Genomic DNA, 52,148 nt, shown 5'->3' with positions numbered 1-52,148 from the left:
GAACGGGAACAAACAGTCACTATCCTTCGAACGCTAAACCTTGCCTCAAAATTTCCATATTTGACGTGAATCTCTGTGATGCCTTAACAAAGGTTTAATGGGAAAAATTTAGTCTTAGTGGTTGTAACATGAGAAATTTATGTCTTATGTGTTAGTAAATTAATAATTAGATTGAAATGAAAATGATAATTAGAATATAACTTTTAATGGATAATTTATGGATAAATTCATTGTTGAATTCCTGTAAGAGTTTATATTACATTCCCTGCCTGGTGTGATGACGTCATTAAATCGGTTATTTGTTATTTATTTAGTTATAAGAAATAAAATGTAAATCTTATGCATTAGTTTGAATATTTACATATTAATAATTACATGTAAGACCTTTCTGTAATACCATCACTCCACCTTACAATGTGTTTTATTTTCATTTAATAAAATACTGATACATATAACGGCTATTATTAAATCCCTTTATTTTATTTTATTTTTTTTTAATATTCATGTGCCTTGCTAATCAAGTCCCTCAGCTAGCAGAGATCAAATTGATATCCTTATAAATCACAGCAAAACTTTCAACGGACAAACGAGACTCTCCATAAACTAGACTCAAGAATATACCCTTCAAAAGAAATACATAGATAGGTGTAAGCTGATCCTTAATACTGCACAACAAATGAACACTTGCTTGAACTGTTTCTAATTATCTTCACTCTTACTGTCTCAAAAAATTTCCTCGCGATCCTCCCGACAACTGACTCTTCTGGGCGAGCAATTTACTTTTTCCGAGGCCCGAATGAAATTTCATAAAATTTCAAAAGGGGCATTATAACTCCTAACTTCTCCCGATTGGATTAACCAGCTTGGAGAAGGAAAAGGTAAGAATACTTAAAATGAGATTGCTGGTCAGAAGAAGTCTATGTGAGAAAAAAATTCATTACAGTAAAATACAAATTTAATGATCATTGATGTAACAGGAGCGACAATTGCAATTAGCTCCTAACAGAATAGAAATGGGACATCAGAGCAGTAGAACCTAGGACTCCTTGATTAAACAATATTCATTTGATTAAGATACAATATAAGATAGACTAGGTTAAGCCAGAGACAAGGTATCAAGATACGTTATTAAGTCACTTTCAATACAATATAAAATATACCAGGGTTGACTCGAGACAGTAAGGCAAATACAGTGTAACGCTGACTATTCACTTAAATTCCATGAAGACGGTATTACCACTATTTAGATTATTTTCCCAAGCAACAGTAGTGTGGTAACAGGATGTACATGTCTCCACTTGTACCATTTATAAGTTACAATAAGTGGCCACAATTAACACATCACATAACCTCTAATTGCACCTCCAGTACTGTACTTCACGAACACTTAGTACTCAAGACAATGATACTTATATTCGGTAGAACAGCAGCTTTAGTAGAGAGCAGTCCTGTCGTACTTCCCGTACATTGCGGGGTATATAATAATGTCTATGTTTAACCTGTTTGCTGCGGGAGGTTTCGCTAAGCTGAATAAAGTAGCTTGGCGGTAACCTGAAAAAACTGAGAAAGTGCAGGAATCACGTGGAATGGGTTAAACAGTCGGAGCAATAAGTCAGAAGAGGAATCCCAAACATCTGATCACTTTTAAGTAACCCGACAAATGGATTCGTCAAACTGCAACAGCAGCCAGTACATTCGGGTTACTTTTTAGTAACCGTAATGCAGCAACACGAGAGGGTTGGTAGTTGAGCCTTTAAAATTGGCAGGCCTGATCAAATCAAACGTGCGTAAGACTGATTAGGTTCGAACATTTCCTCTTAAAATATGTAATGTTACCTACCCTACATAACATTGGTAGTATTTAAGATCCACCGGAACAACAACCAAAGCAATGAAATACACCATAGAAAAAATATCGTATGGAAATTCTTAATGTGCACACTTGTAAACTATTACCTGTGCCTTAATTTTTCCTTTCTAAATTATCTAAATAAAATTCAATTAAAAACCAGTTAAAACACTAAACCTTACCCAAATATTTTGCCATAAACCAAGTTCATATGCGACTAAGCACAGTTGCCTCATCTTCGATCTTTCCCTTATAATATATTAGGGAACTGAAAATGGCGTTACATCTATCTATCACAAACACAAGTACCATACCTACTGTACTTGACGATACATGAGGACGATTCCAGGAATGTGATGACTGATATATTTTCAAAAGTGTCATGAACGAAACGAAGGGTCTTCGGGGTTGATACTACTACTACTACTAATACTACTACTACTACTACTACTACTTTGCTGTCACTCGGAATCGAGTATGACGATCATCCAGCTATGATACAATGATACGAGTTAATAGGGATGTCACCTTCGTTGGTGGGTTCTGGGGTGACTAAAGAGACCGATACGGGACCAGCAGTGTCGTCCACAGATGTTGCACGTGTGGAGGGCTACATCTAGTGCGGGAAGGGCGACGGCAGCGTCTTTCCGGCGTTGGCGCTTATCTGCCTCGGTATGCAGTCGGATTAGCTCGAAAGTATTGACACCTTGTGTGGTGATCCTCCAAGCGTTATGGTGTGGGGTAACTGTCTCCCAGGTGAGGGGTTCGATTTGGCACTTTTTCAGGTTTGTCTTAAGACCTTTTCTGTTGCTCGCCAGAGTTACATTTACTATTCGTTAGGTGACTGTAAAGTAGCTGCTTTGGCAGTTTACTGTCGTCCATGCGGGTAACATGGCATTTGTTCTCCTGTCCCAGCGAACTCGGAGGAAGGAACGTAGACTACTTTGGTGAAAGTTTTCAAATGCCTTGAGGTGCCTCCTGTATGTGACCCATGTCTCGCTGCCATATAGCAGGGTGGGGAGGACCACTGCTCGATATACAGTACGTACAACTTTGTAGATAATTTCAGCTCCCAACAGCTGAAGAAATGGGTACGGAGTCTGCGAAAGGCTCGAGATGCACATCTGAGCCGAAGTGAAATCTATTCATCGATGTCCGGTGTAGTGGACAGGCGGGAGCCGAGATACTGAAAGTGGGTAACATTAGAGAGGGTAGTATCGTTAAGCTGGATGGATGGTAGAGGTGTGGCTGAACCAGGGGCAGGCTGAAAAAAAATCTGAGTCTTAGGTACATTCACCTCAAGGCCGAAGTGTGCAGAAGCATTTGTGTAGGTGTTCAGGATCTCCCGTAGGTCACACATTCAGTGTAAGCGACAAGGGTGAGGTCGTCTGCATACTGAAGTTCAGTAATGGAAGCTGTGGACACCTTTGTTCCTACCTGGAGTCTTCTTATGTTGAAAAGACCCTTCATCCGGTACTGGATGTCCACCCCGCAGGCTAAATTGGCACTGGCACAAGTAACGAAGGCAGCCAAGAAAATTGAAAAAGAGTTGGTGCCAGTACATATCCTTGTTTTACCCCCATTTGAATGGGGAAGAACTCAGACTGGGTGCCATTGTGTAGGATACTGCCGTTCATACCATCGTGGAGTTGCCTCACAATGGCAATGAATTTTGGTGGGCAGCCAAAACAGATGAGGGTCCGCCAGAGGGTTTCCCTGTTGAGCGAGTTGAAGGCCTGGGTTAGATCGATGAAGGCCATGTACAGATCACGACGCTGTTCTCTGCACTTTTCCTGTATCTAGCGAGCAGCAAAGATCATGTCAGTGGTGCCACATGACGGTCTAAAGCCACATTGAGATTCTGGGAGGAAGTTTTCCGCCTCAAGTAGAAGTCTGTTTAGGGAGGACTCGGGTGATAATCTTGCCAGCTACGGACAGCAGCGAGATCCGCGATGGTTGCTACAGTTTGACTGGTCTCCCTTATTCTGATAAATATGGACGATGGAGGCGTCTTCATGAGTTTGGGGGATTTCCTCCTTTTCCCATATATCCTCCAGGAGAGGGTGGAGACGGCTGGTAAGCAGAGGTCCTCCAGCTTTATACTCATACACCTCGGCTGGGATTCCATCAGGCCCTGAGGCTTTGTTATTTTTTATTTGTTTGATGGCAGCAGCTACCTCATCCAAGGATGGAGGATAGCCGAAGTGGGTCAGCTCTGGATGCTGAGGGACCTGCTGGGTAGTCAGGACATCCACATCAGTGTTTCGATTAAGCAGCGAATGGTACTGCTCTTTCCAGCATTGAAGGATGCCTTCTTCGTCTTTAATTAGGGAGCTACTGGTGGGTGAGTGGAGGGGGCTGCGCCACGAGTGATTAGCCCATAAAATGTTTTAGTGGAATTGAAAAATTTGCGCATCTTGTATTGATCTACAAATTTTGCGTTTCACATGCTTTATTTTTAAACCAGTCATTCTTTAGATTGTGAAGTTCACTCTGCCAGTCAGTTAAAGCAGCACGTTTATCATTGACGAGTACATTGATTTCCAGGTTATTTTCATTAAACCAATCCTGGTGTATTCTTTCGATCTGGCCGAGGGTCTCTCTGCAGTTTTTTGTCATGACAGTGTCGAGAATATCCCAGTCGGCATTGGGATTTGGGTTGTTTGTTGTCGAGTTGTTTATCAGCCCATGTCTGAGCTGCTCTCTGAAGACATGTGCTACCGCTGGATCACCCAGACGCTTGGTGTTAAAACCTCTTCTGGAGGCTTGTTTCTTTTGCCGTTTTGGGGCAACGTGAAGCGAGAGCTTGGCTCTGACGACCCGATGAGCAGTGTTACAGTGGTCTGAACCACGCTGGGCATGGGTGATGAGAACATCTCGACGATTTCTTTCTCTGACAATGTTGTAGTCAATGAGATGCCAGTGTTTGGATCGTGGGTGCTGCCATGAACCCTTGAACTTGTCGGCTTTCCTAAACAAGGTATTGGTGATAGTGACGTTGTGTGCAGCACACTTGCTGAGGAATAGGCCATTGGGATTATACATGCCTAGTCCATTTCTCGCTATGATTCCATGCCAAATGTCAGCATCTCCGCCAACTCTGACATTGAAGTCACCTTGGAGCACAACCTTATCTTCTCTGAGGATAGAGGTTAGCAGTCTGTCAAGGTCAGCACAAAAGGCCACCTTGACGTCATCCTCTTCATCCAGTGGTGGAGCGTATGCACTGATGAAGGCATGACGTGAATGATTCAGAGGGACTCGGAGCGTCAGGAGGCGCTCGTTGATCCCAACAGGCATTTCAGTTAGCCGATGTAGGATGCATTGGTGAATGACAAAGCCAATGCCATAAATGTGGTTTCTCTCCACAGCAGGCTTACCCTTCCAAATGAAAGTATAGCCAGACCCCTGTTCTGTAAGTCCACCCTCGTCTGGGAGCCAGGACTCCTAATGGCTGCTATGTCGATGTTATACCTAGCCAGCTCTTTTGCCACAAGGGCAATTCTTTCAGGACGCTCATTTGTGCCTGTATCCAGAAGGGTCCTGGCATTCCAGGCAGAGACCATAAGAGGTTGTATAGTTTTTGTTTTGATCTGTGATTATGATTGTGTTTTCGACCGCATAAGGATGACTTACTGGGTGCAGTTGCCCAGTCAGGTTGGTTCTTTAGGCAGGCTATGTTTAAGGCACCTCTTCTAGCCCCCTCCCCATGTGGGGTGAGCAGAGTAGGTCCTCGAGAGGGCTGCACAGTCGCATAGACAGGACCGGATTGCACTGCTGCCTAGATCTCAGCGCATAAGCGACCATCTTATCTGTGCCGCCCATGTGCAAAGTTGTGATTAGAGACTCCCAGCAGTCATCTCTTAGAACTTTTGGAGGTATAGGGCTTTTGACGATGATGAGAAGTATGATGAGCTGGATGATGGCTGAGCTTGAGTTGATTTATGTGGTGAGGCAGGAGCGCAGACTGCAACCACACATCTTAGCTCTCCCTTTTCCTGATCCAGTGGTGCAAGTGTTGCAACGACTGGGAAGAGGGGGAGTTGCAATGGACTGCACATAGCCCAGTTTGTTGGGTTTCGCTTTTGTAGCCTGCCCATCATGCGTTGCCTTCGTCCGCCAGTGTAGTCGTTAGGTTCCCATGTTGGTCACCTCTTTCACCTGTACAGCCGTTGGGAGTCTTGTTGGAGCTCTGTATGCATGTCTGTTTGATGCGGGGTTCCACCGCAGATTTTTCGTTCGGGATTTACTCTCGTAGCCTTATACCTACCAAGATTAATCCGCAAAGCAACGGGGCAGTGGTTGGTAGGCATCAGGACGTGTCCACATGCCAGTAGACCTATGCGCCGTCCCTCTGGGGCCCACTGCTGCTCCGTGATCCCTGCTGGTCTAGCCTGGGCCCACCAGGCACCCAGTTACCATGTGTTGCCACGAAGAGGCACCACAGGAGTCTTGAGTGAAGAGGCTGTGTACTGGCAGGCGAAGACTTGTGCAAGTTGCTTCCCTGTTCACCACGAGGGATAGCCAGCGGCGGAAACTGAAAGCAGTGATTGGACCTTAACACTAACATAATGATGCCACACTAGACGCATTACACCACCCTGTGTGCACCATCACATACACACTCAGGTTGGTGGTAATTTGGACATTGGCATTATTATTTTTTCGTTATTTCTTCATCTTAATTGGCATATATTGTATTGTATATTGTATTTCAAGACTTATTTTATTCAAATGTAACTTGCTGAAAAATCATTGGGGTGGAGGTAGCGGTAGAGAGCCAAAGACATTAGCCCTAATGTTCCAATAACCATCGTCCGATTACTTACGAGTAACCCGACCCGAATCACATGTTTGATTTAAAAAAAATGGATTACGGCTTGGAGGATCGCTTTCGGGATACTAATAAATATCCCTAAGGTTTAAAGAAAATGTCCGTCTTTCTCCTAATTAGTACTGGTACACTGCGACTGATAAACCAGAACCAAACACATTGATATGTGATAGAAGTTGCGTATAACAGAAATAAGTGACAACGCCGACCGTGATAATCCGCCTTTAAGGCATACACTTGAACACTATATTATTGAGTGTGACACTGTCAAAGACTTCAGGCCACCTGGCTTATTGTATCATGAACTTTGTTACTACATTGAATCGGGGGTGCTTGGGGACATTCTTGCTGCTTATCCCAAATTTGCTAGCCCACACTGATTAGTCTTCAATTAGAATATGACGTCCAATGTATATGAACCACTGTCTTGCATGGCAACGAACAGTGACATCACCCACATGAATCTGATATATATATATATATATATATATATATATATATATATATATATATATATATATATATATATATATATATATATATATATATATATATATATATATATATATATACTGCGCGGCAGTGAGAAATGATACCACCCTCAGTGTCAAGACCTGACTGAATTACTCATTATAGGCAAACTGTACTCCAAGCTTTGTCAATAAATTTATTAAACTAACTAAAACGTCTTTGGAATTTATATATTATTCTTGGAATTAATAAATACAGTACCGTATATATTTTGAAATTTATTTTTTGTACCAAGGTAAAGGAAGGTATATACCGTCCTAGCAGTTTTATTCCAGTTGAAAATGTTGAATGCCTTAAAACTTCATAGACTAGTATACAAACACAGTATCCATAAAAAACTATTATTATTAATACTGCCGAACTGCTCCACATATATCACAGGTGGTGAGAGTAGTATCTGACAATAAAATTACTTACAGGTATAATTTCGCAATAAATATACAAATTATATTACTTGGTCATGATTACTAAAATACAACTCGAACGAAGCTGCCATGTGTGTTGATAATTATTCATCATTCCCAGGATTCTTGGGAATGATTCACAGCGAGGAAGGAATTACAAGATTACTCTTTACACACATACGAATAAAAACGATTTATAGCAAACCACATGTTCCATTTAGATTTCGTATAAAAGCATTTGATATTTTTAATATTAGACGAAAGAGAACGACGGTTCTTGAGCGTTATATTTTCAGGTTTCTCAACTGAAGAAAATATCCTCAGGTAGAACAATGAAATAAACTTATTATGATAGTGTTCAGATACTCACCTTGTATTGCAGAAAAAATACAAATAAATGTATGTTAATCATTTTTTAATTACCGGTATGTTTATTGGAATCACCTGAAGATTTGGCCCCAGTTTATTCAAATTTAGAATTAACTACCAGTAGCCGCGTAGAGTGTCGTAAAAAATGCTAGGGTAAGCAAATGACACTGTTAATGATGACATTATACTACTGTCAAGTACTATGAGTCTAGTAGTCTATGAAACTGTGTAACAACAAAAGGGTTAGATAGTTAATTAGCAGTTATTTTTAGGTGGTCTTTAACCTTTATTTATGACACCGATGATGAATTTGGACAAGTTTTTCGTTTGACAACTGACAACCCTCATTACAACTTATTTCAGATTTAATCCCAATGAAATTAATTATTTTACACAGGTTACGGCAATGGTAAAATGAGGTATCTGAATTATTCTAAACAAATCGAAATTTGTTTCGGTTGCTCCTGTGCTGCTGGCAGCGATCATGTGATGTACAAGCGGGTGGTAGTAGTAGTCATGGAGGTCTAATAAGGTAGAGACGGTATCTGCTCGGAAAAGTGAAGCCAACGTGAACGCGCAGCGGCCATCTTGTAGTTGGCAAGAGATGCCCGTCACTTGCCACTAGCACTCAAGAGGATGGAAGAGGCTATTGCAAATCGAATGTTGGGTATTCAAGGGACCGATCTTCAAACGGTTAACGCTTGTCTTGAAAGTTTCAAAAGTCTGGATTCCTTTTACAGCAGTTTTAATTTCGCTGAGACTTAAATAAAAAAAATGCAGAATGCTATATGCTTTTAAATATACGCTAACTAAACAAAATTTATTTTAATTTTGAAGGGAAGAATTTTTCTAGAGTAAGCAATGCTTAACTTGCTTCTTAGGAATACACGCCATTGTATCCTACCATAGTTCAGGACGCCCTAAGCTAAAGCCTGGCCTGTGGACCGTGGTGTAATGTGAAGCACCCAATTAGCCGAGGCTATAGTACTGCTTAAACCTAGTTAATTTACGGGCTCGCTGCCTTATGGGTTTTATTATTTTTTTTTATTTGATAATTTAATTCACCTTGGCATCACCATTGATCAGGAGACCTTTAGTAGGTATTAGGCAGCTACCAAACAGGGAAGTACTACCGCCTGTGAAGATTTTTGCTCGTAACAAGGCTAATAAAGTACTTGGGTTCATACAAAGGAGTGTTAGTTACAAGACTAGCGAGGTCATCCTAAAACTGTATCTTGCGCTTGTGAGACCACACCTGGATTACGCAGTTCAGTTCTGGTCACCGTATTACAGGATGGATATAGAATCATTGGAAAGAATTCAGAGGAGAATGACAAGACTAATCCCGGGCATTAGGAACCTTGAGTATAGAGACAGGTTAAAGCATCTTAATTTGCACTCCCTCGAGAGACGTAGAGCGAGGGGCGACCTGATAGGGGTGTATAAGTGGAAGTCAGGGCTAAACAAAGGGGACATTACAAAGGTACTCAAACTCTCCAACCAGGAGCGAACTCGTAACAATGGTTTTAAATTAGACAAATTTAGATTTAGGCGGGAAAGAGGTAAACACTGGTTTGAAAACAGAGTAGTGGATGAATGGAACAAGTTACCAAATATCATTGTTAACTCGAATACGCTGAATAGCTTCAAACATAGGTTGGATGCTTATATGAGCAATAGGGGTTGGGTGTAAACGGGACTGCCCAGTATGGGCCAATAGGCAGGCTGCAGTTTCCCCCATTCTTATGTTCTTATGTCTATGGTAGACCCAGCTGCCATATGGCATCACAAAAATTTTGACCAAGTCCCAGGTTGCTGATCTGACTTTCTGCCTCACACACAATTGCAGGTCTCAATTGTTTCACTTACTATTGACAACACAACATACATATATTGTTTCTCACTTTTTATTATTGTTTTCATTTTTGTATTTCTTTATGGTTCTTTATTATTATTATTATTATTATTATTATTATTATTATTACATTTTCGCCCCCAAGGCCCCGATATGGGTCAGTGACCTGTGCCCGGGTAGGGTAATCCCCGTAAAAAAAAAAAGATTCATGTATTTCTTGTCTATACCAATTTTCGACCGTTTTCATTTACGTATATAGTTATTGTACATCCTTTAAAATGCCTTCTTAGGTATTCTTAAAGTTTTGTGAACTATTTTTTGTTCACCAACCTCGTAATTATTGTAAGTATTGTTATTTCCAACACTTTTTATCGTCCAAGAAACTGCATAAAAAAATTAATAATAATAAGTTATTATTACTATTATTATTATTATTAGCTATTAATATTAAAAACTTTATTATTACCATTATTATCATCAGTATTAATATTATCATAATTATTAAATTATCATTAGTAAGTAATAGTAGTAAACTGTATGTCTAATAGAGATTATATAAAATTCGTCACATAAATATGATTTACACAATTGGTGGTGCTGGTGGCTGGCTAAACGGTATAATATTTAAGACTGAGAGTAATAAACCTTAAGATGTATAGTGGGTCTCTTCACGCCACTAGCATAGCCACTAACAATCCTGATGATAAGGTGCGGCTACAGTGATGGTTAATGCAAGAAGTAAATTATTCTCGTCAGTACTTATAATGATAAATAGGTCTTCCAATGAGAAATGGCCCTCATGTATTTGAAACATTACTATAAAAAATAGATAAAGTTTTTTTTGGCTAGCACTAACGTCGTCGGATCTTCTGAAGATTAAACCCCTAGCTTATTTCACCTGACGATTAAACACACGAGTATCTTCTTGGAGCTTAGACTATGTAGGCAAATTACTGGAAGCAATCATTTCAAACTCTATTCGAAATCACCTGGAGAAGCACAAGTTGATCAATGATTCCCAGCACGGCTTCAAAAGCGGGCGTTCATGTCTAACTAATCTATTAACATTCTTTTCATCAGTTTTCGAATCAGTGGACGAGGGGCACAATTATGATGTGGTATATCTCGACTTTAGCAAAGCCTTCGACAGAGTCCCCCACGAAAGACTAATAAGAAAAGTGGAGGCTTATGGCATTAAAGGTGATATTCTAAAATGGATTAGGGCGTGGTTACAGGACAGAAAACAGCGAGTGAGCATTAACGGCACTAAATCCCATTGGAGCAACGTCACTAGTGGAGTTCCGCAAGGCTCAGTACTTGGACCATTATTATTTATTATATCCATAAACGACATAGATATTGGCGTAGACAGCAACATAATTAAATTTGCTGATGACACTAAAATAGGACGTGTAATTAAATCTGACGAGGACTCCGCAAGACGACAGGAAGATCTAAACAAATTTTTCGAATGGTCTGAAAAATGGCAGATGAAATTCAATGTGGACAAATGTAAAGTACTCAGTAGAGGAGGTGTAAACAGTGAAACCGGATACCAGATGAACAACGATGTTACTGAGAAATCCGACTGCAAGACAGATTTAGGAGTAATGATAAGTAGGAATCTTAAGCCAAGTAAACAATGTGTATTTGCTCGAAACAAGGCTAATAGAGTACTTGGGTTCATACAAAGGAGTGTTAGTTACAAGACTAGCGAGGTCATCTTAAAACTATATCTTGCGCTTGTGAGACCTCACTTGGATTACGCAGTTCAATTCTGGTCACCGTATTACAGAATGGATATAGAATCCTTGGAAAGAATTCAGAGGAGAATGACAAGACTAATCCCGGGCAATAGGAACCTTGAGTACAGAGGCAGGTTAAAGCATCTTAATTTGCACTCCCTCGAGAGACGTAGAGCGAGGGTGTCATGATCGTGATGACGGCTAACCTAAAAACCTTAAGGATTCATATTACGCTCAAACGTCCACAAAACCTTCTGAGTCCCCCAGTGGAAACGCCCCCCGTTTTCTGTTTCCTTGATGAGGTCATCGAGCCCGTCTTTGTCTAAAGGGAACTTTGAATATAATCCGCGGATTTCATAGCAAGACGCTGTATGTTGGGACCTGTTGCCATCCAACCCTTTGTAATCAATTTAATTTTTGCTTTTGATAGCTCAGTCAGAGCATTGTTAGTGAAGATAATAGTAGGGAATGAAACTGAGTTCATAGTCTCAGTTTCAACGTCCGAGTGTACAGTAAATCAAGATTTTTCGTAATAATCAAACCAGTTTGCAGTAAACACTGTAGCACTTTATTGAAACAAATGAAGATAAATAACTTTATACACTGGCAACTAAGAAGGTACCTTTTCTTGGGAAATAAAAGCAACAAATTGTAATGACGTTTTACTCAAAATACTGCTTATTACTCCTCAAACAGTAAACTAAAATTGGATTATACAAACGTGAAATGAATATAATTTCATAATATAAATCTCCTAAAAATATGCTAATGAATGACTTATATTTCAGTAGTATCATACATGAATACATTGTAAACAATCCAAGTAATCATTAAGCCACGCCTACCTCCACTATATAAGACCTGACCTCGTGGTGACCTCTCTCTTTCTACCTACACCAACCAGCAAGCTACACCACCTCCTCCGCTTCTGCCTAGCGGCCCTCGCTCCCGCCGGCGAGCATGGCGACCCACAAGCTAGTCCTCCTCTGAACACCCTCACCAACCAGCTCTCTCTACTCAACGCTTGTAACCATGCTGCCTTCCCAGCACCAAGCTGCACTGTACATCCAATACAACATGTATACAGAGAGCACATTGTGAGTTCCCTTTCTGCATCCCATCCTGAGTGTGAACCAAATATCTCATAACCCCACAAATGGTGACCCCGGGAGATTCGCACTCACACAGGATGGAGGAGAAACAGATCACTCTCCCAGTCTTCAAGCAACATGGAAGACTGGCTTATCCACAAAGAGGCAGCTCTCATCGGCTATACAGCTACTGTCTCTACACAGCAGGTTAGACATCCTAGAGCAGCACTGCTTCTCTAAGCAGACACCAGCTCCTCTTCCTGCCCCAAGCACCACGTTCTACCGACCCCAACACACCCGTCCTGCTTCAGACGCCGCCCGCGGCCCAGCAGCACCCCCTGCCGCTCATCCTGAACTGGCCCCTGCTCCTGACGCGGACCCGCAAACCCCTCTTTTCTCCCTCAGGTACCCCCTGCTACTGTCCTGCACCCTGCTGCTGTCGTGGACCCAGCTGCTGTCACGGACTCTCCTCCGCTCCTGCTGACGCAGCCCCTGCTCCTGACCCAGGCCCACACACCTCAGCAGGCGCATCTGAGGACTCTGTACCTGTCGCGAGGGAAGTACAAAATTCATCGCCCCCACACACCCTTTTTCTCCCTCTTTACTCCCACAGATATTGTGTATCTAGACAGTTGTCTCCTCTAGCGGCAAGCTCATCTAAGCCCTCGCCGTTATGTCTCACATGTGGCATGCACCCCTGCAGACAACAAATCTCCTACACAGCCTGGAGGGAAGGAGGGAGTATTGTAGTGGATTCTTCCCCTACAAACGCTTGTCGCTGAGTAGCCGACCCCGCGAATTCCCCAGTGTATGCCTCGTGGTCTAGGTCAACCAGCCTTACATGACGGAGGTCAACTATTAAGCCACGCCTACCTCCGCTATATAAGACCTGACCTCGTGGTGCTCGCTCTTTTCTACCTACACCAACTAGCAAGCAACACCTCCTCCTCCTCCTCCTACCTGGCGGCCCTCGCTCCCGCCGTCGAGCATGGCGACCCACAAGCTAGTCCTCCTCTGAGCACCCTCACCAACCAGCTCTCTCTACTCAACGCTTGTAACCATGCTGCCTTCCCAGCACCAAGCTGCACTGTACACCAATACAATATGTATACAGAGAGCACATTGTGAGTTTCCTTTCTCCAACCCATCCTGAGAGCAAACCAAACATCTCGTACCCCACAACCCGTTCGCAAGTCAGGGACGGTCTGCTAAAATACTGTACATTTCTTGAAAATCAGCTTTCTAACATTCAAAGCATTATAATTTTGTAATTTAAGATACATTAATGATCTAGATTCCTGGTCACCGTATTACAGAATGGATATAGAATCCTTGGAAAGAATTCAGAGGAGAATGACAAGACTAATCCCGGGCATTAGGAACCTTGAGTATAGAGACAGGTTAAAGCATCTTAATTTGCACTCCCTCGAGAGACGTAGAGCGAGGGGCGACCTGATAGAGGTGTATAAGTGGAAGGCAGGGCTAAACAAAGGGGACAATACAAAGGTACTCAAACTATCCAACCAGGAGCGAACTTGCAACAATGGTTTTAAATTAGACAAATTTAGATTTAGGCGCGAAATAGGTAAACACTGGTTTGGAAACAGAGTAGTGGATGAATGGAACAAGTTACCAAATATCATCATTAACTCGAATACGCTGAATAGCTTCAAACATAGGTTGGATGCTTATATGAGCAATAGGGGTTGGGTGTAAACGGGACTGTCCAGTATGGGCAAATAGTCCCACTGCAGTTTCCTCCATTCTTATGTTCTTATGTTTGGTGATGATATGTTAGGAAGTAATGGCAAGGTAGGTTAGGTTTGGTTTGAACGCATATGAATAGGTTATAGTAAAGAACATGATCTTCGTGTTCTACCAGTACAAAACAACTCTTTAATCTCAACAACAAATCCAAAAGACACGCCAGGCACACGTGTAAACACTTATCCAAAGTTACAGCCAAAACTTAACCTTTTAAATATTAAGTTATCTCATACAGTATTAAATCATGCCAACCTTTATTGTCGAGAAGACGCCTTTCAGCATCAGAAATCCTTGAGCCGCTGGTAACTAGTAGATTTATATCTGGTTTCAGATCCGGGTAATTTTTGGCCAGATTACAACCCAATAATTTGTTATTCACATATAACTGCATTCTTCACACTATTTCTGTTTTACGACAATGTTGCACCCATACATCCTTTTTTTTTCTTCTTTGGAAACGATTTTTGTAATAGACTTTCTCCCGGGCATACATCCAAACACTGCACTTCCAGTACAGTAAGTTCACCCCATCAGTCAATCTTTTTTTTGTGCAATTCCAAGTTCTACTTTCAGTTATGGTCACCTGCTAATAATAAATATCTAGATTTGCACCAATTTACACTGTTTTTCACGGTTTTAAACCTGAATATTTGTGAACCAGTATAACTGTTTACATACGGAAACCCATAAATGAATCGACGTCCTGAGCATGTCATGTAACAATACGCGGCTGTCTAGTTGTCTTGTTTACACATTGAAAACAGCCCCAGGTGATGACGGCATCACCTATTCTGTTCTCCATCTTCTCTTGGAAATTCCCTGTAAGTCCCTTATGCTATTCTGCAATACCTACTTATGAATGGGGTATTTACTTTTTTACTTTATCCACTTCGCCACTAATCGGCTTTTTAGCCGCCTGGGCGGTCACCGGTCGGTTATACCTCTGTTACGCACTGTTGGCAACTACTGGGTACGTGCTGGTTACAGGATGGGTAATGGTGGCGCAGGCGGTTAGCACTAGATGATCTTTATGGAATTGCACCAAAAATTTTGGATATATTATTTGCATGATACTGAACACGAAAACGACAATGCACAGAACCAGACCTAACCCCCCCGGTCGGTTAAGCAGAAAGAACTTACTTTGATATCAGGCACTAATGAAAGCATATTTCTTCAAGCAGCATGATGTATTTTTTGGGGGGGCGGGGAGGGGGGTGGACGTAAGAGTACAATTGGTTGATGCACTTTAACACATATTTCTTCTTCACTGTCAGTTCTCTGGTGCATTTTGAACACTTGCACGTCCTGCCAATTAGTCGATGTTGACAGATGATTTATTGGAGATGGTCTTCATCCTCCACAAGCACAAAGAACTTGCGATATGATACTAAACACAATGCAATGAGAATGCTGTAAGGGATTTATATTCCAGTCCAAGGATTATTGGAACTGCGTTGTTCAGTTTTGAGTTTGCTCTCTGCATCTGAAGCAGGCTTTGCTCATGGGTACTTCGAACCGAATCATAGTCCGTTCCTCGTAACGATCTTCAAGAGTGAAGTGCCTTCCCATCTGGAGTACTGTCACCCCGTCTGGTCCCCTAGATATGCTATGGACTGTCAGTTGGTTGAAAATGTTCAAAGGAGGGCCACCAGACTGGTGCCTGCCCTTCGGCACCTCAGCTACCCCGAGAGATTGGAGCACCTGAACTTGCCTAGCTTATACTACAGACGGACAAGGGGTGACCTAATAGAGATGTATAAGCATCATCTCAAGGGGCACTATTCAGTCGAGAGTCCTTACTTGGAGCTGGCGGACGCTCGCCCCACAAGGGGTCACAGCTCAAGATTGAAGAAGCCGCAAGTCCAGAAAACTGTGAGGGCAAACTTTTTCGGAGTGAGAGTTGTGAATTCTTGGAACAATCTACCAGAAAGTGTTGTGACAGTACCGAGTGTGAGCTATTTCAAGACAAGACTTAACCAACACTGGAGCAGGTTCAGGTACATTCAGGAGCCGGTGCATGCCCAGTACTTGCCAACAGTGGATAACAGAGACGTGACCGATCGCTCCAGCGGCTAACGAGACGACCAGTGGTGAAGAGGATAAAAGTAAAGTAACTGCATGGGTGGTCACTTGGTTCCCTTCCTCTGATATATATATATATATATATATATATATATATATATATATATATATATATATATATATATATATATATATATATTTTTTTTTTTCAGTGGCCCAAGGTTAAAAAATGCTTTTGAAAACCTTTGATCTAGATGTTTGATAGTTATTTAGTGGGTCCTTTATTTTTTTTGACCTGACCTGATTAGTCACGTCACCCCTCTCTTAAGCCCTCTACGTGTGTGTTGGTGATTAGTGGATGACATCATTATGACCTGACCTCATGTTTATATAAGGTCACCTGTATATTTAAGCCTCTCTCTGTCCATGTATCCAGTTGCCTCTGGAAGATGTTAAATAAAGACGAAAGCTAAGGTTCTGTTGTTTCCCTTTTCCCGTGTGGATTTATATATATATATATATATATATATATATATATATATATATATATATATATATATATATATATATATATATATATATATATATATATATATAGTATGCTGATAACCACAAGGAAAGAAGAAAACACGAAGTTCCTATGTGTAATTACATCTTCAGGGTGAGTACAGACTAAGGAGAAGTACAAAACAAGGTGTATATATATATATATTAGAGGAGGGTGAGATTAGGTCCGCAACGGTCAGGTATTAGGTAATGACCCTACTAATCTTTAAAAAGCACCGCACCGGTTGGTAGTCAGGTCAGAGTGTAAGTTGACCCAACCTTCTCACCTGGTTAAAAATCTTCTTAATTACAAAATTGTCCAGTTTGTACATACCATTACTCAAATTCATGTTGACTGCTTCGGTATGTTTAATGAGACTAGATTCTATGTTCCTACTGTCAATTGAATTACAAGGTGCTTATGTGTGATTCATTCCCAACCTACCCTCCAGGACTTCTCCTCTAAACCTAAATGTCTCCCTTTAGTTGAACATATCATATGGTTCTTGGTTTTAGCTCATGAAAATTCCGTTGTAACAAGTTTCTGTGGATTCTGTCTCGTGTTGGTATATTCGTAGTACACAATATACAGTTGACTCTCTCACCAAGACTGTTCGTGGTCTTGCTCTCCCTGATCTTAGGCCTACATCCTCCCTTCTGTGTTACAGAACGAGAATACATTCTTCCTCTTTTCTTCCTACAACCCATCACGGCATTACATAAAGGCATGGACTTATAATTTGCAGATATAATGTTGTCTTGGCTTGCAATTAAGCTAGGAAGTCCCACATCTAACACCCTTCAGCATCATTGCTTCGATTGTTCCACCATCAGGGACCTCCTAACACATTAAGATTCACTAATCACAGTAAGTCACCATTTACTTGTACCCAAAAATTTAGATACAGGCTAATTCTGGTATGCTGCCCACACTTTGGTGGTGCTAGGTAAGGTTCCCTCTTTGTCCCCTTAAGTTGAATGCTCAAGTTTGCTGCCATTTGGAAAAAATCTACTTGTTAACTAAATAATTAATATCTTGTTGTCTTCTGTTATGATAGACCATAAGTCTTCCTCAGAGTTAGTTGCCCTTTGGGTGAATTTAAAGAAATAAAAAATATATATACTGTACCATACTGCAGAATACCTGGTTTTACATAATTATAAATACAGTACTGTATGTGCATGTTTTTCCTTAGATATCACTTCAGTATATCCCTTCAGTATTGTCTACTCGCTCAGTCATATTCAATTCACAACTCAATGTGATACAGGTAGTACAGATGCAACAAAAATTACATTTAGAACTCATAAAACACCTATGCCACTGATGGCCACTGAATGTAGGTAAATAATCATAAATAATGGAAAAATTAAACAGCTAGAGAATGAAATCAAGTACAGGATACTGTAATATAAAGGTGCATATAGAATATAAACAACAAAATATCACTGTTCTACACTGGTTACTTATTTGTTTATACAGTATACTTGTACAGTTGCCAGCAAAAGTTCTCCCACAGCCCTGTGTAGCAAGTTTAGGAGGATTTTTGCTGGCAAACTTACATGTGCTATTGCTAATTTTGGTAAGGCAAAAATATATGCTATACATTGAGATTCAGTGGAATAACAATGCTGTACACATAATATCTGTATTGTAAGTTAATTTTTGTACAATACATTAATATATTTAGTGGGGAAGGAGAGTTGTGGTTATGACTTTCACCATACCCTGTACCCATACAGTACTTTTGATGCTGTTGTTAATCTGAATTGTTTGTTTAAAATTAGCTAAAAATTGTGGGGGGGAGTGTTGAGGAATGACTTATCAGGTAGTGTAAATGGAAGTCAGGGCAACAAAGGTGATATAAAATGGTACTCAAACTTTCCCAGGAGAACCATATAATGTTTTAAATTAGACAAATTTAGATTTAAGTCTTGAGTGCGAGATAGGTGGTTTGAAATAAGAAGTGGATGAGTGAACACCAAACATCATCGTTAACTGAACATCGGGATAGCCTCAAACATAGGTTGGATGGATATATGCGTGAGGAATTGGTGTAGCAGGACTGCCCATTATGAATAGGACTGGTTTTATCTTATGTTCTTTATAGCATCTAAAGATAATAAACACTTCTGTGTTAAAAGGAATTTTCTTCTTCATAGTTGATGACAATTGTTTATATCATATTTTAACGGAAATCTGAGTCACCTATGGTTTATAAAAAAGACATTTACATAAATTTTATAACTAATGGCACCCATTGTCGATCAATATTTGCGCACTCAAATTTTTGTAATCCATTTACTGGCCAGATAAGCGGCATTTCTGAAATTAGCATACGGTACTTGGTGTTGACTACACCAAGAAAAAGTGATTGGTACAGATGCTATTATCAAGATAATTACTCTTTACTTATCCTCTTCTACTGATTACATTTCGACAACACAGCTTGGACGATCGGTCACGTCTCTGATTACTTTTTCTTTTCTTTATCCTCTTCACCAATTGTAACAAAGTGTTAGTAAGTAGAGGTTCAAGAAAGTATGAGGATGTGTGGATCCAGTGTTTACAATAAAGAGCATATGTGAAAAGATTCTGGACGAGGGGAAGAGATTTATGTGGGATTTATAGATTTCAGAAAAGCATATGATAAATAAAATAGAAAAACAATGTAGGAAGTACAGTATTAGATACATATGGGGGTAATAGAAAAATATTGATGCTGTTCAGGGATTTTAAAGTAAAGAGGTAATCAGGTTCCCAGTGAAACCAGGACTATAGCTTGTTAAGGAATAGCTTATTAATTTCAAGGATGGGGTAGCACGATATGTTAAAGGCAAGGCTAAAAGGATATAAGTAGCTCCTGTTGGTTGATACAGCTCTAGTTGGCAATTCGGCAGAAGAACTTTTTCTTTTCTTTTTATCCTCTTTACCATATTTCGTTGACGCTTGAGCGATCGGTCACGTCTCTGTTACTTTTCGCTTCTTTATCCTCTTCACCGATGACGTGTTCGTTATGGCGTTAGATGCGTTTCTGTTTTTGTTGTTGGCGCTGGGCGCTCCTGAATTTACCTGAACCGCTTCCAGTGTTGGTCAAGTCTTCTCTTGAAAAAAAGTCACTACCGCGTCTGCTTCCTGGTAGAATTGTTTCAGGGTTTACACTTTCCTCGAAAAAGTTTGCCCTCAAGTTTTTCCTGGATGGCTTCAATCTTGAGCTGTGACCCTCTTGGGCGACATCCGGCTCAAAACGGACTCGACGCCCCTTGAGATGCTTCCTCCGCCCGTCGCACCGTCGCCAGTTAGCTTGGCAAGTTCAGGCGCTCCAATCTCTCAGGGTAGCTGAGGTGCCGAAGTGCAGGCACCAGTCTGGTGGCCTTTCTTTGAACATTTTCAACCAACCGACAATCCCTAGCATATTTCGGGGACCAGACGGGGTGACAGTACTACAGATGGGGAAGCACTTCACTCTTGAAGGTTGGAAGAGTATGTATTAGTTAAAAGTTAATAGTGAACAGAAAATTGTCAGGGCAAACTTTTTTGAAGTGTTAATTGTAAACTCTTGGAACAATCTGCCAGAGAGTGTTGTGACAGCACCAAAGTGTGAGCTCATTCAGAACCAAACTTGACCAACACTGGCACAGGTACAGATATGTTCTGGAGCCGGTGCATGCCCAGTACTTGCCAACAGTGTGTATCAGAGACAAGACCGACCGCCCAAACGGCTAACGAGCCAATAAGTGGTGAAGAGGATATAGTAAAGAATGAGAGAGATAACACAGTGGATAGAAATTAATGATACCATGAATGAAGATAAAATGGGGGAAGTGAAGTTCAGAGATCTGGGAAAAAATGTATCAGCAAACAGAACAATAAGAGATCAACTAAACCATAGAGTAGCAGTGAGAGAACTGTATCAAGAGGTAAAAATGACTTTACTTTTACTTTTATCCTCCTCACCACTGATCGGTTCATTAGCCGCTTGGGTGATCGGTCACATCTCTGTTACGCATTGTTGGCAAGTACTGGACATGCACCGGCTCCTGAATGTACTTGAACCTGTGAGGATGTACAGGAAACCATTGAACCATCATTATCAACTTAGCATAAAGCAAGGACTCTGAATGCAACAATGAACAAATTAGAAGTAACAGAAATGACATGCTTGATAAAAAATAAGTGAGTTTGAACAGGAGGAAGAAAATAAGAAATAATGAAATAATATCTGGATCTGAAAAAATGGTTGGGCAAGTAATCGATCAGCATGCTCAGGTGGTTTGGAAATAATGTACCGAGAAATGGAAAGTGAAAAAATAGCAGAAAGTCTCTGTGCATAATTCAGATGTGAATGGTAGGAGGGAAGATCAAGAAGCAGTTGGAAGAATGGGATGAAGTAAAGTGTGCACGAAATGTGAGGTTGAGTATACTGCATTTCCTGGCAGGAAGCAGTAGCGTGAGTGAATGAGAAGAGAGCTTTACACCAAGTTATGTATGAAGAAGTACATGCTGCTGATGTTAGCTGCTGTGAAGCAAGAGGGTTAAACCAAGTGGATATTTCAGCCTTTTTGGGGAGGGTGAGTGCCAATATAATATAACTTTTACAGTAACGTACTGTACTACAGAAGTAAGTAGGAATAAATGAGAGAAGAGTGTGTGTTATTTGGTCCAGATACAAGCCACTTTGCATTATAATAGGGAAGAGGCTGGAGAGAAATAATTACATACAGTATATGTTATGTATATACAGTAAAGAGAAAATAAAAAAAAATTATTATTTAAAGAATTTATTAACCATTTACAACAGCCTAATAACATATTCATTTCATTTATATTTAATTAAATGTGAAACTGGTTATCATATACTGTACTGTATTTGAAAACACAAAAACACATTTGAGTTTAAACCTTATATTAATAACTTTTCAGTTTTACTCCTTTGTCTTTTACATAGAGTATACTGTAGTTATTTGGAAAAAAATAAATTACATATATATATATATATATATATATATATATATATATATATATATATATATATATATATATATATATATATATATATATATATATATATATATATATATATATATATATATATATATATACCATTAAATAACAGAATTTAAAATAAACACTACAGGTTTTTAAACTATACCCAAGCAATCATATTCCAACAGACATCGTTTTCTTCAATTCCCATATGTGTTTATACAATGTATATATATGTACAAAAACCTACTTGCATAGAAAAGGGAAGTTGTCAAAGGTTTGCTGGGTACTAAAACTTATAACTGTATTATGCATCCTAAATGATGTGCTTTAATGTTTCATAAAAGTGCACTTGGAATAGTGAAAGAAAGAATGCAAATAAACATACAGTAGTAACATACTGTACAATACTGTATATCCATAGATATATTCTGTACGTATATTGTATTGGTTGGAGAAAGATGTGGAATTGGTTTAATAAATTTTAGTACAGTTCAGGTACTGTACTTCATTCTAGAGCCCAAAGGATTTGCACTCGTTTTTCAAGCCAAAATAAAAAATTTTGTCTACAGATTTACAAATATCTAGCAAAGAAAGGAAGGGTGAGAGCCAACAGAACAGGAGCCAAAGAGAATGTGAGAGCTGGAGAGCCATTGCAGAAATCGCCGTTGCACTGACAAACTTGTTGCACGTAGTCCTCGGCACGCTTCTGATAACAATCAGCGCCCTCACGGCGATTGTAACCACAGTCCCGGTGAAGACGGATCGAGCCATTTAACTCCACTGTTAAATAAATAGTGTTAGTGACTCATTAAATCCTATTGTTTTCCATGAATCTAAATAAACTAATTACTACATCCCCTGCACAATTATTTCACGATCAAAAATATCAAAATACTGTACAGGAGATAATCAAATCAACAATGAACAGAAATTTTGTATTAAATGAGCTATTAGAACATTAACATGTCTAATACAGAAAGAAATCATGAACTTGTAATAAAAAAAATATCATCTGGATGTGTATCAGTAAAAGTATGACAGGAGATATGTCACACATTTTACAATAAGTGAAACTTATACAAGGAGGCTTATGATAAGAACACAACACAGTACAGTACCTTGAAAATAAGGTTAGGTACTTATTTAAGATTTGAATGATACACATTTGGTGTTATAATAAATAATTATGACCCTTAGTTCTTGGGATGGGTACAAGGGCACTCCAGTATAATAATTCTACTGTGTGTTTGTGATTACAATACAGTATATCTTTTTGCACAAGGGGGGCTAGGCTGAAAGAAATAAGGCACACTGTTGTATGAAATGGAGATGCTTGCATCCTGGATGTGTGCATGTGTGAGTGACAGGCAAAATCCAAGGTTGTACAAGTCCTCTTCCTTAATACTGTAGCTTGAAAATAAGACAAGTATCATGCATAAATCTTCCTTCCAGATTTTTTTTTTTTTAGGTTCATTCCCTGGTCTCACAAACCTGTACCACATTTGCATTCGATTATTTTATGTAAACAGGGCAACAAAGATTCTTTGTTAACTTACAATGAGGCTATTTCAGTATATATTGTGTATTCAAAAATTTCAATGACTATACTGTATTTGCCAACAGTGCGTGACAGAGACGTGACCGATCGCCCGGGTGGCTAGCGAGCCGATCTTTTGGTGAAGAAGATAAATGAAAAGGAAAAGTAATCAGAGACGTGACCGATCGCCCAAGCGGCTAACGAGCCGATCAGTGGCGAAGAGGATAAAAGTTAACCCAATGGGTATGAAAAAAGTTTTCTTCTAGTTGCCTTTTAAATGTCTGGAAATTCATCCTTAATATGTATACTGTATGTATGTTGTAAAACATAATGAAGCTTTAAATGGTACAATTCTTAAAAGATTCAGTGACATTTTGAAACAGAAAATGAAATCTAATTTCAGCTGAATGAAAGAAATGTGAAATTCAAGTCAGAAGTACAGTACTGTACAGTATAGTACTATTAACCTCAGTCTTTAGGTAGCAAAAGAAAAGGAAGCCTCTTGCAGCCACTGTTTTGTTTGCTCCTGACAGTTTTAAATACTGTACAGTGTGTTAAGAATCACAGGACATTTTTTTGTCTACCTCGATTTTCCAAGAGAAATATAAAAGTTACTGTATGTAAGAGTCATGTACATAAAAAACTGTAATGTGTGTTTAGAGGACATAATTCTGTTCCCGAGCTTATGCACGGCACAGTACATATACCTCCTATGTATCTTTTTTTTTTTTTTTTTAAATGGCTTGGACATGTATACACGTGATATCTAGTAAAAATTTAGTGTCTTCCATAACAGACGTTGCCATAATACAATACTTATCTCCATGATGCCTTCAACTCACCTCGATCAACTGAAAAAGAGAATAAAGTCATATTAGTCCACCTCTCATAATGGCAGCATGTCATCTACACATTATGATCTACATAAAACTATGTACAGTACTAAAGTCACAGTGTATAAAAAGAAACATTGTTTTCAGGATATAAAAGAATTTAAGCATACTGTACATAGTACAGTGCTCCAACATTGGATTCTAAGAAATTTTAAGCTGCTTAGAAGCTTCAATATATAGGACAGTTGTGGAACTGTGAAATCACTCTGCAACACCACCACAGCAATTGAACGACAAAGACTTTCCACAATGACCAATATGGATGCTTGTACAAAGGTCACCTCTAAATATAATGTACAGTGCAGAAGTAATGCACTTTTATTCATCAAGCTTCCTATAATTTTGCCTCCATGGGCAAGTTAATCTATCATCTATCCTTGGTGCTGTTATGTATTATGAGAGAAAATACATTTTTGTTTACTGATTTTACAGTTGTTAAGCTAAGAGCTAATAAGAATTTTAAGTTATGCAGGTTAATCCAACTGATATCAATATGATTACAGTATACAGTGTTGCCAGTACATTTTGTCAAGTGAAATGTACAGTATTGTATAAAAGATGCCTAGATATTCATTCACACTACCTAAGATAAATCTAACAAAATACAATTCAATGTAAACGATAATACCCAAACTATTACCGTAATTCAGCTACATCGAGGACTCTCATCTCCACGAGTTAAACTTTCAGCTGAAGACTCTAAAATGAAGCTTTTTATTTGTGACATTAAGCATACATTTTGTTCCCGCTCTTTATCAACAATAGTGAACTCCATAATTATTAGCGAAGTCTCAGAAACATGCAGCTGCGGCATAAAGCATTTAAACCCAAAAACTTAGATGCTTGACAAACTACACTACAGTAGTACTAAAAAAATAATTGGGAATGATACTTTTTTTTTTGCCAAAAAGACAAGAAATGTACGAAATGTCTTGCTAATTTGACAGTGAAGGAGAGATTGTAAGCAATACACTAACAAAAACTGAAAAAAAAACATAAATAATAAGTCTGAGGCTAAGAGAATAACGAATGAAAGGGGGACAGTGTTGGGAAGAAAAATAAGAGAGAACATTTGAAGGAATAAATAGGATGAGTAGAAGTAGGAAGTGAAGGAGGTGGAAGAAAATAAGGAGGAAAAACGATGATGGTAATGATTAAGTGTAGAGAAAAAAAAGAGAGAGAGAGAGAGAAACAAGGCTTCTCTCCACCATCAGGTTAGAGAAAGATCGTTCTTGTTCTTAGGTAGTATTGTCTTTCAGTTGTATACTACAGTAGGGTATTTCTTTATTATTATGTAGTTCTGTAACAGTTCAAGTATTCTGCCTTCAAATTTGTCCAGATTGAAAAGATGCTGATGTAATAATGCATTACTATTACGCTTCAACAACTAAGGTCTTTTTTACACGAGTACAGTACAGTACTGTATTCTAAATTAGTAAATGCAGTAATGTACTGTACTCTCGTCATCAGCCATTAAAAGTTAAGAGTGAAATACATTTGTCTGGTTTGAAAAGAGAGCCGGGATCTTTACTGTTTAATTTTCTTTCTTTTAAACTTAATGACACCTGAAATGCTTCATTCTGTTTACTTACTGACTAAATGGCAAATGGTAATATGACACCATCATAATATCTTTTAAGTCTTCACTGTCTAACCATTACATAATCAAATACTGTATGAAAGAAAAGTTCTCATATACCTGTAATGCGACTTCAACTTACCATATAGTTTGGTTTTGCGGCAAAAGACATCAACTATAGTCTCGTTGTCACCAGAAAGTGCAGGTATTTCATCAGAGCAGTTCTTAATGAAAGCTGCTTTCAAGGCAGGGGAATCATAGCTGAACTCGTCATTACAGGCAGAGTCCATCACATTATTACACACATAGCACTGGAGGGCCATTGCTGTGAAAAAAAAATATATATTAAACACTCCATTTGCAGAAACATATAATAGAAACTACGAGCAAGTTGTAATAAAAAAACATTTGGACAACTATAAAATCGCTACGTAGACTTGGCATTAATTTTACTGTCACTTAATCTTAAGACTTACCTAGCCTCTCGCCAACCACTTTTCTCTTTCAGTTGGGGTGAAAAGACATAATTAGCTCAGTTCACTGAATGTACAGATGACAAACTCAAAATCTTATAAGATAATTCCTTCAATTGATGTGTTATTTATTCCACACATGTTTTAAAACACAGATGAAGCATGTCCTATTTCATTTATGTACATGTACAGTGTGTAAGTTTGGGATACAAGGGTCCTGATTTCTGTGGTGTGCTGCAATCCTATGTATCGAAAATATCATCATCCATCACCCAGTAACTGCACATTAAGAATACCCTCAGCAACACAACACCAGAAGTAACACACAACATCCAGCCCATACGTGCACGAACTGATCGCTATAAGAACAGCCCAGTCCCAACCATTGTAAAAATTATCAATAACTTGTAATAAACCAGTGTGTTCATTCCCAGTAAATACTACTCCTTACACTGTCACTCTGTTGAAATGCCCTGTAGTTTGAGCTTTTCCCCATCTAGTTATTATATATCTTTCAATAAACCGTTAATTATTATTATTATTATTACATAACCGCATCAACACAACTCCCTCAACACCACCACAACACAACCTCAGCAACACCATAACACAACTTCAGCAACACCATAACACCTCCAGCAACACATCAAACATCTTCAACACCATCAGGAACACCACAGCACCCACAGCAACACATCAACAACACTACGCATCAACAACACACCACATCAACAATACCTTTAGCAACACACCAGAACAATAAACCCCCCCAGCAACACAACAGCAGCCTAATAATCCACAGCTGCACCCGCCGGCCAGGATGTGCTCCATTTAGGCGTACTCTCACCTTATAGAGCCCCTCCTTCCAACACATACAGGACGAGTGGTAAAACGGCTCCATATAATCTCCTCCACCATCCACGCACGATTCTAAGCAGTAAAACGACACTTTTTGATCCTTTACACCAAACGTACACGACATCAAACGATACAACGAGGCTTTAGAATCTTTGTACCACAAATATTCAACTTTAAAAATATTAAATGACGCCGTCTCCATTCTAAATCACGTTTGCACGGCTTCAAACTATAGGGCTACATTTGTATATCAATGACATGATTTTAGGAATTAATACTTTTAGTTAATCAGAGCACATGATCCTGGGGGCAACAGTCAGGTGGATACTGTAGGTCATTGACTCACGCCAGGGGTACCCGTAGTCTACTCAAATGAGAATGGATACCAAAACTTTACAGCAGGGGAAGTGAACGCAGTCGAGCACAGTACCAGCCACATTGCCTCCCCACATTTCGTTGTTCAGTGTGCTGCACTGCTGTATTAACAACTATCCCTAACGGACCCGTGAAGCCTATGGGACCAATTTCACTTTTCACACATGATTTCAATGAAGTGATTTAAGTACATTTTCATATTTAATGAATATATGTATTCTATTAACAATAAGGTGGTGTCACGCTTGCAGATTTCGTCGACTTTTAACTAGTTGGGCTGGGCTGTTAGCCTTTTGAAGTATGAGTAGCGTAATTTTCATCAAATCCTACTTTTTTTTATTTGTGTGCACGAGGGATTATTCAAACAAGATTAGCTTCTACGTACCTCTGAAAAATGTCAGCTAATTCCGCGGGAGCGCAAATTCCGAAATGGCGGCCTATGGTCATTTTCCCAATATGGCCGGTGATAACTTTTGAACTAAAATCATGAATAAGGGGTCATTTTCCACTAATTTTGAGCTGAGAAATCTGATGGGATGATACATTTTTAGTTTGGGCGCCATTTTAACTCCAAATCTAAGATGGCGGCCAACGCAAATGGGAACACGTTTTAACTTAGGAACCAACCCAGTTATATGCATGAATGAAGCTCCTCCTGGCACTAATTCCAGTGTGACAGAATGGATAAGATAGTTACTTTACTTCTGAGGTAACCTCGATCCTTTATACAAAATAGTTTCACTCTGACATCTTATAAAAGCGGTTGGGAGCATAATGGTCACTAATTGCATTAAAGCAACGCCACCATGTGAGAATAATTGTGATTTCAGTATCTGGGGTATATTCTGAACAACATTAAACAAAGTTCTTTTAATGCTTTACTATAATAACATTACCGTATAACATCGAAAACAGTGAGCATCCACGAATGTGAACTGTTGTGTTTGGATTTACCTGGAAATAAATACTTAAAAATCTTAATTATTGAAGGACAGAAGCCCGAGTGACGGTTTGCATTACCCAGAAAACACCGTTATCCATCGAAACCAACCTTAAGTCCATAAAACACAAGATGGCTCTGGCCGTAATGACTCCAACGTGAACGGGATAGCGAGTTTGTGACACTTCAGAGTATACAGTATAGTTTGGCAATATTATTTCAGAAGTAACAGCACTGCTGGCCCGTGACAATACCTGATTTCAATACGTTGTTATTTTAGTTATTGTATGCTTTAGGTGTTTAAGCACCGTCCGCGTTTTAGTTTGTACATTAAATAGCAAGTTTTAAACTGTTGATAAGAAAGGGTTAAACAATATCATCAAAGGATTAAGAGACTCTTCTCAAAGGGTTAAACTACTATCCTCAAAAACATGCAGGGATGAAATCTGATCGGGTCTAAAGTTCAGGGTGGAACTGACTCGCCTAATCTGACTTAGGTCTGTTTCGTGTGGTCTCAGGTGGATAAATACCTTCTTTAAATGCCAATGCAGTTAGCATGTAATAAATTTATCTTGGTACTGTAGTTGGTATTGTCTAATGACGTCTGATATTTAAAGTGTCTGCTGCACCAAATATCTATACAAAATGCAGCATCAAAGTTTTAGGCTTAGCATAGTATAACTTACTGTATCTACACTTATGGGTAGTCATACCTACAGGATCCACTTCATCTTTCATCCCTATACATCTCAAATTTCAAGGCATTCGTAAAGTATCCACAAACTAGCACCATGCAAGTAATGGTAATTTTCCTTCACTATTACTTTTACGTTTCTGCTTCCTGCCATGTTCATTGGGAGCAGAAACCAAGAGATAAAAATCATATTGCGTAGCTTCTTGAGAGTACACCATAACTGCTTTTCTCATCTCTAATTGGAAATTTAAAATATTAAATATATGTATATTTCTTGATGTGACGTCATCGGAGACTCAAGCAAGTAACCGCAAACGGCTGTCCAGCAGTTCTGCCACAACCGACAGGACTTCAAGTAGCTATTTAGTATACATACTATAATAGTGTGAAAGTACACATCTTAAACATAAAACGGACTGTAGTTATATCTAAATGAACACTACATTAAAACTGGACGAGTGGTGTTGATGTAATCAAGGTGGACGAAATATCACTAGTCCACAAACTTTCACTCCTTGGACCCATATATAGTTTCGTCTAAACTTATTCAAACATCTGAAAATGTGCTCCTCACAACGAACAGAATAAACCTACCTGTACTGTAGTGTTGAGGCTACACTATCGATTAAAAAAATACATAAAATGCTCAGAACTTTAAAGAAGGCAAGTAATTGACCTTTTTCGCTACATGTGTTTGAACATCAAGTAACCTGAACTTAACGAAAGGTAAACGTGTTTGTTGCTCGTCATTCTATTTATTGTTGCCAAGAGTTGCTGGCAACCTCGTGGCGTCTGGCTCACTTAAAGTAAGTACTTTTTGGTAACTCGGTGCTCTCTGCTTTTACGTCTAAGTTTAATTTGAGTCATTCTAGATTTGATTAATTCTCATGTAATCCTAAGATAAATTGGTTGAGATGTATTTGTAAAATGAATCACTATTTAAGGTGAACTATTACGTTAGATTGATTTTCATTATAATTTGTCATTATCATAGCTACTTACCTCAATTGTGTTGTATTCAAGGTTGGTCATATATCGAAGTGTATATACTGTTCTTGTAATTACCATCATGCACCTGTTAGCATCTATTATATTATTTTATAATATTCAAGTTGTTATATTCTTGACTTACACTATCGTTATCATTTTCATTACACGTTCTCTTACTGCGTTAAGATATTAATGGGTAAATCTGAAGGTAGGAGAGCCAGAGTAGAGCAAAGACAATGGGTGAAGGATTTTAACAGTTGGGGTTCCCTTAGATACAAAATCTGGGAGGATTAGGAAGACATCCCAAGAACATTTGGAGTGGTGAACCGTGGTCAACAACCTTTATATTTGAGAATAACACCAACATTGATGGACGGACTGGTTATGTCATACCTTGAGTTTTATAGAAGTTATTTTATTATTAATTCTTCCGGTGTTATCTTTCTGTACAGTTGCAGACAAAACGAACTCGGTGGAGGAATGCAAGCTGTGTCTGATTCATAAATTAAAAAAAAAAATATGGTGTGGAAAGAAAATCGCACTTTTAATCGTCACCTCTACTGTATGTAACGTTGCCAAGTTTCCACCAACCCCCTACCCTCCCATACACCACCTCTCTCCCTTCCTGCCGAATTCTTTTTTGGCCACAACTGTACTTGTATTGAGGATTGCTGGCCACAGTGCATTATATATATATATATATAAGTTTACAGAAATATATTTATCTATCGACGACTGATAAAGCCTTCATCGTAAATGAAGAACGCGGTAGATCGTGGTAATTATAGTCAAGTGCTAGGTGACGGTAAGGGACCTGTCTCCACTATACTAAGGAGAAAGGACCCCTGAGCCAGATTCGTGTTGGCAGGCTGGCGTGGGGAGGTGGTGGTGCTCCCTAGCTCGGAATATTTTTGGATCTCCGGGACCCACCTGTGCGTGTGTGTAATCGCCAACGAGCTCTGCAATGTGTTTACCGCAAGCACAAAAAAGAATCTCAAGACAGTTTTATATAAATACAGTGTATATATTATGTGAAAGCTTATGTAGGATATTATAAGGGATCTGTGTACTGCACACAGCTGGTTATCAATTCACAGACTTATAGAAAACTTTGTGTTCAGAAAAATAACAGGTTATTCGAACCCAAAACTCAGACGACTAGCAGGAGCTTCCCGTGGGCAGGGACAGCAGTGTTGCCTGTTTTTCACTCACTTCACTGTGTAACTGTTAATTGAAAGCTGTTATTTTTATTAAACTTTATAAAACAGATCTTAACGTATCACGCAGGAGATCTTTTTCATATAGTTCTCACAGGTTGAACAAAGTGGAGGAACAAGACGTCGGGACACTAAAGTGGTCTGTCATCATATACAAAGATGCTAAGCATCCACTGGATGGATTTATAATTATCCCTCACTGGTTAGTTCGACACCGGCGTCGTATTTGGTGTGTGTATAGCTGTATATAATTTAATATGTATGACAAGACGAGATCAGTTTACTCTATGACAGACGCCCACTGTCTTAAAATTTCCTTCCCGTGCATTCGGTAGCAGAGGACCACAGAAATCAATAATAATAATAATAATAATAATAATAATAATAATAATAATAATAATAATAATAATAATAATAATAATAATAATAATAATAATAATAATAGGATATTAATGTATTTCATCTAAAAGTGAAGTGCAGTACAGCAAATATAAAAGAATCCACAAATCATACAAAATCCAACTGGAGTAACATCACAAGTGGCGTTACTGTTTATTATACACATTAACAACAGCTATAAGCGTCGACAGCTACATTAATAAATTTGCCGACGTCAAAAACATATGGCGCAAAATTAAATACGATGAGGACTCAAAAACTATATGACCTGTACAAACTTTGAGTATGGACTGAAAAATAGCAGCTGCAATTTAACGTGAACAAATTTAAAGTTCTTAGGACAGAGAACGGAAACATGAAAACAAACATAAGAACATAAGAATGGAGGAAACAACGTAGACAAACAAAGAGAAATTCGATTGTGAGAAAGATTTATGGGCAGTGAAAAGTAAGGGCCTAAATCCTATAGACTCTAGATCTAGAGTATTGAGCAATGCGGCACGGCACGTACAAAATAAGGCTGCCACAGCATTGCGGTTCAAATCTAGTTAGTAGCAATGTTATTTCAGATCTCCAGTAATGTTTATATCACACATGTGAGACCTCACTTGGATTATGGGGTTCAGTTTTGGTCACAGTACTTTAGAATGGATACCGATTCCTTAGCAAGTATTCAGAAGAGGGTGACAAAAGTTACTACCAGGCATTAAGAATCTTGAGTTTAGAGGAAAATATTCTGAAAACAATAAAATTATATTCCCTTGAGAGACGTAGTGGGGGCGATACGATCGAAGTGTATAAATGGAAGATGTTATAAATAAATATATAACTCATGCACTTAAACTATCAAAGGAGAGAACACATAGTAATGGTTTCAAATTAGACAAAGTTAGATTTCAGTGGGAATTAGGTAAACATTGGTTTGGAAATATAGTTAAGAATGAGAGGAACAAGTTACCAGACATCATTATTGTTACTTTGGGACTTGGAACAATTAATTTAAAGCATGGTGGGTCTCATTACTACCTGTGACGTGACACCTGACACCTTCAATCCACCCAAAAATTTTCACCATTTTTGCGTAAAACGAGTTTCATAATAGAATTATGCTACGGAAAATAACCAACCTATCTATTTCATAAAAAATTTAATACTGTAATTATAAAAAAGGGTGAGTCTGGAGACGAGTTCTTGACAATAGCTTCCTCGTACTGTAAATAACCAAACTTTAAAATGGTCTAACCTCACCCATTCAGAGGTCCATCCACGGTAGTTTTTTTTTTCTTAATAACTACTGTAGCCGGAACATACGTCGCGAAATCTCACATGGAAGCCAGAAGCCAACGTCAGGGTAGCAGGCAGTGCAGCGGTGAACGTTGTTTCAGGTGCTTTAGCTGCCAGTGATTGAGATGTTCTCACCGTCGTAATACTGTACACACCTAATTGTTTTGGGGTTTTATTCTTCAGTGTCATCGTGATTTAAACGCTAATGTTGTTGTTTTTTTGTGGTTTTAAAAACAATAGGTCCCTAGACAACTTTTTAAGGGAACCTTTTTCCCACCTACCTTATGTTACATGTCTGTCACCAGGGTTATTTAAACAATAATATACCTGTTCTTAAGTTTTGTTTTATGTGGTCCATCTGCCACGGTTATGAAGTGCAATTAATTCAATTTCAGTTTCTTCCAACAAAGTTAAAAATTTAAGAATTTGCGTTTCTATTTGGTGTCGTTTTAATGTACGGTATTTTAAGTGCTTCAGTGGCCAAGCTCCTTAACAGCCTTCACCAAGTTTTAGTTCCTACACTAAACGACAGCTTTCAGAATTTAAGATTAATATGTATTCTTTTTCTCTCACATGACATTAGCTTTAGTTGTTAACGATAGGATAGTTCTTAAGATATTTAATACAAGGAGTTTAACAATCTACAAAAGGGTCATGAAAGGAAAACGTTTGTTTATATATATATAGTATATATATATAGTATATATATATATATATATATATATATATATATATATATATATATATATATATATATATATATATAATTCTCTTAAATCACATAAGAATTTCAAAAGGAAGAGAGATAACATGAGACATTAGTTCTTATACACTAAATGGCAGTAGACCCTGCTGCCATATGGCACCACAAAAATTGTGACCAAGTCCCAGGTTGCTCATCTGACTTTCTGCCTCATTTACACACAATTGTAGGGTCTCAATTGCTTCTCTTGCTTTGACAACACAACATACATAGAGTGTTTCTCACTCTTGATCTTTTATTTTTCATTGTGGGTCAGTGACCTGTGCCCGGGTGAGCTAATCCCAGTATTAAAAAAAAAGTTCTTACTCATATTTTTTCAAAGGTGACAGCGTTAGCGCCGACTGTTTGTCTCCTGTTTACTAAGCAGCTTACAATCCTATAATTTAGATGTTATAATATTATTTATAATGTCATTTTATATTTTACTCAAATACGTTGATTTGTATGCATATTACATTGACTGCTATAAGGCCTTGGCCAATATTGAGACTGATGCCGTGTTGTCTCCATGCACGAGGCTACAGTCAGTCATGGGTAAAGCCCCTTGTCTATCACAATGCTAAAAAATTAATGAAGTACTGCTTCACTCTGTGATTCAACAACGGATTCTAAGCACTTACACGAAGAAATATAGCTTTTACACTCACCTAGGATACGATAAATAGAAAGAGCATGATTAAATTAGTTTGAAGTGTGTGTAAGTGTGTAAAATAGTTCGATATAATGGAGTTAAAAGGCTAAATGATAAATAGTTATTTACAAGAGACTGACCTAAAACAGGTATATAACAACTGAACTTGCAAAGAATTAACAATAGTAATTCGTTTACACAAGGTAATTATAGTGCAGCTAATGCTAAATCTCCAATGGTCTGTTGCTCGTACGTCTGGCACCGGCGCGCAAATCACTCCAACTCTCCGACAAAAATACTAAATTGTTCATCTAACTTTAGCATATGACCGGAATTTATCAGCGCATTGATTATAACATAAAAAATAGTACATTTAAGGCACTTCAAGAAGGAATGAGATAAACAATATTAAACAAAATAACTAAGCAGGCAAAGACAGTTATCATTGTATCTGTGGGGCAGCAATAAAGTTTATCCGGTCACTTGAGGTAAGACGGCGTCACACACGCACTTTCTCCGTCAACTTTCTCGGTTTCCGTCGTTGAACGTCTTCACGGCCTCTCTATCTATTCCTGTGTGCAAACGCCTGTCCGAAGAATACATGATACACAATATTAGATCTGAGCGTTGCATGTGGAACCCAAGGGACGATAGATACAGTAAAAACATGAAGAAGGCATACAACGTAATTTCTTTGTTTACAATTGACGAACGAGGAAAGTTCTTTACACGGGTGAGAAGACGTGCTCAAAAAATTAACGCCGCCTTTATACTCTAGGGTTTTTGCCCAAATCTGCCATTTTAGGTGTTAATGGCGTCTACCATTCAACAGATGGCAATGAACACAATTTCCCAAGCAAATGCTGTGAAAATTCACCAATGAAACTTTTGTCAATCATCATAGTTTATTTGCCAGTTAAAATTAATGGCGAGTGATGCGGTAAGATACATTCACTATTGACCCTGATATGGGGTTTGGGGGACTGACCTTCACCCGCCTAGAGGCTCACCACTGACCACTAACAGATCACGTGAGACCACCTCGCCACGCTCAGATCACCTACTGACACTGTACACAACCTTATCTCAACCGTACCAACCAACAATAAAGTTAAGCTGTACTGTATCTACCTGTATATGTAAGTTACAATTAACATTATTGATTTTCAGAAACCTTTCGCATAAGTTTTTGGATTATCGAAAATATCTCGATTCCTGAAGACGAGGTCTGAGATAACACACGATTGTTTTTTTCAGCTTTACTATTAACAGTCTTGGCGTCCCACACTGAAGAGTGTAAGATAATTAATTGCACCGAGTCTAATTCCTAACTAATGGGTAAGGCTTATACTGTATACCCACTGTTGTAACTGAACCAGTGTTGACAGAAACATTAAGTTGACAGTATCATTGTGTTGAGTCGCCTGAGTGTAAGTATATTTGCCTGACTTTCACACACAAGCTTTCGTTAATGCTGTGGTAATGGATTAACGTGCTTCACAACGTAAGGTATTTCAGCACAGAACACAATGTCATAATTCTTACACCGGGCAACAAATCATTAATTAGGAGATACACGTTCCTAATGTAAAAGCTTCCCTTGTTTACTGGTGACGACTTGTAAACTTTAAAAAATATATAATTGGCAAAATAGCCTAGTTTTATACAACAAGGTTGTTTTGTTTTTCATCGACGATATACAGTACCTTACCTAACTTAACCGAACCTACCTAAACCGGACTCAACTTAACTGAACCATGTGACCCGGCTAATAACCAATGAGCTAGTTTACCGTCCGACCCGGCACACACTGAGTTGGGTGAGGTTCAGGTAAGTTCAGTTGTTAGGTAAGATATAGTGTCGATAAAAACAATAATCAACCCTGCTGCACATAACTGTAGGCTATTTTACCGGGTGACCCGGCTCAATAGCCACTTCCTATATTATTCTTGTTCAATTCCTCAGTTTTGAAAGTTATATTTTGGTTTATGAAGATATTTTAAAAATACAAAGATGTTATTAAATAATTCAAATTTTTGATATTAGTTGCAACTTAACATTAACTAATAATGTGAGTTTATAACTGTGGGCAACATATGATGAGCACTCATTTTAACCAGACTGTCTGACGTATGAGCATTCCGTAATTTGTGGTTATTCAAGGTCCCATTATTGTTTTACCGTGCATGTTGCACTTAAATGCTCACGGGGACGTTGGTTATTGTTGTGTTAGTCAGTCTGCTGTCCATTTTTATTTAATTTTATTTGCTTATTTAGGGGAATAAGAACAAAAGAAAATAAGGAGTCTGCAATAGGCCGGTTGGCCTGTGCATGGGAGCTCCTGTCGGGAGTTACATCCACCCTCTATCGTCCACGAATCTATGTAGCCTCCTTTTAAAACTCTCCAGAGTTCCAGCACTTACTACAAAGTTGCTAAGCTTGTACCACTCGTCCACCACCCTATTTGTGAACCAGTTCTTTCCTATCTCCCTCTTAAACCTAAACTTATCCAACTTAAATCTGTTGCTCCGAGTCCTATCCTGCTCGGATATTATAAGAACTTTCTATATCCCCTTTATTGATTCCTTTCACCCACTTAAATACTTATATCATATCTCCCCGCACTCTTCGTCTTTCTAGGGAATGCAAGTTTAGTTTCTTTAACCTATCCTGATATGGAAGGCTTCTAAGTCCCGGAATCATTTTCGTCATTCTTCGCTGCACCGACTCCAGTGAATTGATAACCATTCTATAATAAGGGCACCAGAACTGAACCGCATAATCGAGGTGCGGCCTGACTAGCGCAAGATATAGTTGCAATAAGACCTCTGCACTCTTATTACTTACACTTCTAGATATAAAACCCAATACTCTGTTTGCCTTATTTCGAACGTTCACGCACTGTTTTCTAGGCCGTAGGTCCTGGCTTGCAAGTACCCTAAGGTCTCTTTCACAAGTCGACTTCTCAAGGTTGATGTTGTTAAGGCTGTATACATTGACAGTATTTGTTCTTCCAATATTAAGTACGCTGCACTTGCTGGTGTTGAATTTCATTTGCCATTTTTCATACCACCCCTGCAGTTTATTTAGATCCCCCTGCAGTGCATTTGCATCCTGCCCTGAATTAATCTGCCGCACTATTTTGGTGTCATCCGCAAACTTGCTTCTGTCACTGCTGATCCCAGTATCTAGATAGTTTATGTAGATTATGAACAAGAGTGGGCCTAGTACTGACCCCTGGGGAACCCCACTGGTTACACAGCCCCACTCAGATTTAACACCATCTATGCTGACCCTCTGCGTTCTATTGGTGAGCCATGATTTTATCCAATTTAAAACTTTCCCCTCGATACCATGAGCCTTAACTTTTCTCAGAAGCCTCTGATGCGGTACTCTGTCAAATGCTTTGCTAAAGTCTAAGTAAATAACATCGTAAGTTTCGTCATTATCTACTACCTCGAAGACTTTCCTAAAAAAGTCAGCAGATTTGTTAGACAAGATTTTCCCTTTGTAAACCCACGTTGAGAGTCGTAGATTAATTTGCTTTTCTCTAAATGCGATCGGAAGCTATTGATTCAAGAAATTTCCCCACAACTGACGTCAAACTGATCGGCCGGTAATTTGACGCTCATGCTGTCTCCCTTTTTGAATATGGGTAATACATTTGCCTGTTTCCACAAGTCTGGCACAACTCCCGTGTCTAATGATTTTGTAAATAAACTTACGAGGGGTTCGCTAATCTGTTCCCGACACTCTTTCAAGAAGAGAGGGAATATTTCATCTGGCCCTGGGGATTTTGTCTTCTTTAGTTTATTTATCCTCTTAAGAACATCCTCTTTTCTGATAGTGATATTCTTTAATTTCTCTTCTTCCTTTCCCCTAAATATCAGTTCCACCTCTGGAATTTCCTTGCGAATTTCTTCTGTGAAAACTGATAAGAAGTAGCTGTTCAATGCTTTGCTTATTTCTTCACTGCCATTTATCACTTCTCCCCTCCCTGACTTTAAAGGCCCAACTTTGTCCTTGACCTTTGTTCTATACCTGGAAAAATCCCTTGGGATTCGCCTTGGATTCTCTTGCTATTCTGATTTCAGTCTCTCTTTGCTTTCCTTACATTTTTCTTGACATTCCTAGATAGTTCATTATACCTATTTCTGAGCTGCTCCTCCCCTCCCTTTAATTTCTTAAAAATTCCTTTCTTTATTCCTGTCATGTTTAAGTTATCTGGTCATCCACCTTGGCTACGAGAAATCAGGTCAGTGATCAATCTGCCAAAACTTCAATGGCCACAGTTCAAATTAACGTATGCCCATATAAATTAATGACAGCGAAGTAGGTTTATTGTCCCATGAGAGGCAGCTCCTATTTACACCTAGCTTTTATCACTTGTATAAGCCTACCGTATCTATCCGACCTATCTTTGAAACTTGCCAACGTGACTGTGTAGGTGTTTTTTATAACTTGTTCCACTCATAATAAAACATTAAGATTAAATATGACTCGCCACAAAAAGACATCTCCCAGTCAATATGGTAATCATCAGTAGCTTTATATTCGAACACAAGCACTAGTTCCTTAACAGCCAATAACGCTGTATTCCAGCTGCCGATACGTGTTTAACTAACCAACATACACTTACCACAACCTGTACAAAGAATACTATACGGAAGTTCTTACCTACAAGTGATACAACTTAGTGCATATCTTGTGATAACACTCACAAGCTTTTAGGAACACAGTTCTCTTTACAATAATATTATCGCTGGGCTAGTTTGGTGACTTGCTATTACAGAAGTTGTATGGCACAGTCTGTGTGTACAGTATATAGCATGTTTTCTATATCATTACATACAAATTATAGAAGCTGCTGGTTTTGATTTGATTTGATTTTTTTGCAAATTAGTAAAGAGGGAGTTTTATGAAAGTAAACTACTATACAGTTTTCGACTTACTAACACAAATTCAGACTTGATCTAACGTGCCGTTATTTGTAAAATTCTTCACGGTAAGCGATTCAGTTGTAATTTCATAAGCGAACATCAATAACATGACGAAAGAAAACAAACAGGCGTTGTCTGGGAAGGAGTCGCGCATTATCGTCGTCTCCCAGCTAACCTACAGTTTACAGGGACGATAATTGCTGGGTTGATCTTGAGCAGTTGCAGCACCAAGTTACCCCGCCTTACAATGACCCTTTTATCTCTTCGTTAGAATATATATATATATATATATATATATATATATATATATATATATATATATATATATATATATATATATATATATATAATTACCTTAACGTCAATTATGATATGAAATCAACTTCTAGGATTTTTTAATGTTCCTGTAATATAACTCTATCTCTTAACTGGTGCAAATAAAACCTAAGACATTAAATTGGCTCCTCACAGTATAATTTGGTGTTACTTTTGTTATTTTTAGTTGTTTTGTGTTTTATTGAGTTAAGTTATATTCGCACATCTTCAGAAATGAGAAATATTCATCTCACGAATCTTGGTGAAATGGTAATATAAAATGCTACTTAACACTAACTTAAACAAGCTATATTTAACACGATCAAAAAACGTAGTCTTAACTACCAAGAAGCACTTCAGTTTTCTTCCAACCCAAGATATTTAGCAAAGTCATTATGTCCATTATTGCTAAGGCAGCGAAATAACGTTCTCTCTCTCTCATCCTAAGACTGCTTTTATCGCACGATAAATTCAGCGTTACATATTTTATAAATTTCTCTATCTATATCTGCATCCTCATTTGGGTTAATAATGAAGTGTTACCATACTCAAGCTTACTTGACATTATCCTCAAGTCCATTAACTAAAAAAATAAATAACTTGCAGCTCTAAAAATAGCATGAAGTTGAAGAAATGTGTGTGTGTGGTATGCTTGCAACAGGACAGTGTTGCCCTCTAGATGATCAACCTAAATACGTAAACTAGATGGGGGTGGAGAGTAGGGGGTCCCTGTGTTGGCTGGAGATGATGATGAAGGGGTGGGAGAGAGGAAGGGATGTAGGAGGATCTTTTCAAAACAAGGCCTACATCACCGCCGTTTCTTCCTACCTTCATCACAAACCTGCCACCATTAATATTAACAAAGCAAAAGTCTCTAAAAGAACGTGATACCACCTAAGAAAAATTCAGTAAAGACGAAGATACGAAAATGGAACCTTGTATGGCAACTTAGTGGGCAGATTAACGCTTTTAAAAATACTCAACGACGGTACTCGACTTGTGAACAATGGGAGAGAGCTGGTTGTCGACCGTGCAGCGCCCCCGGGGCCTCAGGGGAGAGCTGGGGAGAGAGTAAGAGGGAGGTGAGAGTATGACGGGATGATACAAGGTCCCGGGGTGTTAAGGAATGCTGCCTCCCTCATCCTAGACGTTTGTTGTTGTTTGTAGGGGGATTTTATTCTACTTTATGAAGAAGTGAAGGGTAGGTGGTGTTAATGGGAGGTCACCATGATAATGGAACTCGTAAGGGTCGTCACTTTGACTTACCATGATGGTAAGGAAAGCTAGGGTCGTCACTATGAGTATGACCTACCATAGTGGTTATAGTTGGGGTTGCCACTGGCCTACCATGTTACTAGTAAGGTCCAACACCAATCAGTCAAGTAGGCCCCATAAACAGTGTGGATACATAACACCGACTACTAAGCTTACTGTATAGTACACACGTTGGCAGTAAGTCCGGCATTGCACTAAACCGCCACAATTTCCCAACTGTAAAGTGAGGTACCATTAACAATTGGAGGTGCCTCGGACGCAAACCAGCTACCGTCAGGACAGGAAGGAGATGAACACAATATCCACTCGTCCCTGGCACCCCACCGCGATCCTTATCACGATGAAATTCCGAAAGAAACTTGACGTGCAGCGAATACATCACAGAACTAGTCATTGATGAGCCTCGTCTTTTTCACGAAGATAGACTTCACTGTATTGTGGTTAATAAACTCTTAGTTACCCCAAGTGCGATACAGCAGTGTAAAAAATATATATATCAACTGAAAATAACACTCCAGGTGCCACTTCTTCAACATACTCTGTGCCAGTACCTCGTTAACCTGCCTTATTCATATCTAGATGCACTACATCAGTTGCCTTTATGTTGATGTTATAATGTTTTACTGCGCTTCCATAACTGATGTCTTAGAGCACGTATTTTAGATCAACAATTAAAAATGAAGATACATGTTACCGCATAGTTGTGTGACAGAGACTTCTTAATGGCTACAATATTCGCGACAACTAACTGTACCTGAGAGCATTCAACTTCACAAACAGCTAAAGCCAATTCGGTTGCAGAAAAATAACATTAACACAAGGTTTAAATCGAAAGTTCTTTTATAATTCTTAACCTTCTTCTATAGCAATATGTTAAGCTGTTATTATTATGAGGCTTCTTAACCAACAAGAAAGAGTCAGGTGATGCTATACTGCATTATAAAAAAAATCCCTACTAAGGTGGGAAGTGCATGAGATTAGCTGCGATAGGCGAACAATAACAGGAAACACGTCAGCTGGTATTGAGGATAAAAGCAACAGTTGCATATGTGTTCCTGCTGATATCTGATGCTTTTATATATATATATATATATATATATATATATATATATATATATATATATATATATATATATATATATATATATATATATATACTGTATATATATAGCTAGTTATCTGCTAAAATTCAAGGTGGTTGAGATAACCGTACGTGCCACGGACAAATACCTCCTCGCTACTGGGTAATGGAGCAAAGAAAGGAATGAGTATTGTGCTAGATTGAGACAAAATCATATCCGGTTGAAGCGCTGGTAAGAGCTGAATAGTCTCCTGGGCCAGGAGACGGTATGACCGGATGTTTACTTCTGGCGAGCAATGTTGTATTAGGCCGGGATGACGACTGCAGGGGATCTCGCTCAAGCCCTTGGTTAGGTCTGGTTATCCATAACAACCTGCTTCTGGTTCCTCATTCTGCTTATTAGTGTTGGGTCTGGCCGTCATTATATGCACAGTCAGGGCTGTTCTTCCTCCTTGATGTTGTTCACAACTGTAACCTACGGCGACAGTATCAGTCCCTGGCTATCATAAAGGTTACTTGATATCTTATACTATTGCCATTTTTCTTTCTGATCACATATTGCAATGTTATTTGCAGCGGGTTATGTTCGTAAACTTGTAATGACGTTCAATATCCATAACAATTTAGATATTTAAATATTTCACTTCAGTAGGCTGGTAATGGGTTTATCATACCGTAAGGTTGGTAATAAAATAAACAAATGTGACGCAGGTAAACACGGTTACCAGTCTATTGACACTTTTTGCGTTTGTTGTTATTACTAATATAGTTTTAACAAAATGAATATAAATAAGAAAGGAAAACGGAGAAGGAAAGACGTGAATAAAGCTGTAATTAAGTGGAGAATTATAAGTAATCAGATTGCCTGACTTCCTCAGATAATTTATACCCCCTCCCTGCTCCCACTCACCCCTCCTGTCGGACAGGTCCTGTGTGAATTGCCGCGTCACTCCACACATTCCCGCCCCGTGTAACTACTGCCGGGTCCTCAGTGGTGTAAGCTAAATTAGTCAACTAGATTGGAATTTTTTTAATGTATGAGATGTGGTTAATATGACGGATGGAGAGGGAAGGCTGCAGGCGCTTGGCTTGGCATGTTTTTTTTTACATCTTAAAATCTGACTTACTGTACAAGACGTCACTGTTCAACATTACTCTCCTAAGTCCAAGTTTCAGCGATACGACATAGGTAGATGTTCACCACATAAATGATTCAAGATAAGTTCACCGCAGAAGCGTACGTGTTGTGTGGCAACTGGTGGGTCCCACGAGGCATACGAATAGTATTGTGCAACTCCCCAAGGCAAGAGACAGGGTTGAGTAATGGATTCTGAGAGGTGTGTCAGGGGGCTGGAGAGTGAAGGAGCTGCGGACGTCATCAGGGACAAGGATTTATAGTTAATGGTTCCTCATTTCAAAATATTAGTCAGCGTGTGTACACTACAGATACACTCGTCTTTCTGTATGACAGCCTTATTTGATACACAATTCATCTGAATATTTCCATCCACAAATATCTGTCCAGTACAGAGATGACTCTACTCGGACTCATCCAGCGAACCAGCTAGCAGCCTCCTACTGTCCTACATAGAGGTGGTTCGTGGTGGGAGGGAGGGGTGGTAGAATGACGCCACGATCCTTTCTAGTGTTTCCATGATTACCACACCTCCCAAACTACTTATGAATGATCCACAAACTACACTTCGTGACAATGATCTTTTAATAACCCAACTTTAGATGATACAGTACCACTCACAGTAAAACGAAGTCTCCTGGGAGGTTTGGCTGAGGTGGGAGTGACCCCCTCTCGCTGGAAGCCGGTGAGTACCACACCACGCCCGGCGGTCACTGGGCTGTCCTATCACACACGTTTGGTAAACAGAACAGTGACCTCATTACCACTCCTTAACCGTAGTCCATCACGTCACTTCCACAAATTTCTACTCTCCTGACAACCGAAAGGAGTGAACCATATGTGACCTACAGTAATGTTCTGCAATGTCTAAAGCTGTTTACTTAAGTTTGTGCATGTCACAAAGGTAATACAAAAAATAAACTAATTTAATTGAAACCTTACATTCCCAGAGTAACAGCCTGGGGCTAAAACACTGTTGCTAAGAGCTCCTTGTTCGCTATTCTACTGGGAAAGGGAGGTTCCTTCTCCTGCCTCAGTCGTCTACTGGGAATTTTGCCGTAAAATATTCACCGGCCAACATATACGACGTAAGATACACTGGGTATTTTTTTAATACTAAGCACCTCCAAATCCCCCACCCCCTCACTCTAACAAGGAGACATATGGAAAGCTGCACTCCACTTAATGAAATTACGATAACGAGTTCAATGTATAATACAAGCTTAGCCAGATGTGTGGATTGCTGAGGGGGCTAGTTTATTGGGCACACCCCCTTGCATCCTGTGCAAGGCGAAGGGCAAAAGCGTTTACAGTTCCCAACAGGGAAGATGCAGAGTTCATGCTTGCCTTCTTGAAGACAAAGGACGGCTTCCCTTAGGTCGCATCGGGTCACCCGGCGGGTAGTTACAGTCAGGGGATGAGAGGCTGGGGCTCCGCCTCAGACACGCCCGAAACTACGACAAACATATTAATATTCCACAACACAACCTTAGTCAGGTAGCTCGCCTTCTGAAGTTATGAAAGGCGTTTTCTTTTTCAGAATACCCGGAATAACACGTACTGCATAGTATATTCCTGTAGGGGGAAAGTGGGACTGCTTACGTCAATGGGCATACGGACAGACACGGGGTTTAATTTTAGCGAGGGAGCGTTGGGGAAACTTTAAACATTAACAGCGGCTGGTGTGTCGGGTGAGGGTATATATCATGGGTTCAGCGTTCAACGTTCACCAACAGTAACATCTGCCCTCCTACACAAAAGTTACTACTTCGCCGGAGGTGTTTGGGCATAACTGTAAAGAGGGGGGGGGGTCGCGTCAGCAGTTACGGGCGACTCTGGGAAGTTATTGGTGACGACGTTACTGAGAATTCGAAAACTGTGTCCCTCTGAAAAAGCACATCAGCCACAAGTAGCACACCACCACCACCAGCTGTTTTTACTGGTAAGTTTCACCTGTGGTCGTAAATGCCAACCTGTCTTGCCGGCATTCGAGAAAACTAAGCAAAAAAAAAAAATACTGAATGTACACAGTCAAAATTATAAAACTACAGAAGTACTTACCAGTGCCAATAATAGCAAAAAGGGTTAGGCAAGAGCTGAACACCGACATTTTGAATAAGCGTAAGGCCTAAACAGGAACACTAGTGCAGGACGAGAGACGTACACACCCCGCAAGAGACAGACGATAACTGAGCTATCTACTCGGCGAGTCGACTGTCGGCTACGGCGACCGGCTTGAGCCAGAGTTGGCGTAAGGGAGCAGGGCAGGGGGAGAGGCGTGGATTGTTGGGGTTAACGAATGGGGGGGAGTACAGTACAGTTCTTGCCGTGGAGGGAAGTGAGAGGTAGTTTCTGCCAAAATCCAAGGTCTTTCTCTGTCCTGGACCACTCCTAAGTTCTCACCCACCTAGCCTTGATATCTTACTGGTTCAAATTAAAGGGATCCCAGGTGAGATATATCTTTAAACTCAACTTTCTGAATAACAAAAACTGTGACTCGGAATAAAACACCGACACAAACTTGAAAAAAAGCACAGAAAAAATATGACCGGTGACATAAACAACAAACAAAAACTGGGCCGTACCATAAATATAGAATATATCTGGTGCCTTGGAGTGTTGCTACGTGTACATGATTATTCACGATTCCATAATTAACTCACGGATATTTTTCTGTTGGTTTATATTATTATGTCCGTTATTTAGCTTCCATGATGTTTAAGTTCAACTGCTATATGATTTGTTAATCCTTTAATGAATCATGGTCATTGTCCTTTGTCTTTTTGCACTTTCATGATTATTTGGTATTTTGAGGTAGGCGCTGGAGAAAATAATCATAACATATACTGTATAGTCCTCTATCTGGTTAGTGGATCACACCCAGCATTAAACCTCCTTTTTAATGTTACCCTCCAGTCCTGCCTTCGACCCCTATTAACATTGTATTTAGATAATTTGATCATACAAGTTTGGTGCCTTGTTTTTATTAATGTCCTTATTAGTTTAGCTTGGGTAGTTTGGCTTTATTTTCCCAGGTTGGGTGTAGGGGTGGGAGATCTATTTTGTTATTATTTCTGTCATATAGGCAAGAGTACTAAGAGTTAATTGTTGTTGAAGTTATTTGGAGTACTGTTGTACATTTTATGTATATGTTTAAACTCTTGAAATAATTATAAGTACATAACCAAACATCTACTTTTAATGATACATTCTTAGGGTGCACACAAATAAAATACACCAGGAAAGAATTCTTCTAATTATTTACACAACTAAAAAAAAAACATGCCACTCACACCTATATTAAAGTGGGTCCCATAGCCATGATTTAGGGACAGTGTGGATACAGCAAAGACCACAATGTATACTAAACCTCTTGTTACACAAGGAGGTGGCATGGCCGGTACTGCGCTCGACCGCATTCACATCTCCAAGCTGGATGAATTGGGAAGTGAGCGCTGTATCCACTTGACGGCCGCACTTGTCTCCTACACCTATAACACAACAATTTTCTGCATCATATCTTTTACCTTCTACAAGTTGACTCACAGCTTAGGGGTGATGTGGCAGGGTTGAGGAGGATATGTGTCACTTGGCTGTGGAGGCTCACTGCCCCACCCTACAAACTAGCGCCACACTCTGCTTTTTGAGACAAGTTTTGAGGGTATCCAGTTCCCCTGTCACAAAACGTTACATCAATAGTTAATATAATGAGATTTAATAAGACACCGAAATTCAAATAACCAAAAATGGGATTACTGAAGAAAGGAAGGGTAAGTTCACATATATATATATATATATATATATATATATATATATATATATATATATATATATATATATATATATATATATATATATATATATATATATATATATATATATATATATATATATATATATCTTGATAAAATCACACGGGAAAAGGGAAACAACGGAGCACCTTAGCTTTCGTCTTTATTCAAGACATCTTCAGAATAACAAATTGCTCTGTTGTTTCCCTTTTCCCGTGTGATTTTATCAAGATTTATCTTATCCATGTTTTCATTGTGGATCTACATGATATATATATATATATATATATATATATATATATATATATATATATATATATATATATATATATATATATATATATAATTTTTTTTTACAACCTCATGAATTAACAGCGAGTCTATTAAGTTTCTCAGGTGATGGTTGTGACGCTGTTGTGGAGGAAACAAGGATAAAGAATCGCAGATGACTGCAGTCGATGACCACCTGTCCTTCTCGTAGTGTAAACATGGATTTTGCTTAAGTTCAGAGTTGTTTAGTAGCGCGAGTCAGCCCTCAGCCCCATGTTTTCATTAACCAGTTGTGTTAAGGCGGCGGGGCACGGCGGGGCGAAGGGGACGGAACGGGTCAGAACTGGGCACTTGTACCAGTAAGTTTCGCTTTCGACTAGCCCTACCGACAGTGGTTTTACCAGCTGGAACCGGAGTGAAGCAGCTGGAGCCAAACCAAAACAATAACAATACGGATGCCCTTGAAGACTTTAATGGTGAGATGTTAGCTCTTACAACTCTTGCTTTGTATTAGATACAAACGCGAACAGAAGATTAAAGTAACTCTTGTGGAAGCGTTCCTGGCTGGTGCGGAAGCTTGGTCCTGAACTGCGGAAAAAAGCAAACAAATCACTACTAGTTTTTAGATTTTGAGGACAAATTTCCTTCCTGTGTAGATAATTTAAAATTCCATACGATTGTTTTGTATTTTTACTGTGGAAATAAGAACATAAATGGTAATAACCGGACAAGGAGAAAGATTAAGAAACTGATTCCCATTAGCTGTTGCAGATTTTTTTATTTCCTTTACTATTTTAATCTGTATATATGTATCATAACTAGCTGGACATAACTGTTCATCACACCAATGCATAATATAGTTTCTTTTAACTTTAATGCAATACAATAATTATTCTCTTTTAACTCCGGTATATACAGTTGATGCTATTTCAAGACCACCACGTCGGTCTGGAGAAATCAGCTGCCCTCGAACACTAGCAACTCGGACTAACCGAAAACAAAAGTTCCCGGTGCTACTGCGCGTGTGACACCGCCTTAGTCCACCACCAAGGTCGTAGCTCCACCACCGGCCACAGCTCTACCACCGGGCCGAACTCTTCCACCGGGCCGCAGCACCACCGCCAGGCCGCAGCTCCACCGTCAGGCCGCAGCTCTACCGTCAGGCCGCAGCTCTACCACCAGCGACAACGTGAATGTTTCCTACTTTACTGAGTTCTGAATTAGTGATCGGTGTTAAAATTTTCCTGTAACTTCATCACGACATATGGGGTGGGATATACGACACACGTATGGGTGAACCAGACTAACAATATGGCATTTGTTTGTGTGTTTTTGATGATAAATATTAATAAATGTATACATGCAAGCACCAGGCAGACAGTGGAATGATTGTTGAGATTGCACAAGCAGTATCGGGGATGGAGGAGTGCCCTCTCAAACCTGACTCTGTGAGTGTGTAAGAATATTTCATCTCATTTAGAGGTTCAGTCTCACACTGCTCATGGCCCAGTTACCCTCGCACACGCTAACTCGCCTCACCACACACTAACCTTTACCACACACTCTGACCTCTGAAACGCTGGTGTCGCCACTCGCTTGACTTTATCTGGCCCACTCATTTCTATACAGCCTCTCTCTCTTTGTTCACTGAGGAGCTGAGCTGTGGGAGATGACCTATATACCAGGGGAGGATCCAGGAATATCAAAAGGTGGGCTCCAAGAAAAACTTGTGGGTGGGGGAGCATGGCGAACACAGCGAGCCCACCAATTTTGAAGCCTTGTGCACATGTTATTAGCAGATATTCTGAAGTCAATAGTTGTTACTTTTTATTATACAAAAACGCCAAAATACAATACTGCATTAAAGAAAAGTAGTGGAATTTTCTGATGAAAAGAAGGGGTCCGGACCCCTGGATCCACTCCTGATATAGGCACACAATACTTACTGGACAATATAATACAAGAGGAGAAGGGAAGAAAATGAGGTAAGAAGGGAAAGAATGAGTTATGGACAGGCCCGTCCTTTAGGGGGGAGGGAGGGCGAACAGGGGCGACCGCCCGGGGCCCAGCACTAGACCCAGTGGCCTCGGACACATTACCTGTTGACTGGTTAATCTGACCTGACGGCTTACGCCACCATCACAACCGTGACCTTACCATCCATAGCGACAGTCCCATGGGGGTTGGTGGGGGGTGAGTTCCACTGACAGCATAATCTGACTCCATATATATATTTTCTGGGGCCCCGCAGTGGCTGAGTTGCCCCGGGCCCCGCACCCTCCTAGGGACGGCCCTGGTTGTGGATATTTAAAACACTCTCGGTGTCGAACAAGAGCTCATGAGTTACACTGATTTATTTTTCACAGCTAATCAGCGATGAGCCCGCCACGTGAAGAGTCCAGAAACTATAGTTTAGTGTTAATAGGAAAGCCAAGATAGTGCCTCGGTTTTCAGGAGGAGGAGGGGAGAAAATTGAGTAAGATGCAGTGAACCTGGAGGTTGAATCAGGCCTACATAATGGCGTTGATCATCCTGCAACAGTGGCCATGTGTTCTGAGGGCCATTACAGAGTACAAACAATCTATCCGTGGAGTTTCGTGTCTGATATACTGTATGTATGCTGCGTTAGCCCTCTAAAAATTAAGAATACACTAAACTAATAAAAGATCAATAGTGACTCAGTGACCCCCGAAAGTTTCCAGCGAGGCTCTTTAAAGTCCACACCAGCACGGCTACTGTAACTGATCAACACATTATACTTGGCAATTCGAAGCTTAATATTTCACCTAATGCAGTTGAACACATCTAACTCACGAAAGATTCTACGCGGATTAAATGGATCACCTTAAGATTAAACACCCCAGCTTACTTCCCTTGAAGATTAACAACCCTAATGCTACCGGGGAGGGTTAGATTAAATCACTTTGGGTTAAGTTAAGATAGGTTAGGTTAGTGTTAGGGTGGTTAATCTTCAGGTGAAATAAGCCGTGGTGTCTAATCTTCGGGTGATATGATTACATGTAAAGACAAAACACTACACCGAGATTCCACCAAGTGTCTCTCTCTTAGCCACCAACGAGTCCAAGAACCCCAGCAGGAGAATGTGACCAACCCATCTCCCTACCAGCTCCTGAAGGGGGTGGTCGGTACTGGTAACGGCGTCCCTGACACTCATTGGATAAGATTACAGTAACCCCTCGACACTATACCTCCAACCTCGTGTACCTCTCTCGCCGAGGAGGAGAGGAAGGTGGAGGGAAGTATGGTCTTAAATGGAGGATGGTGTAAGGGTCGAGTCACCGTTTAATATCTATATTATCTCCAGGACACGAGGCAATGAGAAGAGAGACAGCCAGAGAGACAGAAAGAGAAAAGACAAACGGAAAGAGAAGAGGTAGACGGAGATAAAGAGAGAGAGGGAGGGAGGCAGGCAAGCATAAGCTCAGTCAGCACAGAACGGCAGATTGCGTCATCGTTCATCTGACCTTGACTTTCATGACGCAGGATGGGGCTAGACAGCTGACTGCAGAGTGACACAACTGGCTGTAGAGCGAGACAACTGGCTGTAGAGCGAGACAGTTGCCAGTAGAACAAGAGAGCTGACAGTAGAACGAGAGAGCTGACAGTAGAGTGAGTGGGGTTGACTTTCCCTCACCGCAACCAGAGGCCACACGGCGAGGCGTTGACAGGCGGGCGGTAGTCGAGCTGAATAGTTAAGGTTCTGACTCATCCTTATGTCCATGTGGGAGTGTGTTTGTGTGTACTGCCTTGACTCTCTCTCTCTCTCTCTCTCTCTCTCTCGTTCCTAAAGGTCAGTAGTATGTGGCTGACTTTCTACTACCAGAAAGAACACACACACACACACACACACACACCTAAAGGTCAGAAGTATGTGGCTAACTTTCTACTACCAGAAAGAACATAAACACACACACACACTCTCTCTCTCTCTCTCTCTCTCTCTCTCTCTCTCTCTCTCTCTCTCTCTCCACCCAAAATTTTCAGTGCTAATTTGCCTGGAACTTCGAACTTCCCGCCAAAAAATATTCGTCTCGAAATTTTAATGAGAAAACAATCTAAACAAAATTAAAGTGAAGTACGTTAATTAAATGGTTACAAATTAATATATACAGTATATAAAATGGTTCAGGTGAAGAGATAAGCAAACGAATATAGAACTGGAATGATAAATATATTGGATTAGAGAATGTGTTAGTTGATGTTGATGTTAATTGATGATCTAGACATCTTTGTTTTTATTTAGATGTTGATATTGTTGTTAGCTGATATGATTACCTTTCTCTCTCTTTCTCTCTCCACTAAAACCCTCTCCCTCATTTTCTCCCATATATTCCCTTTATCTATTTCATCCTTTCTCTTCCTCCTCTATCAGGTGACTCTTAAACATTCGTAGCAACATGAATGTGTGCCAAGGTCGGTATCACGGGGGCCAGATGAGGCCTGCATATTGAATGTTGAGGCGTCATGTGACTCAGCTACAGTATCCAACATAAGTCATGGATGATAATACGCCCAGGCAATAGAATTATGGTATTAATACACCTAACCAATATAGATATGGTAGTAACACGGTAAACCAACCTAGAAATTGACAACAGGTTGCCATTCAGCGACATTCTTGATATAGTTAAGTTGCCCCTACAAAGATGACATGAGGGAAGGTGCGTTTTCTTTTATTATC

The 52,148-nt window shown here is 39.5% G+C and overlaps 1 protein-coding gene across 1 annotated transcript; it reads right to left on the bottom strand.

Annotated features, from left to right (window-relative positions):
* Positions 1-21,782: 21,782 nt before the first annotated feature.
* On the bottom strand, positions 21,783-45,602 carry LOC121875587. Its single transcript, XM_042380175.1, has 4 exons — positions 45,447-45,602; positions 26,158-26,340; positions 24,386-24,394; positions 21,783-22,786 (listed from the first exon to the last, which is right to left on the bottom strand). Exons 1-4 carry the CDS (start codon positions 45,493-45,495, stop codon positions 22,578-22,580), a joined length of 450 nt encoding a protein of 149 aa, XP_042236109.1. The 5' UTR covers positions 45,496-45,602; the 3' UTR covers positions 21,783-22,577.
* Positions 45,603-52,148: the final 6,546 nt, after the last annotated feature.

The sequence above is a fragment of the Homarus americanus genome, unplaced genomic scaffold (assembly GCF_018991925.1).
Source record: "Homarus americanus isolate GMGI-L3 unplaced genomic scaffold, GMGI_Hamer_2.0 scaffold39745, whole genome shotgun sequence".
NCBI lineage: Eukaryota > Metazoa > Arthropoda > Malacostraca > Decapoda > Nephropidae > Homarus > Homarus americanus.
The sequence above is the reverse complement of the archived record's forward strand: the minus strand, read 5'-3'. Positions and strand labels throughout refer to the sequence as shown.

Bases quoted from the DNA above. Each gene is read 5' to 3' on its own strand.
- LOC121875587 (XM_042380175.1), bottom strand. From the start codon at position 45,495: ATGTCGGTGTTCAGCTCTTGCCTAACCCTTTTTGCTATTATTGGCACT. The intron at 26,341-45,446 runs GTAAGTACTTCT...TTTTTTTCACAG, and splicing joins TTTTGCTATTATTGGCACTG to CAATGGCCCTCCAGTGCTAT.